The following is a 72,089-nucleotide window of genomic DNA, read 5'->3' as shown; positions in this document are numbered from 1 at the left end:
AATTTTGGAATAAACTCTCCAATTTTATTAACCAAGAAAGTGGTTAGGAGTTCAACCGAGGCGGTTCGTGAACATAGCCGGTGCAACTTGATATTGGTAGGGAGGATGCCCGAAGGCTTCGTTGAGGAAAAGGAGCGAGTGTCCGGAAATGGGTCCCGTTGGGAACCTTTTGATCGCACCCGAGATGAACATATCGGCTTCGGTCTTGATGGTACAGCAGTACCATACTGAATATTCATTGCATTCTATGGCTTCTTTGAAAGAGGATGAAGTCACCACTGAATATGATTCTCATTAACATAAGTTTTTATTTTCTATTATTCAAGAAGTTAAATGTTAAATGAAGACTAAATGATTTATTAAACATGCATGTAATTTACAGACAATATACTATCTTAGTATATATCTTCATCAAGTTGTTTTAATTTTTAACTGCTCTCTCAAAGTGCAAACATACTACAACATTAGTAGGCTATATTATTATATAACATTTTTAAACTAATAACAATGAAATAAACTAATTGGCAGCAGATTAACAAGCTACTCATATACACGAAAATTAGTATACGAATGGCAATAATCGATTACTAGTTTGTAGATAACGTACACAAATAAATTTGGATTGATGGTGTTGTTTGGAACGGAAAAAAATCTCTTAAAATAAAATGTATTTGCTAAAAAACCAGTCAAATTTTTAATACTTTATACAGCTAAGATTTAATCCTAATGTTAGTTATGGGTAGTTCAAAAGACTTAATAGCAGCTAGGATCTAATCTCACCTAAATTGGATGACGGTTAGCTCTATGGTCTATATTATGTATGATTTCACTGAATTCTAGTAAAAAACTAATTATGCAAACTTGGAGTGGCGGTGTCTGAATTTTTTCTTTAGGCTTTGGAATCTTTCTATCCTTGGATTTATTACTATCTGACGTCAAAGTTTTTGAATCCAAATAGGTCGGGTTGGGTCGGGTCACATAAGTTAACATTTTGTTCAATTTTTATTTTGGTATTATTTATATTAATTGGGCTTCTTGAATATTTTGGACTTTAGGCTTCTCAAATCTCAATAATTGAGTTATTGCCTTATTAGTTATTGGCCCACTTTGAGAGTTAATATAAAAAAAATAATTACTAAATAAAAATTAACTAAAATTTACATAGTTAGTGTGTACGAATATTTTTTTTAATTATAATAGGTTGATTCGTCAAAAAAGAATGAGTGTGTTTGTTGATACGATAATATATTTATATACAAAACCGAAAATAGAATGGGTTCAGACAAACCTGACACCCCTGCAAACTCGGTCATACCTAATATAAGAAAATTAAATCAACTAGATTGTATCGACTAGTGATCACAAAAGCCTACTTCTTGTATTGTATGATATAAAATCAAGGATAATAAATTATCAAAATATGTTCAAAATATTACATGTTGGTCAATTAAATATATCAAATAAAATTGGTACTTATGGTATCCAAGAAAAGGAGAATATAGCTGTCTCACCGACTAGCAATACTTGTCCTTTGAACAAACAAAACAACGTTTGTCCTTACCTTAATAAGATTATAGTCATTTTGTTGGTTTTGTTACTTCTCAGAAATTATATTCACTAGATTTCCTATAATTTTAAATCTACTTTCTAAGTTATTTTTTTATTTGAATTGTTGGAAATTGTAGTTATCGTAGTCTCCCTCGCGGCCGACACTCACAGGCATCACTTAAGAGAGCTTCCGAGCAGGAGAGGAGCAAACAACCTATGAAAAGAAGGAGATTACGTTATTTACTGTTGTAAGACTGTGGTGCCTCCTGCCAGTAATGGTGCTAAACCGCTAATTTGGCTACTAGCTATTTCTTTCGAAAGTCTCTAGCTTTTTTTTGAAAGAAAAATTTATTGTATTTTATGAGATTCAAACCCAGGACATATGAGTGTTTAAGAAACTTTGTATTTGCTATTGTGTCAGCAAACCAGGACGGGAAGTCTCTACCCCGATAGGAAATTTCCGGATAAAGCTTAGATTCCCCCTATATAAGAAAATCCAAGCGGGAACTATTCACCGACAACCTAACTTGCACGAGATTCAACAACTGAAGCTACTGGAGGTACTGATGGGACGAAAATTTGGATGGTCTTTAACCTTTTTAATTGTAATCTGATCATTATCTTTCTTAGGTTAGGCACATAACTGGACCTGTATCTTAGCGACATTGCTTTGGAGATCGATCACATGATTGTCTCAAATAAAAGAACTTCTTTGGATCTATGCAAAAAGTAGTTGTTAGACTTATCAAAATGAGGGGTGGGAAGTTCTTTAATTGACCGAACAAACAAACCTAGTAAAATACTCCTTACCAAATGCATAATCCGATAATCGTTATCTTAACATATATAATTTGCTCAAATACTCCATAATCGTTATTTTAACATATATAATTATTATTCAAAATCTAATTTGTATATATATATATATATATTCAATCAATAATACACAAGACGTGCTCATCTCATACCACCAGTCACTTAGAATAAATTATGATCAATAACAACACAAGTTATTCCAACAAAAAACCCTAATTTGAAATTTTGAAATTAAAAAAGTATTTAATATCATCAAGGGATTAAGAGGCCACGTTATCCTACACACGTATCACAATTTTATTTATATGTGTTTATCTTAGGGAACATCCTCATGTTGTTTAAATATTTGTGTTGTTTATTTAAAGGTTTCATATTTAGTAATTAATTTAGTATCACTTGTGATTTTCTGACTAAAAACATTGTATTTGAATCATGTTCTTTAAGACATTCTTCAATTATTGGAAAATAAAAAAGAAAAAGAATCCTATGTTTAAGCATGTTTCTATCGTTTCTTGTAGCACATATTCGTCCTATTATATATCCTTTCTTATAATAATTATATACAACGTCGTCCTGTTATACCAATGCCCTTTTTACCACGGAACATCATTCATAATTCACAAATAGTAACCGAAAAATAACGACGGATTTAGAAGAAAAGTTGAGATGTAGTGTATAAAAGGTGGCGTGGGCTAAATCCGTCCCTGGTGACAAATATTATGGTTGTAATGAAATTAACTCATTATTAGCATTTGAACCTCATAAAAACATCATTTATAAATATGGTAATTTAGTTAGTTTTATAAAATTAGAATAATCTTTTTTAAGATGGTAATTTAGTTATATACATATTGAATGCATTTATTAAATGCCATTCAAAAAGTAAAAAGACTAAATACTTTCATTTGCAGTTATGAAGTGATTAACTGAAAAGTTTTATATTCGAAACTGAAAATGACTAAGAGCGAGACGAAAATTTATATAAAGGATAGTAATTAAAACTCGTTTTGATAAATGACTCGTTCCATAGCATTGAATATTCTAAAGAACATAAGTTGTAATTAAATATAATTCTTTCCGTTTACTAACTTTGCTGTGCGATCGTCTATTATAATGTTAACATAACTAAATTAAATGTTTGGTAACAATTTAAATCACCATGCCTCAAATAACTAAATTACACCTAAAAGAGCAAAGCTAAACTAGAAACACTCGAATGTCCAAGTGAATGAATGCGACTTAACTTCCTTGAAGATCCTTTTGAAAGGCTTATGCTATTTCAATATCAAACCATTGCTCGCTCTTTGAAAAAGCAAACATGTAATGTAAACGAGCATAAACAAACAAATAGTCAACATAATAGAAACCCTCCATTTGTCTCCGTCTTCTACCGTCAAGTAACTAAAATTATTTACGATACTTTAAAGGCATGTTAACTTTATATCAACTTACTACTATTATCAAATGACCAAAGCATATATGCATCATTGTCACAATGTCACATTGCATGTTATATTGTTATGTTTGTATCAAACTTAGAAATTTAGGTTTTTGTCAACCTCAAGACTCAAGTCAACACCTTGGAGTCGGAGCTTTTAAACTTGAGCTGTGTTTAATGTTTGTTAACTAATATTTAATTATTTACAGACATACATACCAAAAACTTGTATATATTTTAAGATTTTTTAAAGATAATTTATATGTTTAGGATGATAAACCAAACAATTTATATGTTAAGGTTTGAGATTTTAAGGTTTTAGGTTTAAAACTTGATTTAATGTGTTTTTTTTATAGCGGTAATTTTTCTATTGATAGTGTTTCTGGATGAGTCAGTTATGAAGCGTTAAAACAATATTGACAGTTGACATCTCGTTTTAGAAAGGTTCACTTGGGTATTATGGGTAGTTTCAAAAGTTACTCAAATTTTGTTTTTAAACTTCTCAATATTGTCTTTGATTCTATAAACGTATTTAGGCTATATGTATGAGAGATGTGAGATGTGAGAGATTAAATGGCAGAAAGGTGCTACTTAGACATTTCACATTTCATAATTGATGTATTATGAACTTATAGGAGGTGAAATATGAAATGTAATTTTTGGGTGAGATGTAGATAAATAATAATTGATTTAAAAAGTAATTCATGTTTAAATAAAAAAATATTCAAAAAAAAAAAACTCACATTTCTTCCCTCAAATGCACTAACTTAACTTGTCTTCTCTTCTGTAGCGTTTAGCGCCCTTGTGTGTCGGTGCATAGCGACGCGACCTCCGACTTGAAGGGGCCCAGCGCCCAAGTCACAACACTATGACATATGGCCTCTCTAGGTCACATCAGTTTTTCATCCTAACTTCCCAAACTTTCTAATTTGAAGGGATGTACCTAAAACTTCTCAAATTCCACAACTATATTTATTTATTTATTTTATAAAGTAAGAAAATTCAATAAAAAATTTATTATAAAAAACTAGATTCAACATGTGAAATGATTGTAATTAGTTTAGTGAATGAATTTAGGGGGTTTTTGGTACAGAGAAAAAGAATGGGAAGAAATGGAAATAGAAATGGGAGAGAAATGGAATTGGAGAGAAATAGAAATGGGTGGAGAATTGACAATCATTTCCTTTGTTTGGTACAATAGAGAAATGGGCGGAGAAACGGGAGCAGAGACGTGATTAGGGTTCCGCCTCGGCATCATCATGGTGGAGAAATGGTGGCTCAGAGACGCGTCGCAACACCGCGAACGGAGTAGAGCGTCATCATCATCGCCGCGCAACATCAACACCGCGATTTAGGGTTCCGCCTCGCAACACCGCCTCGCGATTTAGGGTTTCGTTTTGGCTCAGAGACGCGAACGGACGTGGCTGCGGCGTCGGCCGCCGTGCCGGACGTCGGCATCATCATCACCATCGCCGGTCGGAGCATCATCATCATCATACGCGAACGGAGTAGAGCAGAGACGCGATTTAGAAGCAGAGAGAATTCCATTTCTCTTCCAAATGGAGAGAATTGGATTTCTCTACTTTTTGCCTACACCCAATTCTCAGATAAAACCAATTCTCCGCCCAATTCTCCGCCTAATTCTCCCAAACAAGAGAAACCTAATTCTCCACCCTCAAATCTCTCTACCAAACACCCCCTACATATTTTGTTGTTCACGAATGAAAGTGAGAAGATGAAGATAAAAACACTTAGACTATATTAAAGTTAAAAAAAATAAAAGAAGTCAGAGTTACAATAATTTGGGTTTGACAGGTGTTTATGTTGATTGTTTAGTAAGACATTACATGTTATGTTATGTATTTGTCGTAGAAAGATGGAGATTGTCTGAGTGGTATTATACTATTATGATTAGTGACTAATAAAACTTTGTAGAATTGAAGTTAAGGGGAAGGTTCATGTACATTTTGCTCTTAACATGAGTACGTAGGAAATAATGTAAATTTATTTAAAAATGCGAACGTAAGAAACAATATCAACTATAATACCAATCTACATAAACAATGACTTATAATAACAAAGAAAAGAACCTAAAAATTACAACAAAATAATCAAAATCAAGAACAAAATAATAACAGCATATACCAGCAAATACTTATAACAGCAAAAGAAAACATCTAATAATAACAACAAAATATAAATAAGCAAATACTTATAACGTCTCATAATCGAAAATTAGCAAATACGAACAAAAAATAGCAGCAAACACCTATAAAAATAAATCTAATCATAACAACAAATTGGTTCTCATCGTTTTCATGTTAAGAATAAAATGTATTTGTTCATGTTTCTTGAAGTTAATTGTAAAAGAAAAAATATGATGCTAGAAGGTAAATAATTTTTAATTTTTTTAGTTGGATGATGTGTTTTCTTTTCTTTTATTATGAAACCTAAAGGTCCCAAACTCAGTTTTTCTATTTAACTATTTTTATTGGGCCTAACATAATACTGATTATATATATATATATATATATATATATATATATATATATATATATATTTATTTATTGTTTATTGACCAAGAGCCAAAAACCAAGGAACCAAACCAGTTAATAATCTACATTGGTTAGATTTTATTTTAGTGATTTCTTAGAAAAAGATATAACTAACTTGTTTTTATCTGTAAACCACTACATGCTGTTTTAGTTAGAAAGTTTTAACTCATGAATCATTCTAAAAGATTTTTATATGGTGTTAAAGTGTTTTAACTTGGTATCATTTACAAAATTTAGCAGTAGTAAAATTTTATATAAGTCTACTAACTATAAATTTAACATGTTAATAAGATGTCCCACAAATCCTTAAATGAGGTAGATCTATATCTATATTATTAAAGGTTTTGTTTAAAAAATTATTATATCTCATATTCTGATAAATCTTAATTATTTAAAATAATGTTATTTGTTTGAAAACTAAATTATACAGACAACATATGAAATTTTAACTGACTAATATGGGAAGATCTTACATGGCATATGATTTATAGAAACTTACCACATACAAAAAACTTAAATCAATTAAATAATGTTACATTAAGTATCTTTTAAGTATCGAAAACTATAAAATAAAATTTTATCTATGTGAAATATAAATTAACAGTGCTAGTAAATAATTAATATTCAACATAATTATTACCACCTTAATTGTTAGTTAGACCAAATGTTGTGGTATCATCGGGGTCGTCACCCTCCTACCACGCAAGCACTATGGGCGCCAACCACCGTTACTAGTCCATGGTTGTCGGGCGCTAGCCCTCCTTACCAAAGCAATGGCGCCACCATTCCATCATTTCTAACAAAAATACAACAATATTATTCTTCAAAACATAAATAATATCTCACCTCAACAATATTATTCCCCAAAACATAAAGTATTTCCAAGTTTATTAAAAATCTTTGATTATAAGTTAAGTTTGTGATGCTTACATTAAATAATTTAAATGCACATCTGAAGAGGTAGGTCCCAGCAGAGCCCAGTTGGACCCGCAAGACTCACCTTGAAGAGGGACGTCTGCGCAAGGACCAACTGGTTCCGCAGGACCCACCATGCTCAGAGATGAAGACCTTACGCGCAGTACGCCAGCTGTTCCCGCAGGGAAAGCCTCCCAATGGTGAAGTACCCCGCCTGTTCCCGCAGCTGCGGATACAAGCCATCAGGGAAGGCTATCCGCACTAATAGCAAGGCTACACACACAAGGCACTAACTCTCAATAATTCAGTGTCACCTGAAGGAATGAGCAAGGCGGGAATACTCCCGCCCAAATGAGCCAGTCCGTATGCTTCTGGAAGATCTTTTGTACTATACCTGCCAAGGTATGGACAAAATAGACAAGATCTGACCAAAGCAGCCCATGAACCAATCACAGGGTGACAGCTCACCGACAACAGTACGAGGAGGAGCATGCTCTAGTACTGTTTCACTATTAGCCGCTGCCTACTCACCAACCCCTGTCGTGGCACGCACATAGCCTGCAGTTGGTGGAAAGGGAACAGTACACAGCCGGCCTTGTCACTATCAGCCGCTGCCTACCCACCAACCAGCATGGCACGTGCGTAGCCCATAGTTGGTAGAACAGGAATATTATACAGCTGGCTGTACCTGCTTGGAAACCTACCTTCGGCTATAAATACTCCAACACATTGGAACGGTATGATCATCTTGTATCTTACCTTCACTAGCTATTTCTCTCAATATACACTTATATTCAGAGCAATCTAGTCTGATTCTCACGCCGGAGGGTGGTCACAAGGAGGAACCCCCCCTTCTCAGTGACGAGCTCACGGTGTCTGTTTTGCAGGTCATCTGAAGAACATCCTTCTTTGCCGGACCTAACCCTCGTGGGAAACATTACTTAACCCCCAGATTATCCATAATCTACTCGGGGTCACCTAGTGTTTCTTCATTGGCGCCATCCGTGCATAAAAGCTAGAACTACTTTTTCAGTTTTTTCAAAACCTCTGAAAAGATGGTTAACGTTACTCCGGTCCCAAGGCCAGTGAGTGACCAAGAAACCCCGGTAATCACAACCCCAGCTACTGGGGGGAACACCGGCGGTCACACAAATTTTACGAACACTACCCCGGTTACCCAAGCCGGGGCAAGTGCAGTAAACAATCTTTCACTGGGATTCACCGATGCCCAGTTGGAGAAACAGACGAGGCTCCCCCGTCAAACACTCGATCAAGTTAAAGCGTGGGCCGAAGCACGTCAAAAGGAATTCCAAGCTGAGTTGGATGAACGCTTGCGTTCACTCCAGCAGGCTGACGAATTCGGAAGCACTCGACAACATCTCAACATGAACAGTGAGTGCGAATACTCGGATGATGATCGGGAGGAATCCGACACCGACGCGAACCCTCGCCACAGGGCGAAAGGGAAGCGTAAGGAAACGGACTTCCAACCAAGAAGGAATTTCGGAGAAACCTTCAAACCAAGGAACGCGAGGGGAAACCCACGCGACTTCTCCAAAACCTTTAGACCAACTGCTGCAAATGCGGGAACATCCAAGTTTGCAAGGGACATTGCGGAAGCAATCGCTCCGAGAAGTGCCAAACAGATGTCCAACATCGGCACTTATGATGGTCTATCTGACCCAGATGATCACTTGAACAGATTCATAGCGGGGCAACCGTCAGTAACTGGACGGAACCCACGTGGTGTTATATGTTCCAGATGACGCTGGTTGGAGCGGCCAGGGCGTGGTTTGATCGTTTACCGGTCCACCACATCTATGATTGGGCGGACTTTCAACACAAGTTCAGCCAACACTTCAGTCAACAGAGGAAATATACTGAAGAGCAGTGGACGATCCTCAACTGCGTGAGAGAGGAAGTTGAATCTTTACTAGACTTCATCACTCGCTTCAACTCCAAAAAGCTGAGTCTGGGCAACATAAGTGAAGATCTTGTTCGCGCCGCTTTCATCCAGGGCGCCGAATACCCAGAGCTTATCCGCACGTTGACGGGTAAGGACGGCATGCCATCCACATGGGATGCCATCATGACGGCGGCCAAGCGCTTTGCCGAGACGGAGAAGCAACTGGGTAGGGATCTTCCCCAGAGTACACACCTCTACACGCAGAGGACCAGAGAAAACAATGTTCGGATCGCCCGGCAGAACAAAAAGAGGAAGCTAGGTATTTGGCAGTCAAGGGTAAACTTTGACACCTCATCCAGCTCTCGCCCTCTTGTTGGCGGAAGGGATAACACGCACCCTTCAAGCCAAAAACACCGGTGGACGCCACTCACCAAAAGCGTCACGGAGATATTTGCCATCGAAAAACTCCCATGGCCAAAAGCTCCAATGATCCGGCAACGACCTAATGCGGATCAGAGCAAATCCTGTGACTTCCACGGGACAAAGGGTCACAATACAGAGGAGTGTACATCCTTGAAGGATATTGTTGAAACATTCGTCAAGGATGGAAGACTTGCACACCTTGTGGCATCAATCAAGAATGGAGGAAGGAATGATAACCGGTATAAAGGCAACGGACGAAAGCCCGTTGACATCAGCATCCACATGGTTCATGGCAACATCAGAGGAAGAAAAAGACGAACGACAGAACCATGCGAATGGAAGGAAGCTGAGGTGCGCTTCCCGCGAGTGCCAGGAGGACCCAGCAAGGAAGGCCCTATCGTCATCAAAAGCCAGCTGGGGCATTACATAACTTCCCGCACTCTTGCTGACAACGGCGCCTCGTCAACGGTTATGTACAGGCAGTTCTTCGACAAGCTAGACGACGAAGACAAAGAACGCCTGGAAACGGTTTACGCCTCAATGGAAGGGTTCGACGGCAGCACAAACACCCCCCTGGGTATCCTATCTTTCCCCGTCATTCTCACGGACGGGAAATACTCCCGCACAGAAGACGTGGACTTCGTCGTGATGAGGAAGCCACACCACACATACGACATTCTCTTCGAGAGATACGGGATGGCAAGATTCAACGCCGTGGTATCTTCAGTCCACGGCATGATGGGATGGCCAACTGCTGAGGGTGTAGCGATGATCACCGGTATCCCCCAGGTATGCATCGCATCTGTCTCATCTAAATCCAAACCAAAGATGGCTAAACCAACCATCACCGAACCAGAAAAATGGGCCCTCAATGGCAAATACCCTGACCAGGCTGTTACCATTGGCCCAACAATCACTGATCCTACGCGCACCTTACTCAAACGCTTACTACAGAGAAACGCTGACATCTTCGCGTGGACACCAGCTGACATGACTGGTGTACCTCGAAGTAAAGCAGAGCATAAGCTCAAGTGTGACCCGGCTTTTACGCCAATCATACAAAAGCGCAGAGTAATGGGGGCGGAACAGGCTAACGCGTGTAGAACCCAAGTCAAGGAACTCCTTGACGCGGGCATCGTACGCGTTAGTAGATATCAAACATGGGTTGCAAATCCCGTTATGGTACCGAAGGCTAACAAACAATGGCGCATGTGCATAGATTTCAAAGATTTAAACAAAGCATGCCCCAAAGATTGTTACCCGTTACCCGAAATTGACCTCAAAGTGGATTCATTAGCACCGTTTCGCCTTAAATGCTTCCTTGACGCATATAAGGGGTACCATCAAATCCACATGGCTGTAGATGATCAGGACAAAACCGCATTTCGGACGCCCGATGGCACATTTTGTTATCAAATGATGCCATTCGGACTTAAGAATGCAGGGTCCACATACCAACGCCTGATGGACAAAGAGTTTCATGCCCAAATTGGGAGAAACTTGGAAGTCTACATGGATGATTTGGTCATCAAAAGCCCTGAGCCAGAAGCGATGTTGAAAGACATCGAAGAAACTTTCAACACGCTCAGAAAGATAAACATGAAGCTCAACCCGAGCAAGTGTTCATTTGGGATGGAAGAAGGGAAGTTCTTGGGAGTCATTGTTACTAAAGATGGCTTCAGAGCGAACCCTGAAAAGGTCGAAGCCATTATCAAAATGGAATCACCTACTACCATCAAGCAAGCCCAGACACTGAATGGACGCCTAGTCGCACTTAACCGCTTTTTGTCAAACCATGCGGATAGGTCGTTCCCATTCGTGTCAACATTGAGAAACTGTTTAAAGAAAACGCACTTCCGCTGGACACCAGAAGCGGAAGCAGCTTTTCAGGAAATTCGGTCACGCTTGATCGAAATCCCAACGCTCACAGCACCAGAAGCGGGGGAGGAATTAATCATATATCTTTCTGCCACAGATAGAGCAACCGGGGCAGTCCTGCTAGTAGAGCGAAAAGGTATCCAGATGCCTATTTACTATGTTAGCCGTGTCCTAACAGACGTAGTAACCCGGTACTCCACCCTGGAAAAACTAGTCTTAGCACTTGTATAGGCTTCACGCAGGCTAAGACGATATTTCCAAGGTCACCCAATCACCATTCTCACCAACTTCAAACTTGCAAACGTTCTAGGCAAACCCGAGTTATCGGGACGTCTAGCCAAATGGGCAATTGAGTTGGGGGAATATGCGATAAAGTACAAGCCAAGACCAGCCATAAAAGGCCAGGTCCTGGCCGACTTTATTGCAGAAGTCCCCGCTTCGCGGGAGAAAGAGTGCCAGGAGGAGGCTCAACCCTCCCCAGCACAGGACATCAATGATGTCCGGCGACTCTACACTGATGGAGCAGTCAGCAACGAGGGTTCAGGCGCAGGGTTGAAACTAACCAACCCAGCAGGCCAAGAATACACTTACGCTATTCGACTTTATTTTCCAAGTACGAGTAACGAAGCCGAGTATGAAGCATTCTTGGCCGGGCTGAGAATTGCGCGTAAAATGGGAGTGAAAAACTTGGAAGCCCACGTGGATTCCATGTTAGTAGCCAACCAAATAAACGGAACGTACACGGCCGTGAACGACACAATGGCCCTGTACCTCGCACAAGCAAAAACCCTTATGCGCGATTTTAATGAATGTAAAGTCATACACGTCAAGCGTAGCGAAAACAAATCTGCGGATGCGTTAAGCAAGCTTGCATCATTAGCCTTCACCCATTTGGGAAAGGACATCCGCATTGAACTCCTTGAAGCACCATCAGTCCCGCACAAGGAAATTTGTGTCATCCAAACCGGCACAGAAACGTGGATGACACCGATAATAAATAACCTTGCAGCGGGTATACTACCAGAGTCAAAAACACAGGCAAGAAAAATACGTTGTAAAGCATTAAAATATCAACTCATCGATGACATCCTTTACAGACGTAACTTTCTTGGCCCACTCTTAAGATGCGTGGACAACCAAGATGCTGACTACCTCCTAAGGGAAGTACACGAAGGCATCTGTGGAGTACACGCAGGTCCACGCGCTGTTGTAGCTAAGCTAAACAACGTGGGATACTTTTGGCCGGGGATGCATACAGATGCGCTGGCATACATCAGAAAGTGTAGGTCTTGCCAGCTCTACGCACCCAACACGCATCGCCCGAAGAATGAACTTGTTCCAGTCACCTCTTCATGGCCATTTCAGAAGTGGGCCATCGATGTGACAGGCCCATTTCCTACAGCAGCAGGAAACGTTCAGTTCCTAGTGGTAGCCATCGACTACTTCACCAAGTGGATAGAAGCAAAACCCTTAGCCCAAACAACCGCAAAACATATTAAAAAATTTATTTGGGAATTTATTATTTGTCGTTTTGGACTTCCACAGACTTTGGTGAGTGATAACGGCACCAACTTTGCTGACAAGAAGCTACAAAAGTGGCTGGAAGAACTTCAAATCACCCACACCTTTACCTCAGTGGCACACCCGCAAGGTAACGGTGAGGTGGAAAGAGCAAATAAAAGCATCGTCGAAGGCATAAAGAAAAGACTCCTGGAACACAGATCCGGCTGGGTAGACGAAGTTCCACACGTCCTTTGGGCAAACAGAACGCTGAAAAAGGCCAGTACGGGAGAAACCCCGTTCAGCCTCACTTATGGCACTGAAGCCATGGTCCCAGTCGAAATTGGTTTACCCTCACCAAGGGTCTTGATTCAGCCAGAAGACAATGATGCGGAAAGACGGTTAGACCTTATGCTAACCGAGAAACGCAGAGACTTAGCCGCAGCGCGTGAAGAAAACTACAAGCGACAAATGCAAAAGTACTACAACACGCGGGTAAAACTCTGCAACTTCGATGTAGGAGACTACATATTGCGTAACAACGAGGCTTCAAACCAAGAGCGCCCAGGAAAACTGGCACCGGTCTGGGAAGGACCGTACATTATCAAAGAAGTTTTGGGAAAAGGCGCATACCGGCTCGAAAGGCTCGATGGCACTCCTATCCCAAGAACATGGAACGGAGCTCAATTACGCAAATGTTACATGTAGATCAATTCCAAACTTGTAAAGAAAATGCCTAGAGCCACTTCTAATGGAAATGATTCTCCTTTATCACATTGTGTTGATAGCCTTACCTTTATACTTATGAACTTCCCACACTGATGCCGGTATTCACCGCATAAATATGGAAAGAAGTAAGTCGTTGCGTGTGGAAGGCGGCAAAACCCGCATAAACACATAAAACGGTAAAAATTTCTAAGGAAAAGATAAGGAAAACCTTCACGCAAGTCAGCTATAGGTGAAGTTTGATCATCCCAATAAATGAAAGTGACGGTCCTACCCGCACAATCATGATAGAGGAAACTGAACATTAACCTATTGGCAACCGCGCGTCGAAAGGTTAACTTATTCAAAACACTTAGGAAATTTCAAAGGAAAAGATGAGGAAAACTTCCACGCAGGTCAGATATAGGTAAAGTTTAGCCATCCTACTAAGTGAAAGTGACGGTCTTATCCGCACAATCACGAAAGAGGAAGCAAAACTTTAACTTATTATCCGCCACGTTGAAAAGTTAACTTATCTAAGTACTCAAGAAATTGCTAAGTTAAAACAAAATATGCGCGAAATAAACAAGGCAAGGCATTAACAAATAATCTTTATTCCATCAACATTCAAACATTACAAGAATTGCTGGGTACATACCCGCATACAAGATTAGAAGTCTATACAAACATAAAAATCTACTCTAATGGTGGAAAGGGATCTAAAGTATCAAGCTTCAGGACCACTCCCATTTGGACCCGCACCATCAGTAGAGTGTGGCGGTTCAAGGAAAGCTTTGAGGATAGCTAGCCCATCATCAGCAGCAGCAATCTCGTTTACCTTCTCCACCACCGGATGCGGGAAGGCGGCATACTGATTCACTGCTTGGTCATACGCAGCTTCAGTATCCACATTGTAAAGAGGGAAGTTGGAAGGCGGAATGCCATGTTCAAAAAACCCTAGACCAAGCAAGAAGCCAGCCTTTTCCCCATCCTCATGAGAAGCGTTGAGGGCTGCGCTCATCGCATCGTCATATGATGTGTTCGTGAACACCCGATGCACAACCTACAACAAGAAAAAATACCAAGTATCAAAACCTTTTCTAAGTACAAAGGAAAGCGTAAAGACGTTATGAAGCTAAGCTTACCTGCGACAACGCTTCTCGTAGAAGCCATTCCTTGGTAACCAGAGCCTCCTGGAGGGCAGCTTGAGCTTCATTACGGGCGCGTTCGGCTTCGTTCTTTGTAAGGTTGGCAAGCAATACATCTTTGGCTGCAGCCTCTTCGACGCCCTTTAGCTTACGCTCAGTGTGGTCAAGCACCCCCCTCTGGTCCAAGATATCTTGGAGCTTCTTGGCATCTTCCATGGCCAAGTCATCATGAGCCTGCTGGAGCCTCTCTAATTTGGCTTTAAGTTCCTCATTCTCGATGCGTAGAGGCTCAGCAGCAGCTTCAGCCTTGGTGGCCCTCTCGGTTGTGTTCCGTGCAGTTTCCTTAGCCAACCGAAGCTGTTCATTAACAGCTTGGGCGGCCTTGGAACGGGCCTCGAGACGAGCCTGAACTTCAACCTCAAGGGCCTTGAAGGCCTTCTCCTTCTCCGTAGCAACGGCGGAGAGCCTCCTGTTCTCCTCCCGGACAGCCCGCGCCTGAGCTACTTCTTGGATACGAGCTGCCTTTAACTTGTCGTTTTCACGACAAAGCAGCTCGACGCGCGGCTGCATCCGGGCTACGAGAATGCAGAGCTCATTTGTCAACCTACCCTCCTGGTAGCTTGACATTGCTTCCCCCAGCGCCCCACTTGGGGCGGCGTGGCGCGCCCACTCGACGCATTCCACAGGCGTCCGAAGGGTTGTTCCTCGGCGGATGTTCCATCGTGGAACATACACTTCATTGGAATCCGACACTGCAAAAGCAAAAAGCAGTTAGGAAAAGATGATAAAAAAATATAAAATAAAATAATAAAAGGCCAAAATAACCCTACGCACCTGTAGGGTCGACGACAGGCAGATGGGAAGGAGGCAGAGATTGGCTTGACGGATATCCATCCAAGAGGTCAGGCAGATGGGAAGGAGGCAGAGATTGGCTTGACGCCCCAACCCTGGACATACCTGAAGGACCGGCCGTAGTCGCCGGCGCCGGAGGAGGCATAGCGGAGGCCGCCGTGGTAGAAACCAACGGAGGTGAACTCACCGGAGGTGAACTCACAACCGCGGTCGCGGCTGTGGAAGAATCCACAGAAACACTCACCGCCGGCTCAGTGAAGGAATCAGTGAATATGGCACTGACAGCCGGCGGAGACGTCGTCACAGTTGGAACAGTTGGCTCAACCGGGTGAGCAACTGAACCAACAACTGAAGCAGGCGCAGTCGCCTGGGTCATCGCCTCAGGTAGGTTGACCAAACCTACCGTCATGGGTCCAGAGGTGCTCCTCCCCGCTCCACCCTGGAATGCGGTAGCATCCACGCCTGCACAGAAGATATATAAGTATAATGGCGGAAAGTTATACAGTTAAGATAAAGGAAGTATACTTACGGGTCCTTTTGAGCTTGAAGGTGCGAACGGGCGGGGACGAACCCGATGGAGCCGGCCTCTTCGTACCGGTCACCGTCGTTGTCCTGGGCTGCTCGGAGGTGACAGCCGTTTCAACCTCCAGAGCAGTGGTCTCAACACCACCCGGGTTCCCCTCCGCCTCTTAACTCTCGGTCTCCGACTCAGACCGGTTCACCTGGTCGGCAGTGGAGGCTACCTTCGCCTTGCCCTTCCCGCCAGCAGCCTTCTTCTTCCGCGCAAGAAAAGGACCATCTGCGGACTCCTCATCAGAAGATGACAAGATTAGAGGAATTCCAGCAGAGGTTTCAGCATTCAGAGGGCGAGGGTTAAATAGTCTTTTACCTGGCCGCGTGGCGCTCAGTATTTCGTGGCATGGCGGGTAGGCCTCCACAAACCGATCCGCAGTCTGCGCAAGGATGGGCAACTCGTTCTCGTCAAGAGCACGAGTACCCAACCGAGCGGGACCGTCAGCTTCCCGCGGATGCAGGAGGGACTGCAAGTCATTTCCCTCTGAAATAAAAAGAAAAACAGTTAGAAAAAACCTTAAATCAACAAAGAAGACGGAGCATACCTTAAGGGATAAAGTTCAAACCGTATTCAAGTACGATGGGAATCTGTGGCGCATCTGCCCCAGCATCCTTCCACACCCTGTTCATACCGAGCATCACCATCCCGGACTCCGGAAAGAGGTAAACCGGAGTCTGGATCCGGGAAATCTTGGAGAACCATTCCGCCTCCTGTTAGTTGAAGGCGTGAAGGCTGGGGAGAGCTCTCCCGTTCTTAAATGTCATCGCTATAGGGACGACACGGGCAGAGATGTAAAAGAACTCCCGCTTCCAAGACCGAAGACTGCGCTCGGTAGCGCAGATCTTCAAACCCTTGATCCGGGTGACCAGGGTGTACCAGCCTTGGATGCACCTCCAGGAGTAGAAGGTCATCAGGCGGTCGACATGGGGATCCACGCCAAGAATGAGGCACACCCACTCAAAATGGCGGATCTTGGCGATCGCCATTGGGTGTACCTCCATCAGGTGCACACCGTGTCTATCCAGAACACGGTATACAAACTTCGTCAATGGGAACCTAAGATTACCATAGACGAAGAAGGCGGCATATACCCCTATTTTGCCCTTGGGGGCATCGTACACCGTCTGGTGTGGCTCCGGAAACTCAGGCTCGAACGGCTCGAGCATGAACTTCCGGACGATGTACCGGTAAAGCTCGATGGGAAGAGCACACTGGCATTCGCCAGCAGTGCTCTTATCGTCCTTATCGGACGTAGACGTCGGGTTCTCGACATACAAGTCAGACTCCTCGACGGTAGCTTCTGGATCATGAGTAGACGACATGTTTTGGAGGTAAAGAACGATTTCAGGAGAATGGTCGACAGAAAGTTAGAGTATTCGCCGGAAATCGCTTAGAAGAAGAAGAAAGAAGTGAAAGTGTAGATTACCAGGAACCCTCTCCCCCTTTATATACTCATCGCAATGAATGCGATGAATTTAATGCGGAGAGAAAAGAGCTGGTGCAATGAAACTATGACACGTGGAAAAAGCTAGCTGGCAACAACTGTTGACGGGACGCGCGCCGTAAAATCCGCACCCACGCGCCCGAAAAATCGCGCCCACGCGCCTGAAAAAGCGTCTGGAATGACCATATACTGTCACGTCGCCATAACTTCCTGCACGTCCTGACACTGTCAGAAGAAACCGTCGGACGACGTTTCAACAGTTTGGACTATTCTTATCCTTTCACCAACTCTTCGAATTTCAAAAAGATTCAAAAAGATTCAAAAGTAAGCGGGACTATACCCCTTACCTTGGCAACCAAGTAACTATAAGACAGGTGCGAGTACAGTGTCAAGGCAAAACCCTTCACATACTTAGCACCCGCAGGGAATGGACGCCAAGAATACCTTGGAAGTAAGATAACTATAAGACGAGTGCGGGTACAGTGTCAAGGCGAAACCCTTTACATACTTAGCACTCGCAGGGAATTGAAACCAAGAAGGATCTTCTGGGCCATGCTTGCGGAAAGGGAAATAACATCCCCGCATAGCGGGAACGTTGAGAACTAGATTGTTTGAAGCTCCTGGATGGAATTGGTTCTTTAACTTAATTGATCACTATGTTTAAAACTACCAAAACCTCGTGGAGAATCTACACAAGTGAAACTCAACGTTCCTGACTTGCGAGGAGATTACACACCTACCCGCATCATACCCAAAGATCAAGCAGAAAAGTCGGGAATTTCTGCACGTGACATTAGGGAAACCACGGGAAGAATCCCCACGGACAACCTTAAAACTAAATCCTTTTCAAAACCCCTTGCTTAAGTCCAAAGTTCACCTCACTTATTAACAATTCATGAGAAGAACATTGGACTGGGGGGACTTGAAGAGGTAGGTCCCAGCAGAGCCCAGTTGGACCCGCAAGACTCACCTTGAAGAGGGACGTCTGCGCAAGGACCAACTGGTTCCGCAGGACCCACCATGCTCAGAGATGAAGACCTTACGCGCAGTACGCCAGCTGTTCCCGCAGGGAAAGCCTCCCAATGGTGAAGTACCCCGCCTGTTCCCGCAGCTGCGGATACAAGCCATCAGGGAAGGCTACCCGCACTAATAGCAAGGCTACACGCACAAGGCACTAACTCTCAATAATTCAGTGTCACCTGAAGGAATGAGCAAGGCGGGAATACTCCCGCCCAAATGAGCCAGTCCGTATGCTTCTGGAAGATCTTTTGTACTATACCTGCCAAGGTATGGACAAAATAGACAAGATCTGACCAAAGCAGCCCATGAACCAATCACAGGGTGACAGCTCACCGACAACAGTACGAGGAGGAGCATGCTCTAGTACTGTTTCACTATTAGCCGCTGCCTACTCACCAACCCCTGTCGTGGCACGCACATAGCCTGCAGTTGGTGGAAAGGGAACAGTACACAGCCGGCCTTGTCACTATCAGCCGCTGCCTACCCACCAACCAGCATGGCACGTGCGTAGCCCATAGTTGGTAGAACAGTAATATTATACAGCTGGCTGTACCTGCTTGGAAACCTACCTTCGGCTATAAATACTCCAACACCTTGGAACGGTATGATCATCTTGTATCTTACCTTCACTAGCTATTTCTCTCAATATACACTTATATTCAGAGCAATCTAGTCTGATTCTCACGCCGGAGGGTGGTCACAAGGAGGAACCCCCCCTTCTCAGTGACGAGCTCACGGTGTCTGTTTTGCAGGTCATCTGAAGAACATCCTTCTTTGCCGGACCTAACCCTCGTAGAAAACATTACTTAACCCCCAGATTATCCATAATCTACTCGAGGTCACCTAGTGTTTATAAAAACATCCCCATCTCTTTATAAGTTATCTTTACAAGACTTTGCAACCCGAATTAATTAATTAAATGGCCTATTATCTTGAATTCAAAGTTAACGGGACATTAAAAAAATGGCCATGTGATTTTTAAGTCTTAAGAAAATTATATATATATATATATATATATATATATATATATATATTATTTTATCTAAGTAAAGCCAGCGATAATTTGTTAGTTGGTCAACGTTTTTGACTGATTTCTACAAAGGTAAATATTTCAGCTTTTGGGTTTGGATCCGGTTTCAAACTTTCAATATCACATGGAATTGTATTATTTTAACATGTGTTACATATGACACATACATTCCCTAATCTCAACATGTGTGCCCATGCCGAATTCCGATGGCCTGACACGGGCATCCCAACGATGCCCCCGTCATCATCGAATGTGCCCACGAACTTCGATGGATTGAAGTTACAGAGGTGATATTCCATCGTGAGATGAAAGGCAAGTAAAAATGTTATTAAATTCTGAGACCACCATATTCCAACCAACTCGCTAGCAATGCTCTTTAATACCAACTCGATGACGTGTCCTTGGAGTATTATGCACCTGCAATGCCCAGACAACACTCTTCCATGTTTTGAAATACCGAGAGTTTGTCATTTATAAATTAGATTTTTTTTTATTTTTTTTGATAGGTATGGCATTGCTATTTTTAGTTTTGAACTTGTATTGCAATATTAAGTAGCAAGTTGAGTTTCCTAAACATTACCAATAGGTCTTTCGTTGACAAGTTATGTGCCTGCTACTTTTATACATATTTTAGTATGTTTTTATTAAAATATGTTTTGACAATATCCTACGGTATAATTTACTTACCAACGGTTATTTTTGACGACTATTTTTAATTGATAAAGCTCCAATTTTAACGGCCGCCGAACGAATACAAAGGTAAAACACATTATAATAGTTTATTGAAAAAAAAACTATAAAAGGTGAAATTGTGAAAAGCATGTTATTGATAATTTCAGTCTTCTATTTATTTAATTATTATTTTTCACCTGGAGTAGATTGACTGAATTCTTAATTAAATTTAAAAATACATAGTGTAGATTGATTTAGTTTTTTAATTTAAATTTAAAATATATGATAAAATGGCCCAGTGATTAGTGTTAATACTTTTTATTATTGTTGTTAATAAAATCACTTTCTTTAAAAAAAAAAAGAAGAAGAATATGCTTGGTGATATGCTTATGTCACTAGATCTTAATCATTGGCACTATAAATATAATTTAATCACAATTGTAGCTAAAATGTTCTGTTTTAACTTTTAAGGATAAATATACTTAGCGGTGGTTTTTTACTATGAGAATCAGTTAATCTGGAATGTTTATTTAATGTACAACTAAAGATCTAATGCTAGGAAATCCGTAAATGAAAATCACATCGAATGTTTGGTTGTTATCTGTTAGTATATAATATATATAAAAATTCATTTTTTTATTTTATTTTATTTTATTTTTAGGTGTAAGAACTAAGAAAATCAATCTATATAATATTAATTTATTTATTTGTGTGTTTATATAAGATCCTTAATCACAGCATATTAAGATACATCATCACTATATGAATATACTTGATTGGTACATGTTTATGTAATAAAATATATCATGACTATGTGAATATGCTATATTGATACATGAATGTGTGTAAATGTAGGTGTAACGTCTATGTCTATGACGAATGTCTACGTTAACGTAAAATCATATTAAGTGACGAACCCATGATTTTATTTTTTTCTTTTTCATCATAATCGTTCTTTTTATGATATTCAATTGCCACCTGACTTAACATATGAATTTCATTTGGATCGGGTCACATAAATAGTGAGAATTTGGCATTGCATGCGGTAAAGCTAAGAGCTATGTTGGGTTTCAAGTTTTCACCAGCACTGACATTGATTTGGTAAGATGAAACTTGTTTGCAATCATATGGACATACCTCCCGTTTATCATTTCCATCAGTTTTTTTGTTTTAGTTGTTTGTATTTACAATCGGGGTTTTGGATCTTGTAGTAATAGGTAAGATGTCTGATGTCTACTAATTCATGGAGTGTGTGTGTGTGTTTGTATATTCCTTTCATGATGTCTTGATTGTAATGCCCCATGGATTGATCATCCATATGGATTGATACTAAGTCTATAATGACATATTGATATTCTTCTTTCATACCTTGATTTTGTTCATTGTTTGTAATTACACTCTCATCTCTTAATCTTCGTTGCTGTTTATCAAACTGATTTCACAAATACTGATATCTCGGAATCCTAAAACTATAAGGTTTTTGTGGTAATCATGATTGCGAAAAACTAATGCATTGATCAATAACTATTTAGAAATAACAGCTTAAACATTTGACCGGATTCGACACTATATATTTGCTATATGTTCACATTGTTTTTGAAATGGAACAATCATTGATTGATCTCATGTTGGTAAGCTTAAAAAGTCCTTAGTTTAACATTTAAAAATCTCAGAAGTAAGTCGGAAAATCATAATATACATTACATATAACAAACTATTTAGAGATAATAACTTAAACATTCGACCGAATTCGATGCCATGTATTTATTATTCACATTGTTTTTGAAATGGGACATTTATTGATTGATGTCATAATGGTAAGCTGAAAAACCCTCAATTCGACATTCAAAATCTTAGAGATCAGTTGGAAAACTATAATATACATTACATATAAAAAAAACTATGGGTCTATGTATGTTCGAAACTAATCACGAAAGGGAAAAAACCAAGATAGAGTAACAAATGAATAGTCATAGACTGTTTCTCACATTTTCTATATTACCTGTACATCCATCTAACATAAGGCAAGAATATACGAACAATAAAAACATGTTTTAACGTGAAGAAACACTAAGTGACCCCGACAGATTAAGGATAATCTTAGGGTTAAGTAGATGTTTCCCACGAGGGTTAGGTCCGGCAAAGATGGTTATTCTTCTCAACTTGCAAAACAGACACCGTAAGCTCGTCACTGAGAAGGGGGGGGGGGGGTTCCTCCTTGTGACCACCCTCCGGCGTGAGAATCAGACTAGGTTGCTCTGAATATAAGTGTATATAGAGAGAAATAGCTAGAGAGAAGATGATGATACCGTTTCAGGGTGTTGGAGTATTTATAGCCAAAGGTAGGTTTCCAAGCAGGTACGGCCAGCTGTATATAATATTCCTTTTCCACCAACTATGGGCTATGTTCGCGCCACGATGGGAGTTGGCGGGTAGGCAGCGGCTGATAGTGACATTTTGTACTGGAGCGTGCTCCTCTTCGTACTATTGTCAGTGAGCTGTCACCCTGTGATTGGTTCATGGGTTGCTTTTGTCAGATCTTGTCTATTTGTCAATACCTTGGTAGGTATAGTACAAAAGATCTTCTAGAAGCGTACGGACTGGCTCTTTTGGGCGGGAATATTCCCGCCCTGCTCATTCCTTCTTCAGGTGACATTGCTGAAGTATAAGAGTTAGGCCTTATGCGTGTAGCCTTACTGTTAGTGCGGGTAGCCTTCCTTCTTGGCTTGTACCCACAGCTGCGGGGACAGGCAGGGTACTGTACCAAGGGGGGCTTTCCTGCGGGGACAGCTGGCTTACTGCGTGTAAGGTCTTCATCTCTGAGCATGGTGGGTCCTGCGGATCCAGTTGGTCTTTGCGCAGACGTACCTCTTCAAGGTGAGTCTTGCGGGTCCAACTGGGCTTTGCGAGGACCTACCTCTTCAAGTCCCCCCAGTCCATTGTTCTTCTCATGAATTGTTAATAAGTGAGGGGAACTTTTGGACTTTTAAGCAAGGGGTTTTGAAAAGGGGGTTTTCGTTTTTTAAGGTTCTCCGTGGGGATTCTTCCAGCAGTTTTCCTAATGTCATTTGCAGAAAATTCCCGACTTTTCTGCCTGATCTTTGGGTATGATGCGGGTAGGTGCGTAACCTCTTCGCAAGTTGGGAGCGTTGAGTTTCACTTGTGTAGATTCTCCACGAGGTTTTGGTAGTTTTAGACATAGTGATCAGTTATGTTAAACAACCAATTCCACCTTGAAGCTTCAAACAATCTAGTTCTCAACGTTCCCGCTATGCGGGGGTGTCATTTCTCTTTCCGTAAGCATGGCCCATAAGATCGATCTTCTTGGTTTCAATTCCCTGCAAGTGCTAAGTATGTGAAGGGTTTCGCCTTGACACTGTACCCGCACTTGTCTTATGGTTTCTTGCTTTCCAAGGTAAGGGGGTATATTCCCTCTTATTTTTGAATCTTTTTGAATCTTTTTGAAATTCGGAGAGTTGGTGAAAGGATAAGGACAGTCCAAACGATTGAAGGGACGTTGGCGTCTTCTGACGGTTTCAGGATGTGCAGGAAGTTATGACGACGTGACAGCATGTGGTCAATCAGGACGCTTTTTCAGGCGCGTGGGCGCGAGTTTCATGACACGCGCCATTCCGACACCTGTTGCCAGCTTGCTTTATCCACACGTGTCGCCGTGTCATTGCGCCCGCGCTCTCTCTCATCCGCATTAAATTCATCGCATTCATTGCGATGCGTATATAAGGGGGAGAGGGTGTATTTCGTCCATTATCTTCACTTCACTCTCTTCCTTTTAAGCGATTTCCGGCGAATACTCATCTTTTCCAGCGAGCATTCTCCTGAAACCGCTTTCTTTCCTCAACATTAAAAAATGTCTTCTTCTCATGACCCAGAGGTTAACGTCGAGGAGTTCGACGTTTACCCCGAGAACCCGACGTCTACGTCCGATAAGGACGATAAGAGTACTGCTGGCGAGTGTCAGTGTACTCTTTCTGTCGATGCATACCATTACATCGTCAAGAAGTTCATGCTGGAGCCCTATGAGCCAGAGTTCCCGGAGGCCGACCAGACGGTATACGACGCCCCTAAGGGCAAGATAGGGGTTTACGCTTCGTTCTTCATATATGGGAATCTAAGATTCCCATTAACGAAGTTCGTATACCGGGTTTTAGAGAAACACGGTGTTCATTTGACAGAGGTGCACCCAATGGCAATTGCTAAAGTTCGCCATTTCGAATGGGTGTGCCGTATTTTGGATATCGAGCCTCGAGTCGACCGCCTGATGACCTTCTATACCTGGAGGTGCGTCCAGGGTTGGTATACCCTTGTCACTCGGATCAAGGGTTTGAAGATCTGCACTACCGAGCGTAGACTCCGCTCTTGGAAGCGTGAGTTTTTCTACATTTCCGCTCGCGTCGTTCCCATTGCGATGACGTTCAAGAATGGGAGGGCACTCCCTAATCTTCCGGCTTCCAATTACCAGGAGACGGAGTGGTTCACCAAGATTTCCCAGATTCGGACTCCTGTTTATCGCTTCGCGGAGTCTGGGATGGTCATGCTTGGGATGTGCCGCGTGTGGAAGGATGTCGGGTCTAGGACGCCGCAAATACCCATCGTTCTTGAATACAGTTTGAACTATATTCCTTATGGCATGCTCCGTCTTTTTTGTTGGTTTAGGATTTCCTTCTAACATTGTTATCATTTTTATTTCAGAGGGGAACGACTTACAGTCGCTCTTGCACCCGCGGGAGACTAGTGGTCCCGCGCGGTTGGGTACTCGTGATCTTGATGAGAACGAGTTGCCCATTTTGGAGAAGACTACGGATAGATTCGTAGAGGTCTACCCGCCAGACCACGAGATTTTAAGCGCCACTCGGCCAGGTAAGGAGTTCTTTAATCCTCGTCCTCTTTATGCTCACACTTCTGCTGGAATTCCTCTGATCTTGTCATCTTCTGATGAGGGATCCGCAGATGGGCCTTTTATCGTAAGGAAAAAGAAGGCGGCTGGCGTGAAGGGCAAAACGAAGGTTGCTCCCTTCGTTGACTTGGGGGATCAGTCTGATTCCGAGACTGAGAGTGAGGAGGCGGCGAGGAACCTTGGTGGTAGTGACGAGACCATTGTCTCAGAGGTTGAGACAACGGCTGTCACTTCCGAGCCGCCAAGCGTTGCGAAGGTAACTGGCGTGAAGAGGCCAGTTTCATCGGGTCCATCTCCGCCTGTCAGGGCTTTCAAGATTAAGAAAACCAGTAAGTATATTGTGTACATTTTCCGCATTTCCTTCCGCCTTTGTTTTTTATATATTTGGTTTTTCTTTATGCTGGAGTGGACTTATCTGTTTTTGAGGAGACCGGTGCGGGAGGAAGTGGTTCGGGACCCACGACGATAGGTTTGGTTAACCTATCCGAGGCGATGACCCAGGCGGCTGCGCCTGTTTCTGGTACTGGTTCAGTTGCTTATACTGTTGAAGCAACTGTTCCGGTTATGACGTCGTCTGTCATGGCTGCTGTGCCGGCGATGGCGTCCACTTTCGTTGCTGCGTTGAGCAGTTCAACTTCTTCGCCGGCCGTCAGTGCCATATTTACTACATCATTCACCGGACCGGCGGTGACTTTTTCTGTGAGCTCATTTGCAGCGGCTACCACGGTTATGAGTTCATCTCAAATGAGTTCATCTCCGATGGTCTCTACCTCAGTGGCTTCTACAGTGTCACATTCGGCGTCAACGACTACTTCGTCCTTGGCCGGTTCCTCAGGTATGTTTAGAGTTGGGACCTCTAGACTTACCTCTGTTGATGAGGGGGTCCAATCTTTGCCTCCTTCCCATCTCCTTGACCTCTTGGATGGATATCCTTTAGGTTCGGGTGATGGGTTTAGCGGCTATCGGCCTGTTATCGACCCTACAGGTGTGTGGCCTGTTATCCATCCTTGTCATTTTTTCCTAACTGTTTTCTGTTTTCGCAGTTTTGGATTCCAATGAGGTTTATGCTCCAAGGTGGAATATCCTCCGAGGAACAACTCTCAGGACGGCCGCAGACTGCGTCGACTGGACGCGCCATGCCGCTCCAAGTGGTGCATTGGGGGAGGCAATGGTTAGCTACCAAGAAGGCAGGTTGTCCACCGAGCTCCGAATTCTACTTGCCCGGATGCAGCCGCGTGTCGAATTACTTTGTCGTGAAAATGATAAGTTAAGGACTGCGCGTAGCTTGGAGGGGGCTCAGGTGCGATCGCTGAGAGAAGAGAACAAGAAGCTTGCGCCACCGCTGCTGAGAAAGAGAAGGCCTTTAAGGATCTTGAGGCCGAAATGCAAGCTAGGCATGAGGCCCGTTCCAAGGCTACTCAAGTTGTTAATGAACAACTTTGGTTGGCTAAGGAAACGGCGCGTAATGCCACTGAAAGGGCCACAAAAGCTGAAGCCGTTGCTGAGCCTCTACGCGCTGAGAATGAAGAACTGAAAGCCAAACTGGAGAAGCTTCAGCAGGCTCATGAGGCTTTGGCTTTGGAGGACGCCAAGAAGCTACAGGAGCTCTTGGATCAGAGGGTGTGCTTGATCGCACTGAGCGCAAGCTTAAAGGCGTTGAGGAGGCTGATGCCAAGGAAGTGTTGCTTGCCAACCTTAATAAGAATGAGGCCGAACGCGCACGCGATCAAGCTCAAGCTACCCTTCAAGAGTCCTGATCCAACAACGATTGGCTTCTACGAGAAGCGTTGCCGCAGGTACGCATAGCTCCATAATTCTTTGCTTTTTGCTCTTTTTCTTTATACTTAGAAAAGTTTTTTTTTTGTAGGTTGTGCATCGGATTTTCGCGAACACATCCTATGATGATGCCATGAGCGCAGCCCTCAACGCTTCTCATGAGGATGGAGAGAAAGCTGGTTTCTTACTTGGCTTAAGATTTGCAGAGAAAGGAATCTCGCCTTCCAAATTTCCTTTACACGATGTTGATAATGAGGCTGCCTATGACCAAGCTGTGAACCAGTATGCTGCTTTCTCTCATCCGGTTGTGGAGAAGGTTAATGAAGTTGCTGCTGCTGATGACGGGCTAGCTGTTCTCAAAGCTTTCCTTGAACAGCCGCAGCCAACTGATGGTGCGGGTTCAAGTGGGTTTGGAGGGAGTGGTCCCGAAGCCTGAATCTTGATTCCTCCAAGCCGTTAGGATAGATTTGTACTTTTTGTAGGCGGGTAGATACCTTAGCCATTTTGTAATGTTTGAACAGCTTTTATCGTGAATATAAATGTTTTGTTAATGTCTTGCCTTGTAAACATTATATGATTTGCTCATGCATATTTTAGTTTAACTTAGCAATTTTCTAAGTGTTTTGAATAAGTTAACCTTTCGACGCGTGTCAGATAATAGGTTAGTGTTCTGTTTCCTCTATCATGATTGTGCGGGTAGGACCGTCACTTTCACTTAGTAGGATGACCAAACTTCATCTATATCTGACCTGCGTGAAGGTTTTCCTCATCTTCCCTTTAGAAATTTTTACTGTTTTTGTGTTTATGCGGGTTGTGCCGCTTTCCACACGCAACGACTTACTTCCTCCCTCACTTATTTATGCGGTGAATACCGGCATATCAGTGTGGTCAGTTCATAAGTATAAAGGTAAGGCTATCAACATCAATGTGATAAGGAGAATCATTTCCATTAGAAGTGGCTCTAGGCATGTTCGTTACAAGTTTGGAATTGATCTACATGTAGCATCTGCGTAATTGAGCTCCATTCCATGTTCTTGGGATGGGGGTGCCATCGAGCCTTTCGAGCCGGTATGCGCCCTTTCCCAGAACTTCTTTAATAATGTATGGCCCTTCCCAGACCGGGGCCAACTTTCCTGGGCGCTCCTGGTTCGAAGCCTCGTTGTTACGCAGTATGTAGTCTCCGACATTGAAGTTGCAGAGTTTCTCCCGCGTGTTGTAGTACTTTTGCATTTTTCGCTTGTAGTTCTCTTCACGCGCTGCGGCTAAGTCTCTGCGCTCTTCGGTTAGCATAAGGTCTAACCGTCTTTCCGCATCATTGTCTTCTGGTTGAGTTATGACTCTTGGTGAGGGTAGACCAATCTCGATTGGAACCATGGCTTCAGTGCCATAGGTGAGGCTGAACGGGGTTTCGCCCGTGCTTGCTTTTTTCAGCGTTCTGTTTGCCCAAAGGACATGTGGAACTTCGTCCACCCAGCCGGATCTATGCTCCAAGAGTCTTTTCTTTATGCCGTCGACGATGCTCTTGTTTGCTCTTTCCACCTCACCATTACCCTGCGGGTGTGCCACTGAGGTAAAGATGTGGGTGATTTGAAGCTCTTTCAGCCACTTTTGTAGCTTCTGGTCAGCAAAGTTGGTGCCGTTATCGCTCACCAAATTCTGTGGAAGTCTAAAACGACAAATAATAAATTCCCAAATAAATTTTTTGATATGTTTTGCGGTTGTTTGGGCTAGGGGTTTTGTTTCTATCCACTTGGTGAAGTAGTCGATGGCTACCACTAGGAACTGAACGTTTCCTGCTGCTGTGGGAAATGGGCCTGTAACAACGATGGCCCACTTCTGGAATGGCCATGAAGAAGTGACTGGAACAAGTTCGTTCTTCGGGCGATGCGTGTTGGGTGCGTAGAGCTGGCAGGACCTACATTTTCTGATGTAGGCCAGCGCATCCGTGTGCATCCCCAGCCAAAAGTATCCCGCGTTGTTTAGCTTAGCTACAACTGCGCGTGGACCTGCGTGTACTCCACAGATGCCTTCGTGTACTTCCCTTAGGAGGTAGTCGGCATCTTGGTCGTCAACGCATCTGAGGAGTGGGGCAAGAAAATTACGCTTGTAAAGTATGTCATCAACAAGTTGATAGTTCAGTGATTTACAGCGTATCTTTCTTGCATGTGTCTTTGACTCTGGTAATACACCCGTCGCAAGGTAATTTATGATTGGCGTCATCCATGTTTCCGTGCCGGTTTGGATGACACAAATTTCCTTATGCGGGACTGATGGAGCTCCAAGAAGTTCAACGCGGATGTCCTTTCCCAAGTGGGTGAAGGCTAACGATGCAAGCTTGCTTAACGCATCCGCAGATTTGTTTTCGCTTCGCTTGATGTGCACAACTTTGCAATCGTTGAAATCGCGCATAAAGGTTTTTGCTTGTGCGAGGTACAGGGCCATTGTGTCGTTCATGGCCGTGTACGTCCCGTTTATCTGGTTGGCTACTAGCATGGAATCCACGTGGGCTAGTTTTTCACCCCCATCTTACGCGCAATTCTTAATCCGGTCAAGAATGCTTCGTACTCCGCTTCGTTATTCGTACTTGGAAAATCCAGCCGAATAGCGTAAGTGTACTCTTGGCCTGCTGGGTTATTTAGTTTCAACCCTGCGCCTGAACCTTCATTGTTGGCTGCTCCATCAGTATAGAGTCGCCAGAAATCGTTAATGTCTTGTGCTGGAGAGGGTTGAGCCTCTTCCTGGCACTCTTTTTCCCGCGAAGCGGGGACTTCTGCAATAAAGTCGGCCAAGACCTGGCCTTTTATGGCTGGTCTTGGCTTGTATTTTATCGCGTATTCTCCCAACTCAATTGCTCATTTGGCTAGGCGCCCTGACAACTCGGGTTTGCCAAGAACGTTTGCAAGTTTGAAGTTGGTGAGAATGGTGATTTGGTGGCCTTGGAAATATCGTCTTAGCCTGCGTGAAGCCTGTACAAGCGCTAAGACTAATTTTTCCAGGGTGGAGTACCGGGTTTCCACGTCTGTTAAGACGCGGCTTACATAGTAGATGGACATATGGATGCCCTTTCGTTCTACTAGTAGGACTGCCCCGGTTGCTCTGTCTGTGGCGAAGAGGTAGAGAATTAATTCCTCCCCCACTTCTGGTGCTGTGAGTGTTGGGAGTTCGACCAAGCGTGACCGAATCTCTTGAAAAGCTGCTTCCGCTTCTGGTGTCCAGCGGAAGTGCGTTTTCTTCAAACAATTTCTCAATGTTGACACGAATGGGAACGACCTATCCGCATGGTTTGCCAAAAAGCGGTTGAGTGCGACTAGTCGTCCATTCAGTGTCTGAGCCTGTTTGATGGTAGTAAGTGATTCCATTTTCATAATGGCTTCAACCTTGTCAGGGTTCGCTCTGAAGCCATCTTTGGTAACGATGACTCCTAAGAACTTCCCATCTTCCATCCCAAAGGAACACTTGCTCGGGTTGAGCTTCATGTTTATCTTTCTGAGTGTGTTGAAAGTTTCTTCGATGTCTTTCAACATCGCCTCTGGCTCGAGGCTTTTGATGACCAAGTCATCCATGTAAACTTCCAAGTTCCTCCCGATTTGGGTATGAAACTCTTTGTCCATCAGGCATTGGTATGTGGATACGGCGTTCTTTAGTCCGAATGGCATCATTTGGTAACAAAATGTGCCATCGGGCGTCCGAAATGCGGTTTTATCCTGATCATCAATAGCCATGTGGATTTGACGGTACCCTTTATACGCATCAAGGAAGCATTTAAGGCGAAACGGTGCTAATGAATCTACCTTAAGGTCAATTTCGGGTAACGGGTAACAATCCTTAGGGCATGCTTTGTTTAGGTCTTTGAAATCTATGCACATGCGCCATTGTTTGTTGGATTTTGGTACCATGACGGGATTTGCAACCCATGTTTGATATTTACTAACGCGTACGATGCCTGCGTCAAGGAGTTCCTTGACTTGGGTTCTACACGCGTTAGCCTGCTCAGCACCCATTACGCGACGCTTTTGTATGACCGGCGCAAACGCCGGGTCACACTTGAGCTTATGCTCAGCCTTACTTCGAGGTACACCAGTCATGTCAGCTGGTTTCCACGCGAAGATGTCGGTATTTTTTTGCAACAAGCGTTTGAGTAAGGTGCGTGTGGGATTAGTGATCGTTGGGCCAATGGTAACGGCCTGGTCAGGGTATTTGCCATTGAAGGCCCATTCTTCTGGCTCAGAGGTGGTTTGTTTAGCCATTTTTGGTTTGGGTTTAGATGAGACAGATGCGATGCATACCTGGGGAATGCCCGTGATCATAGCAACGCCCTCGGCTGTTGGCCATCCCATCATCCCATGGACCGAAGACACCACGACATTAAATCTTGCCATCCCATCTCTCCCGAAGAGAATGTCGTATGTGTGGTGTGGCTTCCTCATTACAACGAAGTCCACGTCTTCTGTGCGGGAGTACTTCCCGTCCGTGAGAGTGACGGGGAAAGATAGGATTCCCAAGGGGGTGTTTGTGCTGCCGTCAAACCCTTCCATCGAGGCGTAAACTGTTTCTAGGCGCTCTTTGTCTTCGTCGTCTAGCTTGTCGAAGAACTGCCTATACATGACCATTGATGAAGCGCCATTATCATCAAGGGTGCGGGAGGTGATGTAGTGCCCCAGCTGGCTTTTGATGACTATGGGGCCTTCTTTGTTGGGCCCCCCTGGCACACGCGTGAAGCACACTTCTGCTTCCTTCCACGCACTTGGCTCTGTTGTTCGTCGTTTTCTTTCTCTGATGTTGCCATGAACCATGTGAATGCTGATGTCGACGGGCTTCCATCCATTGCCCTTGTACCGATTGTCTTTCCTCCCTCCGTTTCTGATTGACGCCACGTGGTGCTTGAGTTTCCCATCTTTGACGATTGTTTCGACGACATCCTTCAAGGATGTGCATTCTTCAGTGGTGTGGCCTTTTGTCCCGTGGAAGTCACAGGATTTGCTCTGATCAGCGTTATGACGCTGTCGAATTATTGGAGCCTTTGGCCATGGGAGTTTCTCGGTGGCAAATATCTCGGTGACGCTTTTGGTGAGTGGCGTCCATCTGGGATTCCGGTTCGACGACTGCATGTTGTCCCTTCCGCCTAAGAGAGGGCGAGAGCTGGATGAGGTGTCAAAGTTAACCCTTGACTGCCAAATACCAAGCTTCCTCTTTTTGTTATGTCGGGCGGTACGGACGTTATTTTCTCTTGTTCTCTGAGTGTAGAGGTTTGTGCTCTGGGGAAGATTTCTACCCAGTTGCTTCTCCATTTCGGCAAAGCGTTTAGCTGCCGTCATGATGGCATCCCACGTGGATGGCATGCCGTCTTTACCTGTCAACGTGCGGATGAGCTCTGGGTACTCAGCGCCTTGGATGAAAGCGGCGCGAACAAGATCTTCGTTAATGGTGCCCAGACTTAGCTTCTTTGAGTTGAAGCGAGTGATGAAGTCTAGCAAAGATTCGTCTTCCTCTCGGATGCAGTTGAGGATCGTCCATTGCTCTTCAGTATATTTTCTTTGTTGACTGAAGTGCTGGCTGAACTTGTGCTGGAAGTCTGCCCAATCGTAGATGTGGTGGACCGGTAGACGATCAAACCACGCTCTGGCTGCCCCGACGAGCGTCATTTGGAACATGTAACACCATGTGGGTTCCGTCCAATTACTGACGGTTGCCCCCGCTATAAATTTGTTCATGTGATCGTCCGGGTCAGATATGCCATCGTAAGTGCCTATGTTGGACATCTGTTTGGCACTCTTTGGAGCGATTGCTTCCGCAATGTCCCTTGCAAATTTGGACGTTCCCGCATTCGCAACAGTTGGTCTGAAAGTTTTGGAGAAGTCACGTGGGTTACCCCCCGTGTTCTTTGGTTCGAAAGCTTCTTCGAAATTTCTTCTCGAGTGGAAGTCTGTTTCTTTATGCTTCCCTTTCGCCTTATGACGTGGGTTTGCGTCACTGTCAGATTCTTCCCAATATTCATCCACATACTCGCAATCATTGCTCATGTTGAGCTGTTGTCGAGTGCTTCCGAATTGGTCATTGGCCTGTTGGAGTGAACGTAAACGTTCGTCCAACTCGGCTTGGAATTCTTTCTGACGTGCTTCCGCCCAAGCTTTAACTTGTTCTGGTGTTTGTCGAGAAAGTCTCGTCTGTTGTCTCCCCAACTGGGTATCAATGAATCCCAGGAGAGGATTGTTTACTGCACTTGCCCTGGCTTAGGTAACCGGGGTAGTGTTCGTAACAATCGTGTATTCACCGGTGTTCCCCCCAGTAGCTGGGGTTGTGGTTACCGGAGTTTCTTGGTTACACGGTGGCTTTGGCATCGGAGTAACCTTAACCATCTTTCCAGAAGTTTGAAAAAACTGAGAAAAAGAAAAGTTCTAGCTTAATGCACGATGGCGCCAATGAAGAAACACTAAGTGACCCCGACAGATTAAGGATAATCTTAGGGTTAAGTAGATGTTTCCCACGAGGGTTAGGTCTGGCAAAGATGGTTATTCTTCTCAACCTGCAAAACAGACACCGTAAGCTCGTCACTGAGAAGGGGGGGGGGTCCTCCTTGTGACCACCCTCCGGCGTGAGAATCAGACTAGGTTGCTCTGAATATAAGTGTATATAGAGAGAAATAGCTAGAGAGAAGATGATGATACCGTTCCAGGGTGTTGGAGTATTTATAGCCGAAGGTAGGTTTCCAAGCAGGTACGGCCAGCTGTATATAATATTCCTTTTCCACCAACTATGGGCTACGTTCGTGCCACGATGGGAGTTGGTGGGTAGGCAGCAGCTGATAGTGACATTTTGTACTGGAGCGTGCTCCTCCTCGTACTATTGTCAGTGAGCTGTCACCCTGTGATTGGTTCATGTGTTGCTTTTGTCAGATCTTGTCTATTTGTCCATACCTTGGTAGGTATAGTACAAAAGATCTTCTAGAAGCGTACGGACTGGCTCTTTTGGGCGGGAATATTCCCGCCCTGCTCATTCATTCTTCAGGTGACATTGCTGAAGTATAAGAGTTAGTGCCTTATGCGTGTAGCCTTACTGTTAGTGCCGGTAGCCTTCCTTCTTGGCTTGTACCCACAGCTGCGGGGACAGGCAGAGTACTGTACCAAGGGGGGCTTTCCTGCGGGGACAGCTGGCTTACTGCGTGTAAGGTCTTCATCTCTGAGCATGGTGGGTCCTGCGGATCCAGTTGATCTTTGCGCAGACGTACCTCTTCAAGGTGAGTCTTGCGGGTACAACTGGGCTTTGCGGAGACCTACCTCTTCATAACGAAAAATGCTTAAGAAAATACAAAAAGGATAAAAATGAATACAAGTTGGAGTAGATATTTAGGCTATTTATGACAAGTTTGACCACCATATAATGCAACGTGAAAGGTATTAAAGGCATATATACATCAAAACTCGCATGATGATCTCATGAACTAAAGAGAACCAAAAGATTAGATCCTAAATACCTCTGAATTCTGATATGTTTGATCAATGTTATTATCGATAAATGCATGAATATATCCCATTGTTTCATACTGATCTCTCCATTTGGATGGATTAAGATGAGTAATTTCATGCATTAATAATAATAATAATAATAATAATAATAATAATAATGTGTGCTAATTAAACTAACACTACGCGAGTCTCGTTAGTATAAGTTAAATGTACGTTTTGTTTATGATACACAAACAAAAGGTGAAATTTAAGAGATTTTTTTTACCGACATAATAAAAAATGAGATATATGAGAAGTGAGCTAGCATAATACACGGGCATGATATCATATGTAATACTTAGTTATATGTGCAACGAGTCTTTGATGCACCTATAAATTACACGCACGCAAAACATGGTTATTTTCGAAGTTTCTCACTAATAGGGTGTTATAAAAAGATCAAAGTTTATGATTTTTGCAAAAGAGTCTTGATAGATAAGCCAAATACAACTGTTTGAACTTTGGAAACCCTTTTTACAGTTAAAAATATTGCCAAATTTAATGATTTTATTGTATCAACTATCAAGTACACAATGCTAAAGCATTAGTTTCTTTATGTAAGGAGTTGCCCTAAATAGTCATTTATGTAAGATTGTAAGCTTTTTCTTTTCTATCACTTTATTCCACCTATTTCTTTGTGAATAAATTAATGTTCCCCATTTTTTAAATGTCAAATTCAGGATTATACGTAATATTTATAAATTACAAAATATTTTGGATTTATATATAAAAGTCTATTTATATTAGTCCAAATAACCCAAATCTAAGAGGTTAGGTGTGCCTCTGTGTTTTGTAGGTGCTCACCATGTACACAATTATTATTATTTTTTTAAATTATAATAATCTATGACCAAAAAACTCACAAAATTCTAATAATACTAACCACTAGGATCAGATAAAATAAAAATTGCACCGAGTATGTGACTTCAGTCTTCATAGGAGTTAAAGATGTAAAGTCTATAAGACTTAGATCCGAATCCAAAACTCTCTTATTAGAGGAATTGAATCACTCATGTAGCTCCCTTAGAAGTTTACAAACATTGTTTTAGATGATAATAAAATCAAATTATTATATTTATTAGTACTACATTAATTTGTCAATTATATAATGATATAATGGGAAATCACAAGAGCTTTTAGCCTAATGATATCAAAGAGTATGCATCGGGGTGTTCCATTTCAGGTAGCGAGGTTCGAGTCCTGTAGTTAAAAATATGTAGATTTTAGAGTAGAGATCAATAATTTTATTTTTTTTATATGTAATTATAGAAAAGAAAAATTATTTGATGAGAACAGGAAAGGAAAAGGTAAAGAAAAAGAAAAAGAATACTAGAAAGAAAGGGTTATATATAAGAACACTTGCTCATATTCTTATATTCTTGTACAAGACCTCTAAGCTTACTTCCCCACATGCTCTAATATCCTTTACCTACTGCCACCACTATAGAATAACATGAATCACACCACCACCACCTCCTCCTCTTCCTCCATCACCATCGCCACCCCGGCCGCCAAACGGTCCAAAGATGTCGAATTAAGCAACGAAGTCACCAAAAGAACCAAGAAAACCGGCATTGATCATGATCACCCCGTATACCACGGGGTACGAAGGAGAAGTTGGGGAAAATGGGTATCTGAAATCCGTGAGCCAAAGAAAAATTCAAGAATTTGGCTCGGGACATTTGATACCCCAGAGATGGCGGCTAGAGCACATGATGTAGCCGCCATCTCGATCAAAGGTCCCTCAGCTATCCTAAACTTTCCCGAATTGGCTCACCAGTTCCCTAAGCCGGCTTCTAATTCGCCTAGAGACATTCAAGAGGCTGCTCTTAAAGCCGCAAGCACTTTTGCATGGAGAGACCTGAATTCGAATAAAAATGAACCCGAAACGATTCAAGTTGAGCTTGATCCTTGTTCTTCATCTTCTCCCCAAAGTGATATAACGGATGACCCGTTTCTTGATCTTCCGGATCTTTATATGGATCTCGGAGACCGGGTGTTTTACACATTGCCGGAGAAGATCACTGTTAGTAGTGAATTCTGGCCAGAAGATCATTTCTTGTGGAACTATAGTTAGACTAGTGTTTATGCAAATAATTAAAAAAAAAAAGTAATGATAAGAATGTTATAATTAGAAACCCAAATTTTAATTATTTGTTGAAGTGAAAGCAATATTGTCTTTTTCCTCATTTTTTTAAATTATTCAAGTTAATTATTGGTCAGTTTTGCTTTGCATGACTCTTAATGGAGTAGATAGCAAGTTTTCTTAATTAATTATCATTTTAAGCTACATAAATTAGCTTATTTATCAACTTTTTCTTTATTAATACATCATAGTTGATTAAAGAAAAGATACCATTATTATACAAATATATACACAAAGACTTGTTACATACATGGCAATGTAACAATCACATGCAACACGTTGCTATGCAGTACAAACCAAAGGTGCTTATACCAAATTAATTTTATTTCTATTTAACTTTATTGTTTATGCATGGGCAAAGGCATTGGCGGATCTAATGAAGAAAAGGGTGGTTCCTCGGAACCACCCGAGTTTCGAAATAATAGTGTACGGATATATAGAAGATACTAGAGGAACCACCTTATAAATTAAGAGGGAACCACCTAAAAAAAATTCCTGGATCCGCCACTGGGCAAAGGGGAATTAACAAAAGAAAAAGGAATATAATATAATTAAAGATAATGCAGGAAGAAATCACATGTGGGTATGAGTGAGTGTGAAGTAAGAATCTTCCAGGTCAACGAGTCATGGAAATGTATCAATTTTGTCTCTAAATATTCCTTGGTGTTATATGTGCTAGATCTAGCTAGGAAGTATTTTCACATCTTGGGATCCCTATTGGACTTGATAATTGTGTCACAGTTTATATATCATATACATAACATATATAATAACAAAAGAAATGTTGCTTCCTACTCACATTATGGGTCAGGCTAAATATACCCTCCCTGGTTGCTTGTCATACCCCTCTCTGGAAAACCCAACTTTAATATTACCACTTAAAATTATATAATTACCAAATTAGCACAAAAATAAGGATTTCATATTTTTTTTTACAAGTTGCGTTTTTTTTATGATTTCGAGTTTCGGGTTTAGGGTTTAGGTTTTCGGGTTTCCGGTTTAGAGTTTAGGTTTAGGGTTTAGAGTTTAGGGTTTAGGGTTCGGGTTTAGAGTTTTAGGTTTTTGAGTTTCGGGTTTATTTTGTAAATATTAAAGAGGTAAAATAAAGATATTATAAATATATATACTATTAGAATTAAAAATATATATATATTATAAATATTTACAATATTAATACTAAAAAAAATAAATTAATAGTAATACTTGATAGTTTTTAATTTGATATATGTAGTGAAGATTATTAAGTGAAAATATGTTATAGGGACTATATGTATATAAATAATGTTAAAGTCTAATAGTAATTTATCTAATAAGTTAAGGGTGATGTATATTTAATAAAAATAGTGTAAGAGAGGGTATCTTTAGCACCACCCTCACATTATAAGTGTTTAAGTGTTTAATGTAACACTTCTTTCACAAGTCATGTAAGTATAGTGAAGCAAATATATAAATTTAAAATTACAAAAGTATGATCCTCTGGAGTTTAATTGCATTAATTTAATCTTCAAGGTACCCAAGATTTTTATATTTGGTTTTTTTTCCCAATCACCTTTCAACACATGGCCCACTCACAATTTTAAGATTCTTATTTATTCACTAAAACTTAAAAAAATAATATGTTTGTCTTATAAAATTCCGAATATATCATGTGGCATGTTAATTTTTTAAGTTTTACTGTAAAGTTTATTCAGAATAAAATGTACAATTTGGCATGCTTATTTTTACGTCTTTAAATAACTTTTATTTAAAACTGAGTTTTACAAAACACCTTATTAAGTGTGAATATGGAAGCACTCCTATCTATTTGCCGCCTACATACAACATTTTTTATTTATGCTGATATTACCATAACACATAGCCTAACGGCGCACTTGTAAGGTTAAAAGTGAGAGCGGCAGGTGGCCACATCCATGTTTTACCCACTGGCTCCATCTCTGTTCATTGTGTCAATTTATGAAAGAAGACAAAACAAAAATAACGACAAAATACAAATAATAAATGGAGTTTATATATATATTTTTTATATATATATGTGTGTGTGTAGCGGGTTAACATAAATTACATAATCATTGAGAAAATTACCCCTATATTAAAAAATATAAATGGTCTAATTTTGGGGGAAAATTTCATAACAGGAATTTAATATTTGTTATTGTATTTCTTTTTGAATTAAACGATTGAATTTTCATAAGTACCAATGAAATATTGTCAATCTGAAAATGATCTTAACATGATTAAGAGAGAGATCGGTGCATCTATGCATATCGAAACTTATCACACGTATTGGACATGTGAAAAAAATCTTAAAGATTAGATGTTTTTAAGGAATATATGGCTTGGGTGTCATGCACAATTTGCTTCATTTTGTGAAGGAGTGAGGAGTCCAAATGGTAATATGATTTTGATTTTGATTTCTAGGTGTGTAAATTACGTATTTAAGAATACATTATCTTTTGATTTCAGTGTTCAACTTCAACCCAAATGGGTTTGATCGTTCATGATTTCATGACATTGGAAACTGAAAAGCATAAAAAGATGGGAGCTTAAACAACTTATAATGCTTTGCCAAACCGTGTCCACCATGGAGCATGTGATTAACAAGTGATCCACTGTTTCTTGGTATTATGAACAAAATGGGGTATGAAACTGAATAGACCGGTATATTAAGATTAATAAAAGAATTCTATTTATTATTTAATATAAGCTTTATTATATTATTACATATCTTAGGTCTTAACCAATAACAATTGAATAATAATAAAAAAAATAATAATAATATTAATTAAGTGGTATTTTTGTGAGAATCTAAAGGATTAATATTCTTTTTTTGTTGTTTACTTTATTTAAAATGTTCAACTAATAAAACTATTTATGATATTTAATATTTTTATATATTTATTAGAATATAAACACAAATGGTAGTGGGTGTGGTAAATGATTGGAGCATACCATTTTCATGCTTTTCATGCTTTTCATGCATTACCATTTCTGTTTCTATTGTCTTCATTTCATCATCATTTGGGACAACATATGCTCCATCCAATCAACTCCACACACTTTGAGTTTTCTTTCTTTCTTTTTTGTTCTCTTTTTTAACAAATAAATATTCTGCTTTACGGAGTTTGAACCATTGATTTCTATTTCAGATCTTAACAACCTTATTATCCTACCAAATTTTGAGTTTTCTTTGTATGCTTTGCTCAATCAAATGGTAACTAATTCAAATATTCATTTGTATATGTTTACATAAATGTATAAAATACTAAAAAAACAACAAAACTTTAATATATGTCTTGATGGTTCACTATTCATTTAAAGCAATTCGTTCTCATAAAAAAAAAGAAAAGAAAGAAAAAAAAAAGAACAAGGTTGATTTAAGTTAAATGATAATTACTAATTTAGAGTAGCATCATCGTCAAGTATTAGACCTAAATACGCAAACCATGTAAGTTAAACATAAAGTACAATGACATGAACGATATGATATAATTTGTTAATGTGCTTTTAAGCGCTATTAGTTGTAATGTGCATGTTTATTTATATTAATCACTAACTCAAACCCCGACTGACCTCGATCAAGCTATACTCAATTAACAAGTTATACGAAGTTATCTACGCATACCTTTTACAACCATGACATGCACAAACAACCCAAGAAAAGAATGGTGGTAACACTAATAAAACACACATTGTAATTTGACTGAACACAAGACTTATCCGTACGTATAACTTTTAAATTAATCCTAATGTAGCCAACTAGATCTAATTCGAGTTCACATAATCTAAGCAAATATAAAGGAGACAGGGTGAGCTAACACTATCATGATAGACCACATGGTTTCATGTACCTCTAATAGTCACAAACACATGCTCTTCCACTCTATTAAACCGATGAGCCAATCAACATGACTTAGTGTCTTTGATTTTGGGTTAAATGTAACTACATATTTTTAAATTATAAGTTGTACTATAATATTAAAATGCATAACTTCTAACTAGCTAGAGATAGATTTTATTATTTGGATAAAACTCAACTCGTTTTACTTACCTGAAATTGCAATGCTCGTATAGAATCATATCATGAAAAACAATATGTTACACATTTATTACACAAAAGGATTCAAAGTCATGACCAAGTGATGAAGGATGCTTGATTTTCATGTGTTTAACTTTAAACGATTTTGATGTTGATGATAACTTAAGTTGAAAATCGTGGTTAATGGAAAGATAGGTTTAGGAGTTGAACATGACTAAAAAGGAAGAGGAAATAGATAGAAATGTCCCGATCATGCACTCGAAGTGACTCAATGACAACCGAACTAACACTGTCCGCTAGAAATTCGTAACAGATAAAACATTAGAGATAAACATCATACGCCATGACCAATTTGATAACTTTTGATACGCCACGTACATATATATAAAATATTTACTCTAAGGATTATCTTAAAAAAATTCCAAGGGGCTTTTTTTATACAATCCTTCAAAATCAATGCAAGTTTCGAACAAATGATCAGTTATCCCTAGCATTTATCACCGAGCCATGAATTCTGCTTAAACACTGACTTTTTTCTTAATTTACTGATTGATCAATCTTAGCCTTTTATTTTGTCATACATTTCTTGGAATATAAAATGTGATTAACAAGTAGAAAAAGTGAATATGGTGTTGTTTGTCATCTAATCTTGTATATGAAACCACTTAATTTAAAATTCCCTTAAAACCAACTTTTAGAGAATTTCGTAAGATCACGCAATATCGGTCGGTTGTTGCCCTAAACTCCTCCATTAGAAGATTATATTTATACATACATAAATATAAGATTATCAAAGATATATAGTTACTTATTTCTTAAGACAATCAATCCATCATTTGACTTATTATTGTTTTCAACCAAAATATATGATTATATGAAAAGTAACACTATAATATAGTTTACACAAAGAAAAAGGTGTGCATATATATACATACAACAGCCTGAAAATGAAATTTAAACATATAGTAAGAAACATTGCCATCTCAAAATAAATATAAATAAATAAATAAGACTAAAAGAGAAGACCATCCAAATTTAATTGTATAATAAAAGAAAAGGACAAGAATTAACTTGAACCTCTATGCAAGAAAAGGCCCACTTGGGGATTAAAAGCCATCAAAAAAGGACCAATCTCCTCACACATAGGCATGTACCCAAGCTAACAAGCAACATATGTAAATGACCAATATTTTTCTTGGACCATTGCACCATAATTATTATATGCGCACCATCACCATTGTAATGATCAACCCTTTTTCTTCTCTATTGTAACAATGGGGTCATTCTAATGACGGTGCGGTTCGATTGTAATTTTAACGTCTGATCAGTGTTTCTACAACATAAATTATTATTAGCAACATCATGAATATGCATTTCAACTTCATAAAATAGCGAATGGGTAAATGAGAACAAGTGATTGGTATTGAACGAATTGTCTTTCTCTTGTAATTAAAGTCATGTTCGAGCATTTACGCTACCTAGAATAGTAATTGCGTGAATCATTTGACTAAACAGGTCATTTCATATTTTAGTAATAAATTTATTAAAACCAAGTATGACTTTAGATGGTATGGATGTGTTGGTTATATTCGGCACATGATTGATAATATCTTTTTACGTGTGAATCACATTTTACCTACGCTAATTGTAATACCTATAACACTTTTTTTTAAATAATTTTAACAATGGTAAATTATAATAGCTAACGATAAAGGATCTAGTCTTATCACCCGATTGAGCTTCGTTCTAACCTTGTTGAAACATCCATGTTTCCATTTTCTAATACGAAAAGAACCGGAGAAACATCAACCTAAAAAAGGTCTACCAAGAGAGAGACTTAGAAAACCTATTGAATGTCAAACCATAAAATGTGTTGTTTCTTAAGTATATAAATCATCACTTTTTATAGTTATTAAAGAATCCCTCTTATTATATTAGTAATAGGATCGTTATGTTTTCGAGTGTAATGTACGAAATGACTGTCACGCTATTATCGTTCATTCGTTCACAATAGTAGCTACTACAAGGAGATAGGTAGATGAAGCATAACTACACATATCAATAGCTTACTACTAAACAGATAGATGTTGCCAGTTGCCACCCCACAGGCATTAAGATCTTACACAAATACCATATACAAAATCCGGAATGCCATGTACACATAACCAGCCACAAATGTACCGACATTTTAGACGACCTAACAAAAGAACGACTTTGACCAGAATCCAGGAATCTGAATTCAAAACGAGGCCTATATTTAGATTTCGGGTGGCACTGAAATTCACTAGTTGGTTGATAGTAAAACGACCCGAATTTACTGAATGCCAGCTACAGAGACAAGTGACTGACTAAACAGAAAGTGATTGTGATCCTGCATCAAAAAACAAAAGAAAACCTTAATATGCAAAAGCGAAGGTTAAACTAAAGGGAAGCTTTTGCAGACCATGGTGATCCTGCATCAAAGAACATGAAAATGATAGTTTTACAGACCAGATGCATATATCTAAACCTGAAAACAAACTTACTGATTTACAAATCAAACCTTCTTGTTTGTAGATGCAGATGGCAGGCTGAAACTAAGCAGAGGATGCTAAGCGTCTAAACCACAAAGAACATGTTAAATCCCAACAAAAATTATTAAACAGTACCACCATAAATTAAACATTAGTGAACAGGTTCGTATAATAAGTTCAAGAGAAAGCAAATGTCTAATATTATTAGCCGATTAATCCAGCAAGCAGAAGAACAGCAATTCATGACATCAATGCCAGCTGTAAGTATGACCTGACCACATTCTGAATAGTCTGAAATTTCCAGCAAGTTGAGGTAAGCAAGATGAAACAAATTAAGTTAATTAAAGCTCCAATAAACCTAGAGCCTGGCAAAATAATATAAAGCATAAACACAAAAGGTTATCAACTATGGTATGCCATACCATGCCAACTCAAAAAATTTAGTGGCAGCTTGCCATCAGAAGGTTAAAGATAAGACTACATGCGGCTCCGTGTTTAAAATGTCTCAACCGAGTAATATTGTCTTCCATTTTCCTATTTAACAAGCTTTAAGCAAGAAGAAAAAGAGGAATTGGTAGGCATAAAAATGCTAAATCAAATTTTATGATGGTAATGCAAGTCTTCCATATCCGTGCCTCCAAGTTTTCAATAAGATTGCAGCCAAAACAATTTGTCAAAATACAACCATCAATAACATGGTAGATGTTGATGGATGTTTTTCAACCAAAATTTTCAGCTGCAATCTTATTGAAGACTAGAAGACGCGATTACCACATGGACTTGCAGTATCAGTGTACCACCATAAATGTGTTTTTGCCATTTGTGCTTACTCCTTATTTTCCTTTTTTTGGCAAAAAGTTTGTTAAATAGGAAAATAAAAGACAATATTAAAACTTAGAAGCCAGAAGTTAAATACGGTTTTGTCTAAAAAATTCTACGTTTGGTGTTGCGAATGGAACTACACACAATCCTAAATTAGCTTATTTGGCTTTATAATGTGTGATTTAACCTTCAAAAGTTTGTTTTAAAATATTCTTTATTAGGGGTAACTATGCTACCCACGGATGTAGTATCTATCATGCATCACTCATGTATCATGTATGTGCATTTGAAAATTGGAACAGCCCAAAAACACTTTGTTTTTGTTGCTTCTCCATTTAAGAAAAAAAACTATTAAAAAGAAAAACTATGACCAATAGTGATTCTCTACGTGTTATAGAATTCGCAAACCTAACCTTTGTGTTTTTTATTTGCTGGTCTTAACATGTATAGCATATATTCTTAATATTGTATGTTCAAAGTTACTTCTATAAATGCATAACTTTGTGCGCACTCAAGTACTTCTTCATCCTAAAAATATTTCAAGGGTATCTAATTATTGTAGTTTTGATAGTTGTGACGGACTACCTCTGCTCCAAATCAAATTTCACTTTGATATGTGCATTTAGATGCTTCTCAATTTTTAAATTCTATGTGTATGATAACTTGTTTGACACAACTGTAAGTCATATCTTATACCATATCTTTGTTTACTAAAAACGTAACTGCCAACAAAATCATGTGACCAAAGCAAGAAAGGTGGAAAATATAGTGCATACTTACAGTGAAATCATAAACTGCTTCATTTCATCTCAGCCTTAAATTCTCATACTCTGACTCTGAGTCTACGCCGTAAGCAGTTTGTTTCAGTTGCTGTGCAGAAAAAACGTGTGAACTTGAAGAACATGATGCACTTGCAAAACTTGGTTGCTCAGCTACTGGCTGAGGTGCAAGTGGTTGATAAGGAGACAGATTATAATAAGAAGAGTAACTCATTGAAACCGACGGGGACACGCTTTGGGCATTTTGTGTTATCCCAGCCATAGAATTACCATAAACATTACTAGAAGCCGTTTCAGTGGCTGACACGTTTTGAGGTAGGGGAGGAGGATATTGAACACCATAAGACTGCATCTGTTGACCCGTGAATGGCGGATACATGTTTGACCTAGGAGGGGGCGGAGGTGGAGGATAAGGAGCATAAAAATGAGGTGGCGGCGGCGGCGGTGGTCCCCAAAGAACTGGAGCACTAAATGGACCCACCTGATGTCATCTGCTGAGGTGGATATTCATCCGCATAAGTAGGCACAGGTGGAGCAGGCGGACCAGGGGGTACTGCAGGTTGAGACGACTTTACTGCAACTCTTACTGCAATTACTCTCTCGTCTAACCGATAACCGTTCATGCTAGCAATGGCTTTATTAGCCTCTGATACTTCAGAATACTGGGACAAATCCATAACCTTTACTCACCCCGGTAATCTTATCTTTAATCACCTTCGCCATTACTATATCCCCAAAAGGTGAAAACAATCTAATCAAAGCATCATCTTCAAAAGTAGAAGGTAAGTACCCAATATACAAATTTGTATCACCCGTGCTTCCGTTTGAACTACTTGAAGAACCCATGATAGGCAAAGGCGCGCTTTGCTTAGCGACACCTTCCGGAGGAGTCTCGCCAACCTCCGCCAAGAAACTCTGATACACATCATCCATTTTCTTCTCGGGAGTCTCCTTAACAGAACAATCAACAGTCGGGTGCCCACCATCACCACATATCTTACACAAAACATTACTTTTAAAACCCGACAACCGAGACGGACACGCAAACTGTCTATGCCCGGCTTCACCACACAATCTACAGCACTCATCATCTCTAACCGTTCCATTCAAAGCCGCAAGCTCCCGAAGCTGCTGCCTCTTATGCTCATTCAACCCTTCATCAACCGGACGCAACAACTTCTCCACCATCCCAACCACCACATCAAGCCCTTCTCGCGTCTCCGCTTCCACCAAAACATGCAGATCCTCATTCTCATCCTCCCCAACCTTCAAATCACGCTTTCTCCCAAACCTCCCGTCCTTCACCGACCCTTTACCCCGTATAACATTCCTCGCTCCCGTCTCCTTCTCCATCCGCTTCTGCGTGTTCCCTCTTGGTCCAATAATAAGTCCGATAAAATTATATCCCGGATACTCCTGTGAGCAGGCCGACTTGTTAGCACCCCTACTCAAAAGTATGATAAAATTGACTTAAAAACTCTTTGATTTATAAGTACGATAAATAACCATGTACTTGCACAAAATTACACTAACGATTATGTTCTGGATTTATTAATTTTTTTTTCTATGATTAATTCTTATCAAAATTTATTTCAATAAAATAGTTATTTTACTTATTAAAACTAGACAAAATACCTATTTTATTGCATCAGCCGGCGTCAGATGGAAGTTGAAGAAACACTAAGTTACCCCGGCAGATTACGGATAATCTTAGGGTCAAGTAGATGTTTCCCACGAGGGTTAGGTCCAGCAAAGATGGTTATTCTTCTGATGACCTGCAAAACAGACACCGTGAGCTCGTCACTGAGAAGGGGGGTACCTCCTTGTGACCACCCTCCGGCGTGAGAATCAGACTAGATTGCTCTGAATATAAATGTATATTAAGAGAAATAGCTAGAGCAGATAAGATATGTGATGGTATAAGATAGTATATGATACCGTTCCAAGGTGTTAGAGTGTTTATAGCCGAAGGTAGGTTTCCAAGCAGGTACAGCCAGCTGTATAATATTCCTTTTCTACCAACTGTGGGCTACGCACGTGCCATGCTGGTGGTTGGTGGGTAGGCAGCGGCTGATAGTGACATGGCCGGCTGTGTACTATTCCTTTTCCACCAACTGCAGGCTATGTACGTGCCACGACAAGGGTTGGTGAGTAGGCAGCGGCTGATAGTGACATTTTGTACTAGAGCGTGCTCCTCGTCGTACTGTTGTCAGTGAGCTGTCACCCTGTGATTGGTTCATGGGCTGCTTTGGTCAGATCTTGTCTATTTTGTCCATACCTTGGCAGGTATAGTACAAAAGATCCTCCAGAAGCGTACGGACTGGCTCATTTGGGCGGGGGTATTCCCGCCTTGCTCATTCCTTCTTCAGGTGACATTACTGAATTATTGAGAGTTAGTGCCTTGTGCGTGTAGCCTTGCTATTAGTGCGGGTAGCCTTCCCTGATGGCTTGTATCCGCAGCTGCGGAAACAGGCGGGGTACTTCACCATTGGGCGGCTTTTCCTGCGGGAACAGATGGCGTACTGCGCGTAAGGTCTTCATCTCTCTGAGCATGGTGGGTCCTGCGGAACCAGTTGGTCTTTGAGCAGACGTCACTCTTCAAGGTGAGTCTTGCGGGTCCAACTGGGCCCTGCTGGGACCTACCTCTTTAGAAGTGAAGACGGACGACAATGAGTTGGTGGTGGTGCGTGGCTTCAGAAAAGAGAAAGAAAAAGAAGGTGGTTTGCATGTATGATGTCATGTCACATAAGACAAATTTTGACAATAAGGCGTGCCACGCCAGCATCAGACTAACGGGGTTAAGCTTCTGTTAGCCGCGGACCGTTGGAAACAGATATGACTTAAGTTGGGACCGTCAACAACCAACTCGTTAGTTGAGACTGTTATTTGCCAATGGTCCATTGTTTGAATTATTTAGACCAATTTTCCTTTAATTAAACATGCCGACCCACTAACCTATTTGATTTGATTAACCCAACCTTTACAACCCACCAACCAGATTACTACCCGTCAACTCATTTGACATTTGTAGACTTTAGATAAGTGGGTTAAACGAGACGTGTTCGAGAGTTACACGAATTTAAGTGTGTGCGAGTTAGATTTGCATGAATAATAATATGGATGGTGTTCGGATTAAACAGTTGACACCCCTTGTTTGCTGATATTTTTACCAATATCCAATAGAAGTCTAATTTTAGTGTCAACACCACCACTAGAAGTAAACAATTGCATTTTCAGATTAAAAAAAGACAGGATGATTTACCACAACTGAAAAAGCTATACATATAACATACTCCCAACGTTACAAGACGGTTAATGAAGGTTTTAAGTCCAAATGGTACCGTTGGCATAGCAGTCTTTAAGATGTTGAAGTGCTTGTCGGATAGAATCTTGATCTTGGTTGGAATATTTCAAGCAAATGAGGCGCTGAACCACTCGATATGTCATCTGAATACCTTCATATTGCTCATTGTTCGCTTCCTTCATCTTCACTTCCAGTTTATTAAATAACAAAATTATCAGCAAATACCTGCATGCATGCACGAGTCGAGACAATCATAACAATGAGTTATGAGACACGTTCACCTTCTCTGTAATCCTTGAGGTGATATTTCTGGCAGTCTCGATAACTGAACTTGGTAACCCTGCAACTCCTGCTAATAAAAGCCCATAATGTGGCACATGCTTTGATCCGTCTTTCAGCTCAAACTGTTAATGTAGATCAAGTTAGAAACACATATATAAACAGAGATATGAAAATGTACACACACGGACACGGTTAAGGTACCTTGAAATCCAATCGGTTGTTTCTCACTTCAACATCAAAGTGAAGAATCTTTACATTTGGATACATGGTGGCTAGTGCTAATAGCTTTTCCATATGTGTGGCAAATATTGTGTAACTGAAACCAAATAACAAGCAATCTTTCAAGTAATTTGGAAATCATAACGTAATAGCTCTAGCATCAGATACGTGGCTTACGCTTTGAGTGCTAATAGTTTTTCACAGCAACTCCACGCTATTGCAAGACCATCAGAGGAAGATGTAGCCCTGCCTAAGTCATCCATCACAACAAGACTCCTGTTACAAATTTATCAAACATGTTACATATTTGCATGAGTAAATCGCCAACTTATTTTGATGATATCAGTATAAATATACCTTTCAGTGATATTCTGCAAGATAAAAGCCGTCTCTTTCATCTCTGTCATGAACTGCAAAATCAGATTTGTTTATCATTAATAACGTAATTCCTGATGATTTGCAACGTTACTAGATTTCAAGGATGCAAGTGCTGTAAAACTTGTGTCAAATTAAGTAACCTGGTCAGTAAAAGGTGAGGAAGTAATTTAGTATTTAGTAGTTACCGTGCTGGAATTTGATTCAAGATTATCAACTGTGCCCATCCTTGTAAAAACACGATCAACCACCCTTAGAGTTGCAAAACGGGCAGGAATGTAGCAACCAATTTGAGCAAGAATGACAATTAGACATATTTGTTGAAGGTATGTACTTTTTCCACTCCTGAAGAAAACAATATATAGTTGTTATACTTGAGCTATAGAATACATCGAAATTATATTTATTAATTTCTCACATGTTGGGGCCCATGACAATCACCATGTTTGAAGCCTCTGAAAGAAAGATATTGTTGGGCTGCAATAAATGAAAAAGAAAACATCAAATATATGCTCTAAAGCACATAAATTAATTCATGAAAGAAAGGAGTATGACTTACAACAAATTCATTGTGCACACTTTCGAGTATAGGGTGTCTTCCAGCATCAATTGCCAGTGGTCCATTCTCTATCAGAAAATATTATAAGCCAAGCATTTATGTTAAACATTCTGGGGCTAACAAATAGAAAAGGCATCATTAAAAAATAAAAATACTTGCCTGTGAAATGAGGCCGGGTGTATCAATCTACAGGCTTGGTTGAAATCATGTGAGCAAATGAATTAACAATCATATCCAACAAGTATAGAATCTCAGCTAGCAAGGTGAGCACAGAGACATCCTCCCGTATTGCATCCATTAAGGCTGCAAATTGATGAAAGGAAAATAACATCTGGAAAGTGTTTCCACAATATAACCAACAAATGACAAGTGAGCATATATAGCAGTTATTAACATTCTCATGTGTTTCATGAAGGAAACGAAAGATGATTCAACATGAAATTACAGTACAATCCAATCTATATAAAACAAAGATTACTGTATACACTGACCTTCCAGACAAAGTTCTGTATGTATATAACATTCTTTGGCTGCAGACTTGTTTCTTGCATTTAACTACAGATTTGAGGCAACAATATGTATTAAGCAAAAACATAGTTTTATTTATAATCAGTTTTATATCAAAATAAAACTATCAATTGATGATAATGCTCACAGATGCAAGATCCAGAGTTGAGCAATGCACACTATTCCCATGCTTTATAACCTAAAATTTATCTCAAAGGCACATACACACATAAGAAAAACGACTGAAAGATACTAAAGACATGAAGAAGTATCTTTTTGCTACCTGGATGAACTTGCTGGGAAGCTTTCCCTGTATGTCCTTCTGAGGGATACTGAAGTAAAACCCGTGTCTGTTATTAAATGGGATTTTCAAATTCGGTAGCTTGAAATCTTCAGGTATTTATTTGCAAGGTTGTGTATAGCTGTACATATTAACCAATAAGAGGTTGCATATTACACCAACTAGAGCTGAGATCATTCAGTAAGATAGATCACCTTCACTGGTGTCACAGAATGATCTTCGTGCTATATCCAGAAATCCATCAATTCCGGCCTTCACAGCAAAACACTCAACAAAAGGAACCCGTGCATGAAGTACATCCTCATCAATCACATCCCCAATTCTGAAATTACAATATATTTTAAGAAATAAAGTGAACTTCAGGTCTTTATAAGGTAATGATGAAACAAACAAATTACTTTACCTTTTCCTTATAGAAGCATATTTTTCATTCTCACATACAGATTTGTATATATTTCCAAGAAGAAAGCTCTTTGCATCTTTCAATACCTAAAAGACCAATTAAGGTAATATATATATAACTATGAATTGATCTATAGTTTGAGCATACAAATAAAAGAGTTTATGTATGGACCGTTGAAAGAAGTGGCAAGGCATCCAGAGCTGTTTTAAGAACAATAATGCTTGATATTAGAACCTGGCTCTTTCTAGCATTATCAATGCCCACGACTTCATTAGTAACTTTCTTTGGCTTAAAACAGAAGTTACAGAGGACCCTGTCTGAATGTAAACAAGAATAAGTACATCACTTGAAACTAATAAGTCTTTCAGCATTATACTTGAAGCTTTCTACAATATGCACTAACCAGTTTCTTTTGGAAACTTTCGAAGAGCCTGTGACAGCCCAAAAAACAGTTGCTCATTGGTCATCAATTCATCCTAGAGTTGAGCAGGGATTATCAAGTTAATACATTATCTTCTGGACAGTGTGAAGATAGACAATAAGAAGCACCGACCAGGCAATCAAGCCGAGCTTTGATAGTTTCTATATCTTTCAAAGGTTGCAAGAGATTGGCACGAAGAAGTCTAGTCCTGCACCAAATTAATGGATAAAACCAAAGAAGTTACACACAGTTTATGTCCCATGGGTATAATATGCCACCCTCAAAATGAGTTTCAGGCATACAACCTTTGACAAGCAAGCTTATCAAGCAAATAGCGCTAGGAGGCATTCTGGTCATTTCTATACTATGTTTGCAGGTGTTTTTTAAAGTGTGAAAACTCATAACTAGTTTTCTGATTCTTCACAATAGGAAAGGCAGAGAAAATGGACATATCACATAATATTTATATGACAACCAAGATAATCCATGAAAAGGTGAATGATGTCAATATGATGTGAGATCAGTGTATTGATAGTGTACCCTCCAGTAGTTCTTGTTGACTTTAGAGTCTGAAATAAACTTCCCTTTTTGTTGCTTGAGCCCAATAGTGTAGAATGCAGTGGCTCTATAATCTCCAAGTTGTGAACACTATCAAACAGATAAAATGCCATTACCGTAATTATAATAATGGTTTAGTTGTAAGTTTGATAGGCTTCGAAAGACTACAAAATATGGAAACATTACCTAGTTGCATCAATACTCATATGGTCAAATGATCCATTAAAAGTCACCTGAGGGATGAATAAAGATGGTAGAAAATAAGAAATAGTAGAAGAGAAAAGGTCACCGTGAGAAGAAACTAAATGACTTACTAATAGTGAATGATTCATAACAATGATTCCTTTCTCTGCTTCAATCCTGTGTAAAGCAGATTCACAACATATATACATAAACCGGTTATGATAAATACAAATAGATATCTTGATCTGATTAAATTTCATAAAACTAATGGTACCACTTGATAGTTGCTGCAGCAGCAGCCAAGCAGAGATAATATTGCTTGTAATAAGTATCCAAACCAAGTGCAGAAGGTTCTTTAGCAGCTAAATTTTTTACCAGCACAGCGCCCTTCAAAAACACATGCATAAGTACTAAAAATACCAATAATATCATGTATAACTATTGAGAAATGCAATACAATTGAATATTACTAGCATTACCCTTGTATCATCAAAGCAACCACGAACCATAGTTACCTGCAAATATTAACATACGCCAAAAACCTAAATCTCCAAATCACAAACTAAACAAACAAAACAACAATTTACACAGAACAGATATTACCTTCCGAATCGAGGAATAAAACTTATCAACCAATTCACACACTCCAACCATGCCATCAGGCGTTAGCTTATTCGGAGGAACAATAATCACTATCGGATCGTAAAAATGCAGCAGTGTCTTTGTGTTCTGATACGAACTACTAGTTTCAATATATTCCGAAAGGTGAAGTGAAGCTGATCTCAAGTCAAAAGCAGCCACTCCAACCTTACAATAAGATAATATATGCGGTTAACATATTCCGAGTCTATTCATATTCTGTCTAATAGGTAGGGCTGTTCAAAAAGTTCGAGACTAGCGGCTCCCTCGAAAATAGCTCGAATCTAAACGAGCCAGCTCGGCTCAGATATATTTCTAAACGAGCCGAGCTTGAGCTAGGGTTGGCTCGGCTTGTGCCTCTGTCTTGGCTCGGTTTGTTGGCTCATTTAGATTAAACCATAACTTTTAGTATATTAAAATAATAATAATAGCACACCAAAATAAGAAAAAATAAATAAACGTGATACATATATTGTGTCACTCAAGCTTTATAAAAAAGAATAAAAATAAAAATACTAATAATAAAAAATTTTAACGCGAGCCGAACTCGAGCTTGATTTTTCAGCTTGATATAGTTAACGAGCTGAGCTCGAGCTTGATTTTTCAACTCGATATGTTGTAAACAAACCGTTACCGAACTCGAGCTTGATTATTCAGGTCGACATAGTTAACGAAGCAGCTCATTAAGTTCGAGACGAGCAACTGATACAAATCGCTGTTAAGACACATCGATAATGTTTAATACACAATTATACGTATCTTCTACATCGTAGCCCTAATTCCAACGCAGATTCAAGTGCATATACATATTACATATTTACATACACATATATCTATATCTACAGATTCATATACACAAATTAACACAGGTATAGTTATAATTAATACCTCCTTTGCTCGATTCTCGATGAGTCCGATCACGAAGCTTGATCGTTCTCCAGTCTCGTCTTCCATTTCTGGTTCCAACGTTATGATTTATGAATGCGATGCGCGCCAATTTTATACTCGAGACGAGACTCTACGTGCATTAATGACTTGTACATGTTATAGTTATACTTGTACAATGCTTAATAACACTAGGCGTTAAGTTTTGAACATGTTAATAGTTATAACTGGACTGGTAACTAATATGTTTCTTTTAAACGACGACTCACATTTTCTGTATTACTTCTACATTACACATTTATTAACAGTTTGAACCCACGCTATTCGAAAAGACAAAACATTATACAACTTTTTAATACCACTAGATCAAAGGCCTTTTAGTTTGATAACTAATATGTGAATAATATAAAAAATTATAAGTAATTAAATATTAGGTGTCTTTTCTTTCATAAGAATGTCATATAAAGATATTTTAACTGAATATGATATAAAACAATGAAAAAACAACTTCAAACATCTTTCAACACAATATTATATAAAAAGTAAAACTAGAAGTAACAGCTTATTTTGAAAACAATTTAGAGCAATCGCATAAGATCTTTTCTCTCTCTCCAGATGTATCTTACAAGTATTATGTATAAGTGCTTATACAGTTCTTACATTAAATTATGCACCATTCTGAAGTACTAAATATTTATTTGTGGAATGGTGTAATTTTCTTAACATTTGGCAATGTTTTTCAGATGATATCATACATCTCATTCATGGAATCTTTCCCAAGCATTCATGTCCTGTATATAAGCGAAACCCGAAAGAAAAAAAAACGGGTATCTTATAAGCTAAATCGCTTAGTAGGTAGACATTTGACCGAAGTTGACCCGGCAAGTAGCCACAATGATTAAACCAGTCTCAATTTACATACATCTTGTGCAGTAAGTAAACATCAGCATGATGTTGGTAAATTTGATATTATCTACCATAGTCTCTTTAATCGATCATATGCACATTGTATTCGGTGCTTCTCTTCGATCTTCAAGTTGTATCCTTCATCAGACTACATAAAACAATCAAACCATCACAATCTAATCAAATAATAATATTAACCCAAGTTCCAACATGACACGATAACTTCAAATGACAACTTACAGATAAACGGCTTACCATTACTGTGAATATATTTTGCAGTATGTTGTCGGTTTCTTTCTTGTAACACTGTAATATTTTCCAAACTCTAGCATCCTCATTCATCAGCAGGAAGATATCGACAACCGCAAGTATCCTGACCAAATGGTCAATCGTAACAGCTTGACCGTTTTGACCATCAAAAGTTAGTGAATCGTTTCCCAATAAGAAAGATGACATCCCATTCAACACAGGAATTAAAATCCTTTCACTCCCATAGAACAAAAGGAAACAAGGCAAAATATAATAATGGCTTATGCTCGTGTTAATGGTGTTGCTTAACCCAATATCATCTTCCCCAAAACTCTACATTCAACATAACAAATGTTAAAACCTATTATTCATCATGACAAAGAAACACGAAAATTAAAACATACTTACGGAAACAACATTAATCAAGTATCCTGGAAGCACGTTCCCGAGTTTAAAGATGCTTTGTTCACAAAGTTTTGTGGGCTTTGAGTCAACTGTAATGATCATTCTAAGCAATGCACACGTGTTCTCCAATGATAGTTTATTTGACTGAAAGAACAAAAATTATAGAGTTAATATTCATATAAATCAATGATCATTAGTACAAAACATTTAACAAATAATCGGTATGGTCAACTTACAATCTGGTCAATAACTGCTTTCTCTAGCATCTTAAAGACAAGATGATCATCACCAATTTGATGCAGACAAGAGCAAACGACACTAGTGACAGACCTAAAAAATCCAGAGTTTGATTTCTCACAAATCTCCACACTGAGTGAGCCAGTTTCTGATTATTAAAAAATGCAAGAAGTCTAAACAAAGATCATGTTCACTGGAAAAAAGTAAGAGAAAATGGAAGAAATTGCTTACCAGAAGACACCTGATATCGTGACAGTAATGTGATGAGGAAACTGATATAGTCAGCAATCTGGATATGCCCGGCTGCAAAGGCAGAACTTATAACTTCCAAGAAACGAAACAAGAGAGACGGATCCAGATCATGGGCTGCTTTAAATATGGTATTTGTCAATTGTTGAATAGAGAAACAAATTGTTCTAAAAGAATACTATAATACTCACATAAACAGCAGGCGGTTACCGACTGAAGCAGAGATGAGTCAATGAAAGAGAAGTAATAAAGGCAGCAAATAGAAAGTTCTTGAATCCCTCTTTCAAGCTTCATAAAAGGACCATAGAAAATAACTCCGTCACGGGTACATGTACTGTAAAATTCTCTCAATGAGTATTGCATGTTGTCAAGCTCCTGTGAGTGGGCTCCACGTTGTTCCAAATGAAGTTGAAGGCGCAATACAGCCTGCAAAATTGCAAAATTTCAGAGCAAATTTAAGTGGAAAATGATTTGAAACAATGATTGGCACTTGTTAGTGAACATATACCTTGGTTACTGATGGGTTCTTATCACCCAAACGGGTTAACAATAAAGGAATCTCTCTTATCCAAGGTATCTGAAAGTCTGCAATTTCTGAATCACTTGTGTTTGGGGATACACAAAATGTTTTCTGTAAACCAGATAAAGGAAACTAGTTAACAAAATACAATGTTTCATGGTAAATATAGAGATGTAAGTGAAATAGCTTACAAGAAATAGCATCTCTTCGACTGCTGAAATACAAACTAATTTCATTGGAGACTTTGTATCACATCTTTTGAAAACCTCTGTAAAAGCCTGAAATATGCATCATTCAGAACCTTCAACAGCTACATGAAATAATACAACGGTGAAAAAGGATGTTATATACATATAATGTTAAAAAAAAACCTGAAGAATATGTGATTTCCATGCATTGTCCACTTGAATGACCAGTTTAGGGATGAAAGGAATAAGTGAAAGGGAATGCTTCTGGAAAAATGCTCTGCCAGAATGCACTACCTGCAAAAAAAAAAACGCATATTATGTCGGCTTCCATGGCTCGTTTAACAAATATTCATTTGGTAAATTTCTCATGACATAACGATTACATAGATATGCCTCAATGTGCATACCTTCTCAGACAATGCATCTACAATGAACACCAGGAATTTATCAAGAAACGTGGATGGGCGAGCTGACCAATCATATAAGCAAAAAAAGATCTCTGAAACTATTACATTCATCGTAAAAAACCTATTTTCAACCTGCAATGCACACAAGGTTTAGGCAATTAAATTAAAAGGTGAACAGAAAAATACCAACAAAACAAGGAAACATATATATACCTTCTCTGACGACTGGTGTGTGGGACTAAGGGGAAACACAACAAATAACTTCTTCAATAGCTTTTGCAACACATCTAAATCACTTCTACTCTTCCCATAAACAAAAAACTTGACAACAAGATCTATACTTTTCAGTATAGAAACCACACAATCAAAGGATTGTGTTTCCATTGTCAGACATGTGGCATAAAATCCTGGAGACCGCCAACTAATATAGGCAAAAGGCCCTTCAATTCCTTTTCAATTAAAGCACACCCTATTTCAAAAGTAGAGTGAAAACCAACATGTAAGCATACATATAAAGAATAAAAGACAAAAATGTAACTAGAGAAATTAAGCTATTATTATAAAACAAAATTGCAGATAAAAGAACATTATGAATATTAACAATTATACATACAATATCCAAAATTTCACTTTCCAGAATGATCTTCATGTACTTCAGACTCAAAAGCATGCAAAATTCTTCGATCAGCAACAGCACAAGGAAGTACATTTTCAGTTGATGAGTTTTTATATGTCTTATTACACGACAACAGAGATAGACACTATGCCAAACCAGCAAGAACACTCTTAAGGTTTCCCTTGTCTTGCAAATTAAACTGATTCTTCTGCAACATCTCTTTGTAATGTTGGATGATCTGTAGATGAAATACCAAACTTATTAACATATTCTTTTATATGTAAAGTTAAATATAGAAAAAAAATACCTGTCTAGCAAACATGGAGAATGACACGGGGTAGTTCTGGACAATGAGGTCAAGAAACTTAAAAGCCATCAAACGAACGTCAACTGTCAAATGTGTCATTGCATTGAATACATATGCCATCATCAAAGATACGAAAGTTCCCTGGTTATCCTAAAAAAGTTAAAAACAAAAATAAAATACACAGACAATAAACATATGTCAATAGCTAAAAGGAAGAATATGCTAAGCATAAGCAGGCTTCTAATCACCTCTTTACAAGCAGAAAAAATAACTGTCTTTAAAAGTTGATAAAGGTTCTCGCGCACAGTTTTGTCTTCATCACTCATGCGCTCACGCAGTTTTTCAATAACAGGGAGTTTGTGCATTTTCAGTTCTGATGGATGATTGAGGAAGATCTCCCTAATACCGATCAATGCATCTTGAATGAATAACAGCTAGTGTTAATACTTTGTTTAGCTTTGAAGAGGTAGGTCCCAGCAGAGCCCAGTTGGACCCGCAAGACTCGCCTTGAACAGGGACGTCTGCGCGGTTGGACCCGCAAGACTCACCTTAAACAGGGACGTCTGCGCAGTTGGACCCGCAAGACTCACCTCGAAGAGAGACGTCTGCGCAGTTGAACTCGCAAGACTCACCTTAGAGGGACGTCTGCGCAAAGACCAACTGGATCCGCAGGACCAACCATGCTCAGAGACGTGACGTCCTTACGCGCAGTACGCAAGCTGTTCCGCAGGAAAAGCCTCCCAATGGTGACGCACTCCGCCTGTTCCCGCAGCTACGGATACTAGCCATCAGGGAAGGCTACCCGCACAGCAAGGCTACACGCACAAGGCACTAACTCTCAAATAATTCAGTAATGTCACCTGAAGAGGGAATGAGCAAGCCGGGAATACTCCCGCCCAAAGCCGGGAATTCTCCCGCCCAAATGAGCCAGTCTGTACGCTACTGGAGGACCTTTTGTACTATACCTGCCAAGGTATGGACAAAAGATCTGACCAAAGCTGCGACAGCTCACTGACAACAGTACGACGAGCAGCACGCTCTAGTACTTAATGTCACTATCAGCCGCTGCCTACTCACCAACCCTTGTCGTGGCACGTGCATAGCCTGCAGTTGGTGGAAAAGGAATAGTACACAGCCGGCCATGTCACTATCAGCCGCTGCCTACCCACCAACCACCAGCACGGCACGTGCGTAGCCCACAGTTGGTAGAAAAGGAATATAATACAGCCGGCTGTACCTTCTTGGACACCTACCTTCGGCTATAAATACTCCAACACCTTGGAACGGTATGATCATCTTCTCTCTAGCTATTTCTCTTAATATACACTTATATTCAAGAGCAATCTAGTCTGATTCTCACGCCGGAGGGTGGTCACAAGGAGGTACCCCCCCTTCTCAGTGACGAGCTCACGGTGTCTGTTTTGCAGGTCATCAGAAGAATAACCATCTTTGCCGGACCTAACCCTCGTGGGAAACATCTATTTAACCCCCAGATTATCCGTAATCTGCCGGGGTCGATTAGTGTTTCTTCATTGGCGCCATCCGTGGGAAAAAACCTAGAACTAATTCTTTTTCAGTTTTTTCAAAACTTCTGGAAAGATGGTTAACGTTACTCCGGTCCCGAGGCCAGCGAGTGACCAAGAAACCCCGGTAATCACAACCCCAGCTACTGGGAGGAACACCGGCGACTACACAAATTTTACGAACACTACCCCGGTTACTCAAGTCGGGGCAAGTGCGGTAAATTTTACGAACACTACCCCGGTTACCCAAGCCGGGGCAAGTGCAGTAAACAATCATCCCCTGAGATTCATTGATACCCAGGTGGAAAGACAACGGACGAGGCTCCCCCACCAAACACTTGAACAAGTTAAAGCGTGGGCGGAAGCACGTCAGAAGGAATTCCAAGCTGAGTTGGACGAACGCTTACGTTCCATCCAACAGGCTGACGAATTTGGAAGCACTCGACAACAGCTCAACATGAGCAGTGAGTGCGAGTACTCGGACGATGATCGGGAGGAATCCGACACCGACGCAAACCCTCACCATAGGGCGAAAGGGAAGCGTAAGGAAACGGACTTCCAACCGAGAAGGAATTTCGAAGAAACCTTCAAACCAAGGAACGCGGGAGGAAACCCACGTGACTTCTCCAAAACCTTTAGACCAACTGCTGCAAATGCGGGAACGTCCAAGTTTGCAAGGGACATTGCAGAAGCAATCGCCCCGAGAAGTGCCAAACAGATGTCCAACATCGGCACTTATGATGGTATATCCGACCCAGACGATCATTTGAACAGATTCATAGCGGGGGCAACCGTCAGCAACTGGACGGAACCCACGTGGTGTTATATGTTCCAGATGACGCTGGTTGGAGCAGCCAGAGCGTGGTTTGACCGTCTACCGGTCCACCACATCTACGATTGGGCGGACTTCCGGCAGAAGTTCAGCCAACACTTCAGTCAACAAAGAAAGTATACCGAAGAGCAATGGACGATCCTCAACTGCATCCGAGAGGAAGATGAGTCTTTACTAGACTTCATCACGCGCTTCAATTCAAAGAAGCTAAGTCTGGGCACTATTAGCGAAGATCTTGTTCGCGCTGCTTTCATCCAGGGCGCGAAGGACCCAGAGCTCATCCGCACCTTAACGGGTAAAGACGGCATGCCATCCACGTGGGATGCCATCATGACAGCAGCTAAACGCTTCGCGGAAACGAAAAAGCAACTGGGTAGAGACCTTCCCCAGAGCACAAACCTCTACACCCAGAAAACAAGAGAAAACAACGTCCTCACCGCCCGACTAAACAAAAAGAGGAAGCTAGGTGTAACACCCCGACCAAAGGCGGATTATACATCGGGGCGCCACATATTGTTTCATTACTCGTGACACTATTGGGTGTCAATATTTAATAAATACATTCATTCGCGCACGCGCAAAGTAAACAAGATAACATAAATCATCATAAATCAATATATTATAAATCATAATATTCGAACAGCAAAAACTTGTCTTGATACATTTTAATCTAGGTCCAAAATAAAGAAAACTTCCTACGTGTCCACAAGCTCCAAAACAGCTACTGCAAACCTGAACATGTGTTAAAATAAACGTCAAACACTTGCGTGTTGGTGAGAAATCAAGTTTAATAGATAATAGATAACAATAAATCTGCGCGCAACACGTGTATGTCTGGTGTTTAACAAGGGTGCAATCAGATTGTGATCAAGCCTAAATAGATCATAGCTCATAGTTCATAGTTCAATCCGTGCTCCCAAATGAGCACAAAAATGAGAAAACATCTGTGCAAGTGTAAACAAAGAAAACCGTAAACGATAGGTCTCCCGTGTTCATCTAATGGATCCATGAAAACTGCGGAATAGGCCGAACAAAGCGGTTAATGATACACACATACAAATAACAGCCAAGTAAACGTCCTCAACACATGGGATACTGCGCGACTAAGGTTCATAAACAAGTTTAAGACTCTAAGTTTGTACGAACACATGAACATCCCAAAACATTAAAAATAAAAAGGGATTAGGTACGAGATTACTCACATGATAAACGATGCGGTGTAAGATAAAGCAAGAACCAACTTTAAACAAGCACAAGTTAACCTATAAACAAGATTATTGTTTTAATGATTTGTTTTAAGTCTTGATTACAAGTTAGCATAATTAATAAGTAAATTATTATATATAATATGTTACCGGAAAAGCAGGACAGAACAGGGAGGAAGACGGAGGCAAAGAGAGAGGAGACGGCAAAGGGAGAACAACGGCAAGGAGCAAGAGAGAACAGGAGAGTTTAAGTGCTTTGTGTGTGTAGTGTTAGGAAAAATACATTATTATTTATAGAGAAACCCTAGGGAACACAATCCCTAGAAAAAGGGGAAAAGATCTCAAAAAGCAAAAGATTCCAAAAGCAAAAGATATCAAAAGATATGGCAGCTGCAGGGGCAAGATAAAGCTGACAGGGAACAGTAAACAGGCATGGGCGGGTCAGATAAAGGTACTGGTCAAGCATGGAAAAAGCAGATCTCAAAAGATAATGTCAGTCACTTTTTCTGCCAACCAATGGGGTTGGTGCGCATGCTGCGCCAAAAGTGGCTTTTCAGACATAAGATAGGTCAGGTTAGGTCAACAGCACAAAGATATGATATCAAAAGCAAACAAGCAAGTTAAAACAGAAGAAAAGATAAGTCTAGCGCGAGAAAGCTGCGCGCGAGAAGGCTAAGGCACGCCGCGGGAAGAATCACATTTCTTAGCGCGCCGCGGGAAGAATCACATTTCTTAGCGCGCCGCGGGAGGAACTACAATTCCTAGCGCGCCGCGGGAAGAACTATAATTCTTCGCGCGTCGAGGGATGAACTACGATTCTTAGCGCGCTGCGAGAACTACAAATCCTTAGCGCGTCGCGGGAAGAACTACCGTTCTTAGCGCGCTGCGAGAAGAATTACAATTCTTAGCGCGCTGCGAGAAGAGTTCGTCTCGCGTATCGCTGGAACAGATGGTCTTCACGCAGGCTTCCTTGAAAGGAGTCTGGCGCGTGGAGCTGCGCAGACAACCTTAGGCGGGAAGAAACAAAGGACAAGGAGAGGAGAAAAAGAAGGAACCAAGGCTTAAGGGCGGGACGGCGACAAGAGGGAAAAGAAGGCGGAAAGAGAGAAGGAAGAGGGACGGGACGGCGGAAAGAAAGAGAGAGAAAGAGGCGGGAAGGAAAATATATTATTATTATTAAAAGTAAAATATAAGTATAAATAAATATTAAATCATAAAAGAAAGAGATCGGATCGGAGAAACGGGTACCTGGGTCGGGTCGGATCGGGTCAGATGTCACAGTCTCCCCTACTTTAAGAAATTTCGTCTCGAAATTTATCTCGAAGTAGGTTGCGCAGAGAACAGGTGCGGGTACTTGATCTTCATTTGATCTTCCATTTCCCATGTAAACTCGGCTCCGCGCTTGGACTCCCAGCGAACTTTCACGATAGGGATACGACTGCGCTTGGTTTGCTTAACCTCGCGATCCATAATCTCAACAGGCTTCTCAACGAAATGCATAGTTTCATCAACTTGAACCTCATCAAGTGGAATGTGAAGGTTCTCGTCAGCTAAACACTTCTTAAGATTGGATACATGGAACGTTGGATGCACATTACTGAGCGCGGGCGGCAGGTCAAGTCTGTAGGCAACTTTTCCCACACGCGCGAGAATCTTAAATGGTCCAACATATCGAGGGGCAAGCTTACCTTTCTTCCCAAAGCGGACAACACCTTTCCAAGGCGACACTTTGAGGAGAACAAGATCACCAACTTGAAATTCGAGAGGCTTTCGCCTGCGATCTGCGTAACTCTTCTGTCGGCTTCTGGCAGTCAGCAGATGATCACGGATCTTGGCGATTTTATCGGTTGTCTCTTGAACAAGTTCGGGTCCTGTGATTTGAGTTTCACCCACTTCGCTCCAACAAATCGGGGAGCGGCACTTACGACCGTAAAGTGCTTCAAATGGGGCCATACCAATACTGGAATGATAGCTGTTATTATAAGAGAACTCAATCAAAGGCAGGTGTGAATCCCAATTACCTCCAAAATCAAGAACACAAGATCGGAGCATATCCTCAAGAGTTTGAATAGTTCGCTCAGACTGTCCGTCAGTCTGAGGATGATATGCCGTACTCATGTCCAAGCGAGTTCCTAGCGCAGATTGGAGAGATTTCCAAAAGCGAGATATAAAACGGCCATCGCGATCGGATATGATGCTCAAAGTTGTACCATGGCGGCAGACAATTTCCTTGACATAAAGCTGCGCGAGCTGCTCAACACGGTAGTTTTCACGAATGGGCAGAAAGTGAGCAGACTTAGTCAAACGATCCACTATTACCCAAATGCTATCATGTTTGCTTGCTGTCAAAGGTAACTTGGTAATGAAGTCCATCGCTATACTTTCCCATTTCCACGTAGGAATTTCTGGTTGTTCGAGCAAACCAGATGGGCGTTGGTGTTCAGCTTTTACCTTAGAGCAAGTCAGGCATCTAGCTACGAACACAGCAATATCCTTTTTCATACCGGGCCACCAATAAGTAATGCGCAAATCCTTGTACATCTTATCAGCGCCAGGATGAACGGAATACCGAGATTTGTGCGCTTCACTCAGGATATCAGCGCGAAGATTCTCATCAAAGGGAATCCAGATGCGATTAAGATAACAGAGAATTCCACTCAGATTAGGGACAAAGTGCGTTTCCGCGCCACACGCTAACTCGGCGCGAAGGTTACCATTACTGATGGATGCGCGCTGCGCGTCACGAATGCGCGATTCAAGGTTGCTTTGGATCGGCGCGAAGTGAAGCTGCGTGCGCGGCAAGATACAGTTAAGCTGGCAGGGTTTTCGGCTGAGCGCATCGGCTACCACATTAGCCTTACCAGGATGATACCGGATCTCACAATCGTAATCGCTGATGAGTTCGTTCCATCGGCGTTGCCTCATGTTAAGTTCCTTCTGATCAAAGATATGCTGAAGGCTTTTATGGTCAGTGTAGAGGATACACTTAGTACCATAAAGGTAGTGTCTCCAGATCTTCAAGGCAAATACCACTGCGCCTAGTTCGAGGTCGTGAGTTGTATAATTCTTTTCATGAATCTTAAGTTGCCTTGATGCGTAAGCGATAACCTTGCCTCGTTGCATAAGAACACAACCGAGACCTTGGTTGGATGCATCGCAATACACGACAAAATCTTCATTACCCTCAGGTAGCGCAAGGACAGGAGCTTCACACAACAAACGCTTGAGCGTCAGAAAGGCTTCTTCTTGCTTCGAGCCCCAAATATATGGTTTACCTTTGTGCGTTAGAGCTGTTAAAGGCAAAGCGATTTTCGAGAAGTTCGAAATGAAGCGCCGGTAATAACCAGCTAAGCCCAGAAAGGAACGGATTTCGGTAGGAGTGGATGGCGTAATCCAGTTCTTGATTGCTTCAATTTTGGATGGGTCGACATGGATACCCATCTTGTTAACAACATGGCCAAGAAACTGTACTTCATCCGACCAAAATTCACACTTGGAGAGCTTAGCATAAAGCTGCTCGGTTCGAAGCTTTTGCAACACCAACCGAAGATGTTGCTCATGCTCGGCCTTGGTCTTAGAATAAATCAGAACGTCATCGATAAACACAATCACGAATTTATCCAAGAAAGGCCTACACACCCGATTCATTAGATCCATGAAAACGGCGGGTGCGTTGGTTAAACCGAAGGACATGACCAAGAATTCAAAATGGCCATAACGAGTTCGAAAAGCAGTCTTCGGAACATCTTCATCGCGGATGCGCAACTGGTGATAGCCAGAGCGGAGATCAATCTTGGAGAAACAAGAGGCACCTTGGAGTTGATCAAAGAGGTCGTCAATACGCGGTAAGGGATACCGGTTCTTAATGGTGAGTTTGTTCAACTCGCGGTAATCGATACACATGCGAAACGAACCATCTTTCTTTTTAACGAACAACACCGGAGCACCCCAGGGCGAAGAGCTAGGGCGAATGAATCCTTTAGCAGTCAACTCTTGAAGTTGGCTTGCCAATTCTTGCATCTCAGCGGGTGCAAGACGATAAGGAGATTTGGCTACGGGGGAAGCACCAGGGACAAGATCAATACGGAACTCGACTTCACGAGCGGGAGGGATACCAGGAAGATCATCAGGAAAAACTTCAGGGAAATCACGCACAACAGGGATATCGCGAAGCTTATTCTCTTCAGCAGGTTTAACCACATGTGCTAAGAATGCAATACACCTTTTCCGCATGAGCCTTCGGGCTTCGGCGCAAGACATAAGTTTAAGACCGCGGGAGGGTTTTTCGCCGTAGATATGAAGATCACCATTTTCTCGAGGTATGCGAATCATCTTCTTGGCGCAAATAACTTCGGCGCGATTATGCGTAAGCCAGTCCATACCAATGATAACATCAAAGCTTCCAAGGGGCATGGGGATGAGGTCGATCAGGAAATCGTTTTCGTTAAGGTTAAGCGTGCAATTTTTAATCACTGAGTTAATTAAAACAGTTTCGCCATTAGCCAATTCAACTGAAAAATTTTCTTTTAAATCGCTGCGCGGTCGCGCAAGCTTCTGCTCAAACGCGCGAGAAATAAAACTTCGATCGGCGCCAGTATCAAAAAGTACAGAAGCATAAAATCCGTTAAGCAAAAATGTACCATTAACTACGTCATTATTCGCTTGCGCTTGGTGCGCGGTTATGTTAAAAGCTCGTCCGCGCGTCACTTGGTTCGAAATCTGGTTCACCGGATTCGCTTGCGTAATCTGAACTTGTAGTCTCGGGCACGCGTTCCGGAAATGACTGGGATCACCGCAGTTAAAGCACGATCTGGGTCGTGGGTTTTGGTAGGTTGGTTGTGGGTTCTGCGGGTAGACTGGTGGTATTGGCGCAATTGGATTGGCGGGAGGGACTCTACAGTATTCGGCTGAGTGACCAACGCGGCCACATCGGTTACATTGTCGACACGGGGTCTGAGTTGGGTGGTGAAGTCTACAGGTTGGGCAAAAGGGTTGGGTTCCTGTGTAAGGTTTCTTAGGAGGCAGGGCAGGGAGTGCGGGATTGGTTAAGGCATAGTTGTGGACTATAGGGGGAGTTGGGTAGGCTGATAGTGGGTTAGGCGTGTAAACTGGAGGTTGGTAGGTGGGTTGCTGGACTATGGGCGGGCTGGTAAGCGCATAGGCTTTGCGCCTGCGCTTGAGGTTGTTACGGTTTGAGGGTTCGGGTTTGGTTTCTGTTGGTTCAGGGGCAGTCTTGGTGGGTTTAGTCTTCTCAGCTCCCCGCAGGAACAGGGTTCCTGCTCTGACATGGTTGTCGCTGAGCACAGCGGCCAACTCAATGGCGTCAGAGAGGGTTGCTGGGTTTCTGGCCCATACAGAATCTTGAATTTCCATGGGGAGACCCCCAAGGAATTTCTCGATGGCTCGGCGGGAAGGGGTAACAAGGTGAGGGACAAGCAGGCTTAGTTCATGGAAACGCGTCGCGTACTCGCGCGCTTCGCCACTGTACTGCTTAAGATTCCAAAATTCTTCTTCCAGGCGCTTAACTTCGTTGGGAGGGCAGAATTCTCGCGTCAGAATTTCTTTGAATTCCTCCCAGGGCATGCTAGAAGCAGCTTCTGCGCCACGCGCATGAGCTACTCCATTCCTCCATGTAAGCGCTCTAGATTCCAGGACACTGGAAGCATATAGGGTTCGTCTGTCTGAGGGGCATTGGGTGTGGAGGAAAGTGTTTTCAATCTTCTCGAGCCATTGGAGCATCACGGTGGCTCCTTCAAGACCTGTGAACTTTGGAGGGTTACCCGCATTAAAGGACTTAATGTTATAACTGGAGGTATTAGCATTGTTTTGGTTTAAGGCTTGGGCTATTGCGGCGGCCATTTCCTGGGAACGTTGCAGCGAACGTCTGCGCGAGGCTTCTCTCCTCTGATGACGGCGAGATAGCGGAGGCATTCTATAAAAGTTTTAATTTTTGTTAATATCTTGGTTTTAACGCAAAGTATAACCTCGAAAAGCTTGGTTTCACGGAGTCAGTTACTGTCAAAAGTTAAAGTAAAATAAATGACCCTAAATGCAGACTTAATAAAGGTAACAAATTCGAATCAAGAATCGACAATTCATGTATCACCATGACTTTCCGAATTCCCAATTTAAAATATACGAGCAAACGAGTATTGGAGATTGACGATTCATGTATCACCATGACTTTTCAATCTTCAATATAAAACATACAAGAAAATGAGTATTGGAGGTTGACAATTCATGTATCACCATGACTTTTCAAGTCTCCAACCTCAGAACATAATCGTAAATGGAAATTGAAAATCAACTATTCATGTATCACCATGACTTTTCGGATTTTCAAATCCAACAAACGAACATGTAAGTAAAATCAATAAAAAATCGAAATTCAACAAAAATCGAAATATCGCGAAATAAAACATAAAATCATATACTGCGCAAGCGCGAGCATATTCATAAATAACGAGTAATTAACAATAAGCGCGCAAACATGAGATTTCTCTCATGCGCGAGAAGGGACTCTTAGGTATTCTAGGCCGTTACGTCTAACCACCTATCCTAAAGTCAACGAGCTCTGATACCAATCTGTAACACCCCGACCAAAGGCGGATTATACATCGGGGCGCCACATATTGTTTCATTACTCGTGACACTATTGGGTGTCAATATTTAATAAATACATTCATTCGCGCACGCGCAAAGTAAACAAGATAACATAAATCATCATAAATCAATATATTATAAATCATAATATTCGAACAGCAAAAACTTGTCTTGATACATTTTAATCTAGGTCCAAAATAAAGAAAACTTCCTACGTGTCCACAAGCTCCAAAACAGCTACTGCAAACCTGAACATGTGTTAAAATAAACGTCAAACACTTGCGTGTTGGTGAGAAATCAAGTTTAATAGATAATAGATAACAATAAATCTGCGCGCAACACGTGTATGTCTGGTGTTTAACAAGGGTGCAATCAGATTGTGATCAAGCCTAAATAGATCATAGCTCATAGTTCATAGTTCAATCCGTGCTCCCAAATGAGCACAAAAATGAGAAAACATCTGTGCAAGTGTAAACAAAGAAAACCGTAAACGATAGGTCTCCCGTGTTCATCTAATGGATCCATGAAAACTGCGGAATAGGCCGAACAAAGCGGTTAATGATACACACATACAAATAACAGCCAAGTAAACGTCCTCAACACATGGGATACTGCGCGACTAAGGTTCATAAACAAGTTTAAGACTCTAAGTTTGTACGAACACATGAACATCCCAAAACATTAAAAATAAAAAGGGATTAGGTACGAGATTACTCACATGATAAACGATGCGGTGTAAGATAAAGCAAGAACCAACTTTAAACAAGCACAAGTTAACCTATAAACAAGATTATTGTTTTAATGATTTGTTTTAAGTCTTGATTACAAGTTAGCATAATTAATAAGTAAATTATTATATATAATATGTTACCGGAAAAGCAGGACAGAACAGGGAGGAAGACGGAGGCAAAGAGAGAGGAGACGGCAAAGGGAGAACAACGGCAAGGAGCAAGAGAGAACAGGAGAGTTTAAGTGCTTTGTGTGTGTAGTGTTAGGAAAAATACATTATTATTTATAGAGAAACCCTAGGGAACACAATCCCTAGAAAAAGGGGAAAAGATCTCAAAAAGCAAAAGATTCCAAAAGCAAAAGATATCAAAAGATATGGCAGCTGCAGGGGCAAGATAAAGCTGACAGGGAACAGTAAACAGGCATGGGCGGGTCAGATAAAGGTACTGGTCAAGCATGGAAAAAGCAGATCTCAAAAGATAATGTCAGTCACTTTTTCTGCCAACCAATGGGGTTGGTGCGCATGCTGCGCCAAAAGTGGCTTTTCAGACATAAGATAGGTCAGGTTAGGTCAACAGCACAAAGATATGATATCAAAAGCAAACAAGCAAGTTAAAACAGAAGAAAAGATAAGTCTAGCGCGAGAAAGCTGCGCGCGAGAAGGCTAAGGCACGCCGCGGGAAGAATCACATTTCTTAGCGCGCCGCGGGAAGAATCACATTTCTTAGCGCGCCGCGGGAGGAACTACAATTCCTAGCGCGCCGCGGGAAGAACTATAATTCTTCGCGCGTCGAGGGATGAACTACGATTCTTAGCGCGCTGCGAGAACTACAAATCCTTAGCGCGTCGCGGGAAGAACTACCGTTCTTAGCGCGCTGCGAGAAGAATTACAATTCTTAGCGCGCTGCGAGAAGAGTTCGTCTCGCGTATCGCTGGAACAGATGGTCTTCACGCAGGCTTCCTTGAAAGGAGTCTGGCGCGTGGAGCTGCGCAGACAACCTTAGGCGGGAAGAAACAAAGGACAAGGAGAGGAGAAAAAGAAGGAACCAAGGCTTAAGGGCGGGACGGCGACAAGAGGGAAAAGAAGGCGGAAAGAGAGAAGGAAGAGGGACGGGACGGCGGAAAGAAAGAGAGAGAAAGAGGCGGGAAGGAAAATATATTATTATTATTAAAAGTAAAATATAAGAATAAATAAATATTAAATCATAAAAGAAAGAGATCGGATCGGAGAAACGGGTACCTGGGTCGGGTCGGATCGGGTCAGATGTCACACTAGGCATTTGGCAGTCAAGGGTAAACTTTGACACCTCATCCAGCTCTCGCCCTCGGTTAGGCGGAAAGGATAACATGCAGTCGTCGAACCGGAACTCCAGATGGACGCCACTCACCAAAAGCGTCACCGAGATATTCGCCACCGAGAGGCTCCCATGGCCAGAGGCTCCAATTATCCGATAGCATCCAAACGCTGATCAAAGCAAATTCTGTGACTTCCACAGGACAAGAGGCCACACCACCGAGGAATGCTTAGACTTGAAGGACATCGTCAAAGCATTTGTCAGAGATGGGAAACTCACCCACCTCGTGGCGTAATGAATGCTGAGCAGGCTAATGCGTGTAGAACCCCAGTTGAGGAAAACACGAATGAAACTGCAGCTTCAATGTTGGAGACTACATACTGCGTAAACAACGAGATTCCGAACCAGGTGAATATCGGCTCGAAAGGCTCGATGACACCCCCATCCCAAGAACACGGAAGGGAGTTCAATTACACAGGTTGCATGTAGATCAATTCCAAACTTGTAAAGAAAAGGCCCAGAGCCACTTCTAATGGAAATGATTCTCCTTACCACATTGACGCTGATGGTCTTACATTTATACTTATGAACTTTCCAGACTGATATGCCGGTATTCACCGCATAAATAAGTGGTCGTTGCGTGTGGACGGCGGCAAAACCCGCATAAACACAAAAAACGGCAAAAATTTGTAAGAGATGAGGACAACCTTCACGCAGGTCAGTTATAGGTAAAGTTTGGTCATCCCACTAAATGAAAGTGACGGTCCTACCCGCACAATCATGATAGAAGAAACTGAACACTAACCTATTGACAACCGCGCGTCGAACGGTAAACTTATTCAAAACACTGATATGCCGGTATTCACCGCATAAATAAGTGGAGACGTCGTTGCGTGTGGACGGCGGCAAAACCCGCATAAACACAAAAAACGGCAAACCTTCACGCAGGTCAGTTATAGGTGAAGACTGGTCATCCCACTAAATGAAAGTGACGGTCCTACCCGCACAATCATGATAGAGGAAACTGAACACTAACCTATTGACAACCGCGCGTCGAACGGTTAACTTATTCAAAACACTTGGAAAATTGCTGTTAAACTAAAGTATGCACGAGCGAATCATATATTGTTTATGCGGCAAAACAAGTGCCAAATTAAGCTATAATATGCATGAGCAAGTCATATAACGTTTATAAAGCAAGTCATCCAGTGAAATTGGCGGTCCTACCCGCACAAACATTTATATTTCATAAAAAATTCAAACATTACAAGAATGGCCGGGTATCTACCCGCCTGTAGAAATATAAATTTATCCTAACGGTGGGAAGGGATCTCAAGGTTCAAACTTCAAGACCACTCCCTCCAAACCCGACTCTTCCCTTGGCTCGGCCGGCCGGCGGCGGTATGCGTGTGGTGTGTGTGTGTGTTTTGGGGTGTTAGGGAGTTTGGTGAAAATGAAGATATTTTGGGATTTTGGGGGTATTTATATCCCTGAAATCCCATTCTCATTTAACCCATCTCAATTAATCCACGTCCAAGACCCGCTCCCTACCCGATATTAATTAATTACGCGAAATCACTAAACATAACTTCCTTTATTCATCATTAAAATTTTTAGGATGTTACAAGTCTTGACCCGATTAAATTTATTTATTTTACTAAACTCTATCGTTATTTGTTCGTGTTGCTTCATTGGTAGCAGGCATGTCCTCCCTAGTGGAGATGCCGATTTGATTCCCGCTCAAGTCAAGTCAACAGACATTTAGGTGAAAGAACAAATTATGGCTTAACCCTGGGTTTGAACCCGTAAAAGGGGGGGGGGGATTACAAATTCTATCTAGTTCCTGCAACAGAGAGTACGGTCTTACGGCAGTCGAGAATTCAACCTTGGACATAGCCCTGAACAGAATAGGTCTTTTCCGCCGTTGGAAAAAAACATAACAAACTTATTTATTTTTATGTGTGTTTAAATTTTAAAAGTTTAAAAACCTTAAAATAGGACGACCATAACTATAGTCCAGGTACTCGATTCCTCGTGGGTTTCTCCGTGTAACTAACTAACGTCATCATATTCACGTAGCCGATTCCTAGAATATTACTAACGCTGTGTTCCCGAGTCTTATTTAAAGAGTGGAGGGGAAGGAAATGAGAAGAAAATGTGAAGGAATCATGTTCCAGAGATTTTTTAAGGGTGGGAGGGGAGGGGAAGGGAGAGAAAATACTAGAAAATTTAAGTGTATAATTATCTTTTCAAATTAGAGAGATTAGAA

General features: G+C 40.9%; 2 protein-coding genes and 4 pseudogenes across 3 annotated transcripts; 2 read left to right on the top strand and 4 right to left on the bottom strand.

Moving 5' to 3' along the window:
* The window catches only part of LOC143625364 (cation/H(+) antiporter 17 pseudogene), a 2,593-nt pseudogene extending 2,362 nt beyond the window's left edge, over positions 1 to 231 (top strand).
* Positions 232 to 35,953: 35,722 nt separating this feature from the next.
* Positions 35,954 to 36,842, top strand: LOC143625425 (ethylene-responsive transcription factor ERF039 pseudogene; annotated as a pseudogene).
* An 8,096-nt stretch (positions 36,843 to 44,938) lies between these two features.
* LOC143625363 (splicing factor-like protein 1 pseudogene) lies at positions 44,939 to 46,266 on the bottom strand (annotated as a pseudogene).
* Positions 46,267 to 47,698: 1,432 nt separating this feature from the next.
* On the bottom strand, positions 47,699 to 53,620 carry LOC143625424 (DNA mismatch repair protein MSH4-like; annotated as a pseudogene). Its single transcript, XR_013152272.1, has 23 exons — positions 53,553 to 53,620; positions 52,629 to 52,832; positions 52,505 to 52,540; positions 52,300 to 52,412; positions 52,157 to 52,202; positions 52,029 to 52,075; positions 51,825 to 51,932; positions 51,417 to 51,492; positions 51,267 to 51,339; positions 51,035 to 51,180; positions 50,864 to 50,949; positions 50,655 to 50,782; positions 50,443 to 50,581; positions 50,308 to 50,358; positions 50,144 to 50,207; positions 49,812 to 49,955; positions 49,653 to 49,720; positions 49,512 to 49,570; positions 49,282 to 49,438; positions 49,076 to 49,128; positions 48,896 to 48,994; positions 48,701 to 48,815; positions 47,699 to 48,621 (listed from the first exon to the last, which is right to left on the bottom strand). The product of XR_013152272.1 is annotated as a DNA mismatch repair protein MSH4-like (transcript).
* Positions 53,621 to 54,481: 861 nt separating this feature from the next.
* LOC143625423 (uncharacterized) lies at positions 54,482 to 55,927 on the bottom strand. Its single transcript, XM_077095752.1, has 5 exons — positions 55,787 to 55,927; positions 55,578 to 55,712; positions 55,346 to 55,494; positions 54,711 to 55,253; positions 54,482 to 54,603 (listed from the first exon to the last, which is right to left on the bottom strand). Exons 1-4 carry the CDS (start codon positions 55,887 to 55,889, stop codon positions 55,098 to 55,100), a joined length of 543 nt encoding a protein of 180 aa, XP_076951867.1. The 5' UTR covers positions 55,890 to 55,927; the 3' UTR covers positions 54,482 to 54,603; positions 54,711 to 55,097.
* A 35-nt stretch (positions 55,928 to 55,962) lies between these two features.
* On the bottom strand, positions 55,963 to 57,785 carry LOC143625362 (uncharacterized). The gene is made up of 5 exons (XM_077095707.1): positions 56,711 to 57,785; positions 56,487 to 56,597; positions 56,307 to 56,393; positions 56,130 to 56,226; positions 55,963 to 56,021 (listed from the first exon to the last, which is right to left on the bottom strand). Exons 1-5 carry the CDS (start codon positions 56,819 to 56,821, stop codon positions 55,963 to 55,965), a joined length of 465 nt encoding a protein of 154 aa, XP_076951822.1. The 5' UTR covers positions 56,822 to 57,785.
* Positions 57,786 to 72,089: the final 14,304 nt, after the last annotated feature.

The sequence above is a fragment of the Bidens hawaiensis genome, unplaced genomic scaffold, assembly GCF_021521415.1.
Source record: "Bidens hawaiensis isolate Kalapana, Puna unplaced genomic scaffold, B.hawaiensis_p1.1 tig00004105_1, whole genome shotgun sequence".
Lineage (NCBI taxonomy): Eukaryota > Viridiplantae > Streptophyta > Magnoliopsida > Asterales > Asteraceae > Bidens > Bidens hawaiensis.
This window is presented reverse-complemented; position numbering and strand designations above follow the sequence as displayed.

Bases quoted from the DNA above. Each gene is read 5' to 3' on its own strand.
- LOC143625423 (XM_077095752.1), bottom strand. From the start codon at position 55,889: ATGAAGCTTGAAAGAGGGATTCAAGAACTTTCTATTTGCTGCCTTTAT. The intron at 55,495-55,577 runs GTAAGCAATTTC...TTTAATAATCAG, and splicing joins ACGATATCAGGTGTCTTCTG to AAACTGGCTCACTCAGTGTG. The intron at 55,254-55,345 runs GTAAGTTGACCA...TTGTTCTTTCAG, and splicing joins AAGCAGTTATTGACCAGATT to TCAAATAAACTATCATTGGA.
- LOC143625362 (XM_077095707.1), bottom strand. From the start codon at position 56,821: ATGAATGTAATAGTTTCAGAGATCTTTTTTTGCTTATATGATTGGTCA. The intron at 56,598-56,710 runs GTATGCACATTG...TTTTTTTTGCAG, and splicing joins TAGATGCATTGTCTGAGAAG to GTAGTGCATTCTGGCAGAGC. The intron at 56,394-56,486 runs GTTTTTTTTTAA...TGCATATTTCAG, and splicing joins GGAAATCACATATTCTTCAG to GCTTTTACAGAGGTTTTCAA.